The sequence below is a fragment of the Aquarana catesbeiana genome, linkage group LG04 (genome assembly GCF_042186555.1).
Source record: "Aquarana catesbeiana isolate 2022-GZ linkage group LG04, ASM4218655v1, whole genome shotgun sequence".
In the NCBI taxonomy this organism is placed as follows: domain Eukaryota; kingdom Metazoa; phylum Chordata; class Amphibia; order Anura; family Ranidae; genus Aquarana; species Aquarana catesbeiana.
The window spans coordinates 605,220,583-605,292,671 of NC_133327.1; the positions used below are offsets into that span (position 1 = coordinate 605,220,583).

The window sequence follows — 72,089 nt, forward strand, 5'->3', positions numbered from 1 at the left end:
AGTTATGTAGCGCTGGTAGATTTTTTAATCTACCGCTGATAGGTTAATCTTGTGGGGTTACTTGTTAGAGGAAGTTAGATTTGCCTCTGTTCCAGCTTGGCTGAGTTGCATGTAGTTCCACACTGTGCCGGTGGGTGTCAATGTCACCATCGGCTGGTGTTGGAAAAGCAACGTGTTGAAGCGTATGAGTGCTCCTCTGTCCCGGGGACAACTCGGTGGAGGTGGTCCTCCGAGTTGCATTCTGGGAGAGGGTATTTATGGAACAGACGCCATGTTTAGAGGTTCGTTTTCAGCCACCTGCTGGCCCTCCTGGCCGACAGGTATGCGTTAAGAGTACCACCTCGTGGGCCTCCGCCGCTGCAGCGTGTGGGTGGGCCCAGAAGCCTGTCTGGGGCCTACCACAGCAGCAGAGGAATGGTCCTGAGCTGTCTATCCTGAGAGAAGAAGCTGGACAACCAAGGAGATTCCAGGGGAGGACCGTCATGGAAGGATCATGCAGAGTGCTGGTCTGGAGAGGGGCCTGGTGACTCGGTTGGGGGACATATCCTGAAGTAGTCTTACTGCATAGTACTGCCGGGTTGGCTTAAAGGTTCAAGTACTGTGTCTGACATTCATTGCAAACCAATACATCCTGTGGCAGAGGATCGTACGGGTTTTATTTCAAACAAGTCTGTGGCAGAGACTTTTGTTCGTGCTACGTACTGGCTGCTAGGCAAGTGAGAGAGGCCTATCCAGGCGGGCAAAGATTGGGTCCCACAAGGGGGAGCCAGGAAGGGACAATCTTACACCACACCAGGGCATTGTTTGAATAAAAAAAAAAAAAAACAAGGCACCTTTGGGCATCTCAGGGAGAGTAGTAATGCAGCATACATGTGCACTGCTCAGTGGTGGACAGTGGGTGCAGGCAAACTGTTAACAGTGGGAGGGGCTTAAGGAGTATGAGTAAACAAAACCCGGGCTTCCTTGTACCTATAAAATATGCTTTGATTAATGAGCCACAAGCAAGAGTCTCACAGATACATATAAACCTTAACACATTCATCAAAAAAATGCTTCCATGGCATATGATTTTGTGTACACTGAAAATAGACAGAGCGCTAACATTTTGTCTACCTTAAGGTTGGGTTCACACCTATGTGATTCCCTGCAGCCAATTCCCATAGCAGGAGATTTGTGACCGCCTCTCTATGGAACCGGTTCACACATCTCCGCAGCAGCTCTGGTGCAAATTGCACCGGAGCCCTGTACGTCTTTTGGTCTGTTTCAGGCCGAATTCAGCCAAAAATTTGGGATGAAATCGGATCTGAAGCAGTGAATGGAGACGCACCAGACTCCTGCTGTGAGCCGCATGTGGCTTAAATGTGAACCCAGCCTAAAGAAGAACTTCATTAACCTCTTGCCTACTGGGCACTTTTACCCCCTTCCTGCCCAGGCTAATTTTCAGCTTAGAGCACTGTCACAGTTTGAATGACAATTGCGCGGTCATGCAACACTGTACCCATATGACATTTTTATTTCTTTTTTTAACACAAATGAAGCTTTCTTTTGGTGGTATTTAATCACCACTGGGATTTTTATTTTTTGCTAAACAAACAAAAATTTTGAAAAAAAAAAAAAATTTTCATAGTTTGTCATAAAATTTTGCAAACAAGTAATTTTTCTCCTTCACTGATGTGCTCGGAGAAGGCTTCACTGATGGGCACTGATAGGCTGCACTGTTGAGACGGGACTGATAGGTGGCATTGATGAGGTGGCACTGATGGACACTGATAGGTGGCACTGATGAGGAGTCACTTATGAGGCTGCACTGATAGGCAGGACTGATGGGCACTGATAGGTGGCACCAAAGGGCACTGAAAGGTGGCACTGATAGGCAGCACTGATGGGCTCTGATAGGTGGCACTGATGGGCACTGGTAGGTGGCACTGATAGACAGCACTGATATGTGACACTGATGAGAGGGAATTGATTGGCAGCACTTATGGGCACTGATAGGTGGCACTGGTGGGCACTGATTGGCAGCACTAGTGGGCATTGGTGGGACTGCACTAATAATCAGGATACTCATAATAAGTGCCCTGATTATCAGTGTCAATATCCCGGTTATTGGCTTTCTTCTTCTCTCCTCATGCTGTCAGCATTAGGAAAGAATTGGCTTGTGTTTACATCCTGTGATCAGCTGTCATTGGACACAGCTGATCACGTGGTAAAGGGCTGCTGTGATTGGCCCTTTAACCTGATCTATGATCAGTTGAGTCCAAAGGACTCGGTGATCACAGAGCGCATATGCACCTGATGCGTGGGCAGGACATGGACGCCCTACCAGCAAACTAAGCCCATGCTGTAGACGTCTTTCAGCTATAGCATGGGCAGGAAGTAATTAAAATAGTCAGGGGCTGCTTAGCAACCAGCAACCGTTTTCACTTTTGGTAAAAAGTATAAAATGTACAATATAAGCGCATATAGTGCGGGGTCAGGGGTGTCCAATGCACAGACTGCAAGGCAGTGGCGTAGCGTGGGATGTCAGCACCCGGGGCAAGGCAATTAATTTGCGCCCCCCCTAACCTGCGGACTTTTAGCTATTCCTAAGAGCCGGTTCACACGGGGGCGACTTCTCAGGCGACCTAGCCGCCTGACAAGTCGCCTCCCGTTCTGTACAATGGAACCGTTCTAATCGGAGCGACGCAAGTCGCTCCGACTTAGAAGAAAGGTTCCTGTACTACTTTGGGGGCGACTTGCATAGACTTCTATACAGAAGTCGTCTTGCAAGTCGCCGCGGCAGTCGTGTGCAGGTCGCCTCGGTGAGGCGACCTGCAAGTCGTGCCGCTTCTAATGTGAACTGGCTCCGAGTCCCTTCAAATACAATAGTACTGACCTACCTGATTCCTATACTGACCACTATACTATACTGATCACTATACTATACTGTCCACTATATTACACTTACCACTACACTGACCACTACACTGTCCACTATACTGACCACCATACTACACTGTCCACTATACTGACCACTATACTACACTACACTGTCCACTATACTACACTACACTGTCCACTATACTACATTACACTGACCACTATACTACACTACACTTGACCACCATACTACACTATACTGACCACCATACTACACTGTCCACTATACTACACTATACTGACCACCATACTACACTGACCACTATACTACACTACACTGACCACTATACTACACTGTCCACTATACTACACTGACCACTATACTACACTACACTAACCACCATACTACACTGTCCACTATACTACACTATACTATACTGACCACCATACTACACTGTCCACTATACTACACTATACTGACCACCATACTACACTGACCACTATACTACACTATACTGACCACCATACTACACTGACCACTATACTACACTGTCCACTATACTACACTGTCCACTATACTACACTGACCACTATACTACACTATACTGACCACCATACTACACTGTCCACTGTACTACACTATACTGACCACCATACTACACTGACCACTATACTACACTATAATGACCACCATACTACACTACACTGACCACTATACTACACTGTCCACTATACTACACTGACCACTACACTACACTGACCACTATACTACACTGTCCACTATACTACACTGTCCACTATATTACACTGTCCACCATACTACACTGTCCACCATACTACACTGTCCACTATACTACACTGTCCACTATACTACACTGTCCACTATACTATACTGTCCACTATACTACACTGACCACTATACTACACTGACCACTATACTACACTGACCACTATACTACACTACACTGACCACCATACTACACTGTCCACTATACTACACTGACCACTATACTACACTACACTGACCACCATACTACACTGTCCACTATACTACACTGACCACCATACTACACTATACTGTCCACTATACTACACTGTCCACTATACTGTACTGTCCACTACACTAACCACTACACTGTCCACTATACTACACTATACTGACCACCATACTACACTACACTGACCACTATACTATACTACACTGTCCACTATACTACACTGTCCACTATACTACACTGACCACTATACTACACTGACCACCATACTACACTGTCCACTATACTACACTATACTGTCCACCATACTACACTGTCCACCATACTACACTGTCCACCATACTACACTGTCCACCATACTACACTGACCACTATACTACACTGACCACTACACTACACTGACCTCCATACTAAACTACACTATACTGACCACTATACTAACCAGTATACTATACTAACCACTATACTGACCACCATACTACACTAACCACTATACTACACTCCACTGTCCACTACACTAACCACCATACTAACCACTATACTACACTACACAGTGACCTAAACTACACTATACTGACCACTATGCTAACCACTATACTATACTACACTAACCACTATACTGTCCACTACACTGCCCCCCCATAGTGACCACTACACTGACCTCCATACTATACTACACTACACTATCCTGCCTACAGTCTCTCTCTCTCGCCCCCACCCCCCCCCCGGCCAGTAACAAGACTCTCACTCACCTTCTTATCCTGGCTGCATCAATCCGGAGGAGGAGAAGACAGCGGCGGCTCACATTCTTCTCTCCCCTGCGCTCTGCTTGCTGCCATGTTCAGTGTCCAGCGCCCTGTGATTGGGCGTATGGGGGGTCATGTGCGGAGGCGGGACTTCAGGAGCTATCGAGGACAGGCCAGCCCTACGCCTCACATGACCCCTATACACCCAATCACAGGGCGCGGGACACTTAACATGGCGGCCGGAGCCCGGGGACACAGAATTAGAAATTAGGAGGAGGCAGCCAGTGACACATACTGGCGCCCCCCTAAATATCGCGCCCGGGGCCACGGCACCCCCTGCACCCCCCACGCTACGCCACTGCTGCAAGGGTCAGGAGTACACTACACCTAGAGTGCTGCAGTCAAGTTTAGGAATACATAACAGAGTGCAGACAGTCAGGGGTGTGTAATGCAATGTGTTCAAGGATCAGGAGTATATAACAAACAGTGCTGCAGTCAGTGCCGGGTTTAGGAGTATATGACACATGCAGAGCAGCCCCCAAAATATTCCCTCTCAGCACAGATTCTCTTCCACCCCCCTTCCAGCACAATCCCCCCTCCTTCCTCTACCCAGCATAAATCCCTGCCCCACCCCATAAACCCCCCCTTCCCAATTTCCTCCTCAAAATCTCCCCCAACACAAATCCTCCTTCCCCCCAATCCCCCCTCCCAGCATAAAGCCTTCTACCCAATTCCTTCCACCAGCAAAATTTTCATTCTCCTTCTAGCAAAATTTCCCCCCATCCCTTCTCCCAGCAAAAATCCTCTCCCCACTTCTAACACAAATCCTCCCTCCCCCCACAATCCACCCTCCCAGGACAAATACTCTTCCTCTCTCTAAAAGAGCACCAGATGAGTGTAAAACCTAACAGGGGTTCTAACCCTTCCCCACTCCATCCAAAACAAGAAAAACGTTTTAGCTATAGACACACTTTAAAGCTAATGTTTGATTTGCCAACAGGTTTCCATTGTTTATCATTGTGTAAAGAGCAGAGCTGTAGGAGGGACCCAGTAGGTCCACCCACTACAGACTGTCTGTGTTCCGTCAGATATGGCGACCCGTCAGAATTGGTAATGGAAGTGACGTTTCGTCGCCGCCATCTTGCTACACCCCGCACTCCTCCACAGTAAATTTTAAAAGCAGCGGCAAACCTGCTGATCTCACAGGTGACAGAACAGTGCTGCTTTTATAATTCAACATGTAAACAGTCCGATGGATTTCCAAATACTGTATTTCACCATATATGCTCTGTTTCCTGTTAAAAATAACTGTGAAGTTTCAAAACTCCGGTGGGTGTAACAAGATGTCAGCTTGCCCACATTCTACGTGTATTGTTACTGTGGAGGAGTGCGGGGTGTAGCAAGATGGCAGCAATGGAATGTCACTTCCCTTACCAATTCTAAAGGGTCGCCTAATCTGATGGAACACCTGCAGAAAACTACAGGAGGGGGCAGAGAAAAGACCAGTCACCCTGCACAAGGAGAGAGCACAGCAGTGACAGGTCTTGAAGGGGTTGTAAACCCTCGTTTTTTGTTTTTTTTTAATAACAAACATATCATACTTACCTCCACTGTGCAGTTCATTTTGCATAGAGTGGCCCCGCTCCTCGTCTTCTGGGGTCCCCCAATGGCGTTCACGGCTCCTCCCTGCATCGGGAAACCACCTAGTAGAAGTGCTCCCCTTGGGGTACAGTGTGGGTGCGCTCCCGAGTCCAGCATTTGCGTCCATAGACACAGAATGCCGTACTCGGCCACACCCCCCCAGCATCCGTGTCATTGGAATTAAATGACAGCAGCGGGAGCCAATGGCTGCGCTGCCATCAATCTATCCAATCAAGAGCGGAGACCCCGGCCAGAGAGGGTTTGCGTGTCTCCGGCGTGGGAATGAATGGGCTCAGGTGAGTAAAACAGGGGGGCTGGGGGGCTGGTCAGTGACAGAAGTTTTTTCACCTTAACCACTTCAGCTCCGGAAGAATTTACCCCCTACCTGACCAGGCCATTTTTTGCGATACGGCACTGCATCGCTTTAACTGACAATTGCGCGGTCGTGTGACGTTGTACCCAAACAAAATTGATGTTCTTTTTCCCCCACAAATAGAGCTTTCTTTTGGTGGTATTTGATCACCTTTGCTGGGTTTTTTTGCGATATAAACAAAAAAAGAGCGACAATTTTGGAAAAAAAAAAAAAAAACACAATATTTTGTACTATTTGCTATAATAAATATCCCAAAATGTTTTAAAAAAAAAAAAACAAATTTCTTCATCAGTTTAGACTGATATGTATTCTTCTACATTTTTTTGGTTAAAAAAAATCGCAATAAGTGTATATTGATTGGTTTGCACAAAAGTTATAGTGTCTACAAACTAGGGGATAGATTTATGGCATTTTTTTTTTTTTTTACTAGTAATGGCAGTGATCAGAGATTTTTATCATGACTGCGACATTGCGGCTGACAGATCGGACACTTTTGACACTTTTTTGGGACCAGTGACATTTATACAGCAATCAGAGCTAAAAATAGCCACTGATTACTGTAAAAATGTCATTGGCAGGGAAGGGGTTAACACTAGGGTTCGATCAAGGGGTTAACTGTGTTCCCTGGGTGTGTTCTAACTGTGGGGGGGATGGGACTGACTAGGGGAGGAGACCAATCGATGTTCCTACTTAGTAGGAGCACAGGATTTGTCTCCTCTCCCCTGAGAGAACCGGGATTTGTGTGTTTACACACACAGTTCCCGGTTCTCACTCTGTCACGAGCGATCATGGGTGCCCGACGGTCATCGGGGCCGCCTGGCAAGCGCATCGGCTCCGGGGACACGCTGCGGGCACACGTGCGCCTGCAAAAGCATAGTATAACTGCGGCGGCTAGTTGGGAAGGGGTTAATGCATAGGATACATTAAAGTGAAAAAACATGAGGGTTTACAACCCCTTTGATTACAGGAAGCTCCTGTACAGAGGACACGTTTCACCAAGGATTACTACAGAGATTATGAAAAAATACACAGTATTCATCAAGGAAGAATACATGTCTCTTGTATTTAGAGTTTTAGACAATATTTGTCTATCCTGGAGTTTAGCTTTAAAGCCGTATTAAACCAAAAGGCAAAATGTAATTTATTGCAGCTTACCACTCAATAGATATGGCGGCTGCATTTGTTTTTTTTTTTTCATTTTTTTCCTTCTGTTTATATCTGGTGATCTGGCCAGTAACACACCTCCTGTATTAGAGTGCCCCCCGCTCTGGATGAAGGAGCACAGGTGCACCTTTGGACAGCAGCAGTTAATCTGGGGGAGGGGAGTATTAGATGTACTAGCAGATTTAGATTCACTAACAAATTGAAGTCAAACTCCAGCTGATACTTAATTAGCCGTTGCAGCAATTTTTTTTTTTTACCTTTTGGGATAAAGGTTTTACATAAATAAATAAAAGCTGATCATTGTAAGCACTCCTGCCAGTGGTGAATGGCTTGTCTCCACCCTCGAACTGCTACAGCTGCAGGAAAGCTTATTCTTAACTTGATCTTAAGCTTGTTGACTTAAAGTGTTACTAAATCCACAACAGTAAAATCTGTCTGTATATACAGAATAGCATGCTTGTTATACTCACTGTGGAACTTAAAGGATTAATCCTCTGCATTTTATAAAAAGGCTCTTTGATCCTGTATGCACAGATCCTCCCCCTCCTGCAGGGTCACTCTTGACAAGGCCAGATAAGACACAGTGAGGGTAGTACTGCTGCACTTGCTCAGTTTGGTCTCTATTGCTGGAGAGAATATTTCTTTGTTGATCAGAGCTAGCCAGGTCACATGATATTGACATCCCACATGTGGGCGTGTATACAGATCCTAAATGACAGCCCAGTCCCTCCCTGCTCCTCCATGCCCAGTAACTTAAAAAAGAACACAGTGGGTGGGATGTCACATCTTAAATGATGGATGATCCACCTCCCATAACAGCATGAGGACACACGCTATGGTGGAAATCTCCTCCTACCTGAACACTCAGCACTCAGGCAGACGACCGTGGTATACAGATCAGCCAAAAAGGTATATAGTAGCAGTATTTTAATGTAAATAGAAGATTTATAAGCTGTGGGCACAGCGGGGGGGGGGGGGGGGGGGGATTAACTATTTTCATATTACTGGGTTTATTAACACTTTAAGCTAGGTTCACACTGGTGGAGGCTGGAAGGTGTGTAGCTTTCCTGGGACATTGTGAGGACTGACCTGTGCTCCAGATCCTAGGGTTCTGTTCTACTTTCGGGGTGCCAGCAGTAGCTTTCTCTATGACAGCTCTTACAGGGTCTCAGATCTGGCCTTCTCCTACTGATCAAAGAAGTTTCACCCAGTGAAATGTGTCCTGTTTCATCATTTTTGGATAATCCCATAACATCCCAACCCCTCTCTTGTTACAAGTTCTACAAGCAATAAATCTTAAAGCACCATCCCCTAGACTATTTAACCACTTGCTGACCTGCCGCGGTACATATACTGCAGCAGGTCGGCTTGTACAGGCACCGTAACGTACCTGTATGTCGCAGCTTTCTTCCAGGTCTGCGTGCATCCAGAAACTTGGACTGCAATTTGCTGCAGCACAAGCCAATCAGCGGGTCCCGGTCAATGATTTATGGCCAGGACCCACTGAGCAAATGACAGAAGAGAAAAGAAAGCAGAGATGTTCTGTTTAACCAACACACTGCTTAGTAAAACCAGCACACATTACACACACCGTGTTTCCCCAAAAATAAGACCTACCCTTAAAATAAGACCTACTGTGATTTTCGGGGAGGGCTGCAATATAAGCCCTACCCCAAAAATAAGCCCTAGTTTAAAGTGGTTTTAAAATTCACTCTATTACAGTATTATATAAGTGTAGCAATACCCCCGAAGTGGCTGCTTAAGTATATTCAGTCCGTTACTCTGCCTCTCAACCCTAGTAACAGCCTTAGCCCCCTCTGGCACACCTGGCACTAGTGTAAGTGCAATGACCAATGAGAAACACACACGTTATGATAAAAAACAGAAATTGTCTTTACTGCAATATTTCTGTGGAAGGATAACAGACACTAACAATATATAATCAAGTGATCAACTAGAGATCAATAACTGAGATTTAAGAGCAATATAGCTCTCAATCCTAGATTCAAGCTGCTTTCAGGGGATTCCAAACCTGAGAATGCCCCCAAGAGCGGAGGCACACTTTAATAGTAGATAAAACACTTTAAATTGGATTGGTTACCTTTACTCAGATTGGCTCTATGAGTCCAGGCAGGAGGAGAGCAGAGGAATGACTCCCTTTGTGTCAGGCCTCTCTCTACTGTCCCCTGACACCACAGGCACAGACTTTAAATACCTATTCAAGTCAACAAGTAATGGCTTAACGTTATAGATAAACTTTTCCATACACCCAATGCATATGCAGAGCCCTGAAAATGTGTGTGCGGATCCGTATGACACTAGTAGCTTCAGTCCTTTTGAAGCAAAGATAAGCTTTGGTCTATTCAGCTAGCTTTCCTTGGTGCACTTAACCACTTCAATGCAGGGCAATTATACACCTTTCCTGCCCAGACCAATTTTCAGCTTTCAATGCTCTCGCAATTTGAATGCCAAATACTCACTCATGCCACACTGTACCCAAACAAAATTTTTGTCATTTTTTCACACAATTAGAGCTTTCTTTTGTTGGTATTTAATCACCACTGTTTTTTTTATTTTTGTGGCATAAGTGAAAAATAAGCGAACATTTTGAAAAAAAAAAAACACTTTTTTGTTTCTATGAAAATTATTTGCAAATAAGTAATTTCTGTTCATAAATTTGGGCCAAAATTTACACTGCTACATATCTTTAGTAAAAATAACTCAAATAAGTGTAAATTATTTGGTCTGTGTGAAAGTTATAGAGTCTACAAGCTATGGTGCAAATCACTGAAAATTGATCACACCTGGTGTACTGATGGCCTATGTCATCTCTTGAGGCCCTGAAATGTCAGGAAAGTACAAATAACCCCCAAATGACCCATTTTTGAAAAGTAGACAGTCCAAGGTATTTAGTAAGCGGTATAGTGAGTTTTTTTTTAAGTTGTAATTTCACACAGCATATGCATACGTCCAATTACACCTCAAAATACATTCTGCTACTCGTTCCAAGTATGGTGATACCACATGTGTGAGACTTTTTCACAGCCTGACCACATACAGAGGCCCAACATGCAGGGAGGACGTTCTAGTAGCATAAATTACACATCTAATTTCCTAACGACCTATCACACTTTTGAAGGCCCTGGAGCACCAGGACAATGGAACTACCCACAAAATGACCCCATTTTGGAAAGCAAACACCCCAACGTATATTATATGAGGCATAATGAGTCTTTATAATGGTTCATTTTTTTACAAAAGTTTTTGGAAAATGTGGAAAGAAAATTAAAACTTTTTTTTTTACACAAGGTTGTCAATTTATTAGATTTTTCTAACACATAGCGTGTACAAAAATATTCTGCTACTCCACCTGAGTATGGCGATACCACATGTGTGAGACTTTTACACAGCCAGGCCACATAGAGAGGTCCAACATGCAGGGAGCACCATCAGGCATTCTAGAAGCATAAATTACACATTTAGTTTCCTGACTACCTATCACAGTTCTGAAGGCCCTGGAGCACCAGGACAATGGGATTACCCACAAAATGACTCCATTTTAAAAAGAAAACACCCCAACTGGTGACAGGTACTTGGGTACTCTGATGGACTGGAGACAGGTACTCGGGGTACTCTGATGAGCTGGAGATAGGTACTCGGGTACTCTGATGGGCTGGTGAAAGGTACTTGGGTACACTGATGGGCTGGTGATAGGTACTCGGGTAGTCTGGTGGGCTGGTGACAGGTACTCGATTTACTCTGGTGGGCTGGTGACAGGTACTTAGATACTCTGATGAGCTGGTGATAGGTACTCAGATGGGCTGTGACAGGTACTCGGATACTCTGGTGGGATGGTGACAGGTACTTGGGTACTCTGATGAGCTGGTGACAGGTACTCGGGTACTCTGATGGGCTGGTGACAGGTACTCGGGTACACTGATGGGCTGGTGACAGGTACTCGGGTACTCTGATGGGCTGGTGACAGGTACTCGTATACTCTGATGAGCTAGTGCTAGGTACTTGGGTACTCTGATAGGCTGGTGACAGGTACTCGGGTACTCTAAAACTCTGATGAGCTGGTAAAATTTACTCAGATGGGCCGTGACGGGTGCTCTGGGGCTGGTCACAGGTACTCTGGGGCTGGTGACAGGTACTCTGATGCTGGTGATGGGTACTCTGGGGCTGGTGACAGGTAATCTGATGTTGGTGACAGGTACTCAGATGCTGGTGACAGGTACTCTGGGGCTGGTAACAGGTACTCAGATGCTGGTGACAGGTACCCTAGGACTGGTGACAGGTACCCCAGGACTGATGACAGGTACTCTGGGGCTGGTGACAGGTACTCAGATGCGCTGTGACAGGTACTCTTGATGGGCTGTGACAGGTCCTCTTTATTTAAGGGGGCAAACGGGCACATTCCTGCACTTTTTTCAGCCAGGTCTCCTCCTCAGTCACTGAGGAGAACCCAGAAACGGCACTACAGCCGTTTGTTGACATTTGTGACCGGCTGTAATTGGGCACAGCCGGTCACGTGGTAAAAAGCCAATTTATTTTTTTTTACCCTGATCATGGATGGGCGAGAAGCTGAGGCCATCATATGACGCCCACCCGTGATGGCAGGGTGTTTTTGCGGACGTCATTTAACAATGGCCCGGTATGGAAGTGGTTAAACTCCTGTATAGCGGGCCTAAACAACACAACTGGCCCAGATTTTCAGGTGAAACAGCCAGGGTTTTGTTCAACAAGGTGAGAGGACAATGGTGTCTGTATACATTGTCCCAAAAATGGGTAGCCTTATCCTTTATCCCTGTGGTACTACAAGTGTCAGCAAGATGACTACCAGCAATGATTTCTGTATACAGTGTTCAAATAACTCCTTCTGTAGTGCAGTGTCTCTGTTCCCTGCAGATGGGCAGAAATGCCCTCTCATCACATTCTGCAATTAAGACCAAACGAATGTCCTGGAACAGACAGGCTCTCTTGACAACCCAACTAATCACCTCACACTGGAACGATTCACCGTCAGTGTAGGTGTGCCTTGATATGCACCTGGGATCCCCCTCTCTCAGGCTGGATGTCCCAACTGGTGGCGAGGCCGGAAACACACAGAGAGATCATCTGAGAGACAGCACCTCTCCCTCAGGTCTGGTCTCTTTACTCCCTCATTGCTGACTGAACTTTTTTTCAGGACACAAAATGGAGTCTTTTACTCCTGTCAGAAGAGCAGTCTGGGCTTTTTGTAGTTCCTTCCTGGGTACCAGGCTATAGAGTCGCTTTGTGAGGGAACTGCATGTCCCAAAATCCATTGCAGCTGCTTCCTGCAACTTAGTACAATCTCTCTCATTGGCTGCTGTTAATTGGCTGATTTCTTCCTGCCAATAGGGGCACAAGAGAGGCTACTGAATGCGCAGATCTGTGTGTGTGTGTGCTCATATACAACAAACTCAGTCAGTGAACAGGGACAAGGAGGGAGGGTGAAAATCTCCATTGCAGCTGCTGGAAGGCTGCTCTCCCTAACTCAAGCTGGAAGGCCTGTGTACATTGTTCCAGGCCAACTTGGTGGGGCTGTGGGTTATAGAGTGAGACACCCACTACATAACGTAAAACGTGTATGTTTCTGTAATATAATTGTGCCAAATACCTTCAGTACAGCGCCGCTCGGCGCTCAGCTGGCCTCCCGCTGCTCTCCCCCTCTTCTCCCAGCTGTCAGCGGGAGATCTCGCCCCCCTCAGTGCTCAGATCAGAGAAGAGAGCTCTGGCGGGTCACAGAAATGCCAATCTGTGCTATAAGAAGGTATTCGGCACAATTATATTACAAAAACATACACAGTTTACATTATATAATACGGTGATAGAGTGAATCAGGCAGGGAGGGAGAGGGGGAGAGAAGACAGCACATGACAGAAGACATAACCCGAAAATAAGCCCTACTGTAGCTTTCGTTGCCAAAATGAATATAAGACCTGGGATTAATTTCAGGAAAACACAGTAGTAAACATTGTTAGGAACACAGTTAACCCCCTGATTGCCCATAAATGTTAACCCCTTCCCAACCAGAGTCATTAGTACAGTGACAGTGTATATGATCAGTGCTGATCACTGTATTAGTATCACTGGTGATGTCAATGTCAGTCAGTCCCCTCCTCCCCCCAGCATCAGTTAGTGTCAGAGTGCCCACCACACTATCACAGTCCCACTATAATTGCTGATCATCGCCATTACTAGTATAAAAAAAAATCCGGTATCTATACCAAAGTTTATATACGCTATAACATTCATGCAAACCAATCAATATACGCTTATTGGGATTAACCAAATAGCAGAATACATTTTGGCTATTTGATTTTTTTTTCAAAATGTTTAATTTTTTTTTCATTCATATCACAAGAAAAAAAAAAACAGTGGTGAACAGATACCACAAAAAAAGCGCTAAAATGTATATAAATTGTGTTTAGGTACAGCATTGCATGACCCTGTAATTACCAGTTAAAGTAGCAAAAAAATGCCCTTGTCATGAATGGGGTAAAACCTTTTCGGAACTCAAGTGGTTAATGAAGTTTATGTTCTGTTGCCTGTGTGATTGGTAGCCTATGCACTGTTTGGGGAAGAACAAGTTAAAATCAGCAGCTCCAACGGGGGTAGCGCTACACTGGATTTAAAAGAAGAACGCAGCAATAAATTAACGAAATAAAGCTGGCTTCAGTCTCCGACAAACACAATTTTCTATTTTTTTGTTAAATGCCATTTTTCAAATCCTGGGACGCAGGAGCATTGAGAGCGCAGAGACCTTGCGTATGTCATAATCACAAAGGATCGTTTTTAAAGAAGACCTCTGAGGTATTTCAGCTGCGGATAAACTTTCAAGGCTGTGATCATGTGTGTGTGGCTGAATGACACGGAAGAACTGTTCCTTCTTGAAGGGCACACACTGAGATTCTGCATAATCACAAAGTTTCTGCCCTTAATTTATTTACAAGGAGCAAAGAAGAGAGCCTGAATCTGCAAGTGAAGCGTAAAAGACCGCGTTTGGTATGCAAGAGTGGCTAAGCAAACACAAACTACGTTAAGACAAAAAAGTTATTGAAAAAAAGTTTGTAAAGTATATACATCAGTTTGTGACTGTTTAAACTAGGAAAAATTAGCTCAGTGAATTGTGTAGAAAAAAAAAAAAAAGGCAAAAAGTTAAAAGCTGGAGACAGCAGGGTACAGTTCATTTACACATGAGCGACTTGTGTAAATTCTGACAGGTGTCAAAATGTGATTGAACAATGGCACCAGTCACATTGTACACTGAAGAGCAGCGTCGTAGAACATTTTAATAAGGCACTGAGAAAACTGAATTTAAAGTCACCAAATATATATATATATATATGGAGAGAGAGAGAGAGTTTATTAGTAAATCTAGCTGGGGTGAGCAGCTATAAGACACTTAGGGCAAAAATCAAGATTGCTTGTAACAAGAAGTTAGGCCCACTTAAAATGAAAGGAGTATTAAACCCAAAAGCAAACATTCATTATATTTATCAGCTTATGAATTCTTAGTTGTGATTGTTGCACTATTTTCCTTTTTAAGGCTTTCACCTGGTGATTCAGCCAGCAAGTCTGCTGTTTTTCACAAGCTCAATCACTCCAGCAGAATGTATCAGTTTACACGGATGTGACAAACCACTTAAAGGCCCCTTTAACATAAGCCCACCAATTGTGTCCACCTGTCAGTTTTTCAGGCGAACCCGATTGGACCATCCGTTGCCCTCTATGAAGCGATGGGTGTCAACGAACATCTGATCATATCCGCTAAAAACAGACGGATGGGGATCCATTCCCTATCAGTCTAGCAGATCACTCCTAGAGTATTGGTAACTGTAAGCGCAAACACACAAGTCCATATATAACAGGAGATATAAAGGGCTGAGCAACTTAGTCCATAGGGGACAGGCTGTAAGTTCAAGGGTTAAGTGGTAACCGGTAATGTAATGGTTAAAGTAGGCTGGTAGGCTAGGCGGCTGCTGTCCTCAGAGAGCTGGCTCTGTGATGGATGAGAGAGGGGTAGAGAAGGAAGCGCCACCTGAGTGTAGTATTAACAAATGATGTTTAATGACACCAGGTAAAAACACACTTACAGGATAAAAACATATAAAAGGCTCATCTGTATAGGTATGTGGTCCTCGGTGTTCCCTCTGATCCTGTGGTGGTGACGCTGCAGGGATGCTGGGCTGCAGAAGGTGGATTACCAGCCGGGAGCTCCTTCTGTGGCCATCAGGAAGAGACTAGGGGCCGGCGTGGAGCGCACGTGGAGCGCACGTGGAGCGTGCATGACATCACAGGTCGTCCGTCTGCTTCCGGGTTCGGTATCCAGGGGAGGGATCGTCCAGGGAGGAGGGCTAGCAGGGAGGTGGAGAGAAGGCTACGCGATCGGAGCCACTGCTCCTTCAATAGGCCTATTAAAAGGAGTTGTAAACCCTCAAGGTTTTTCACCTTAATGTATTCTATGCATTAAGGTGAAAAACCTTCTGCGCTGCAGCTGCCCCCCAGAGCCCCCCTTTTTCTTATCTGAACCCAATCGTTTCAGCGATGAGCATGAGCCCAGCAGCTCCAGCCGCTGTCTCTGGTCCTCATTGGATAGATTGATCGCAGCAGGAGTCATGGGCTCCCACTGCTGTAAATTAAATTCAGTGACATGGGAGCTGGGGGAGGGGGCCTAGTCCTGCTGTCGGTGTCAATGAACGCAGCAGCAGGACCCGGGAACACGCCCGCACGAGTGCCCCCATGGAAAACGTCTCTCCGTGGGGGCACCTGATGAAGGGGAGGAACCAGGAGCACTGCTTGGGCACCCCAGAAAAGGAGGATGGGGGCCGCTCTATTCAAAATCCTTGCACAGAGCAGGTAAGTATAAAAGGTTTGTTATTTTACAAAAAAAAAAAAAACAAACCTTTACAATCACTTAAATGGGGTCATGTAACAAATATAAAGTAGGTGCTATTCAAAGCCCAACTCCAAGCACCAAAAAAAACCCAGAAAAAAACTGAAGACAAAAAAGTCTCTCCCACCCATCCATCCTAACAGTTTTGTTTTACTTACATATCTGGGTCCTCCAGTTCCCAGAGCACCTAAGCTAGTGTCGGCTAGATTCCTGGGTGCAATATTCAGCTATAATACCTGGTTCCTGGGTCCAGACTGGAGAAAGTTACATCTTGACAGAAACACCCAAGCTGCAGGATGGTTGCGTCACATTAACTAAAACCTTTAGGCTCTCCCACCCAGCCATTCTAACAGTGTTGTTTTACTTACCTGAGCCCACCATCATGTAACCCACCACATTGACTCTTCTAGTCATGGAAACCATGATCCGCTGCTGAAAGCCAAACCCGGCAACCAGTCTTTATAACACCCCCACATCATGACACCTTTGCTTCAGGACCCTGCCTATGGACTCTTCTTACAGCCAACAGGAAGCTTTCAAGTCACCACTGAGAGGTGTGGGCATTTAAAATAATTACAATCCCAAATCACAGACTTGCAGCTTTAGATGTAAATTTGGGATATTTAGGTTTTTCTTTTTTTTAACTAATCAGAAAATCAGCTGTAATGGAAATCTTTGCATGGTGTCAGCTCCCATTGCTTCCTTTCCTTCTGAAAAAGTAGGTCACCTGGCTGTCATGCTAATCCAAAGGCCTCAAAGCTTTCAGCCAGTGATGTACATATATAGATCCGAAGTTATGGATACACCTCTCACTTCACTTGCTGCACTTGTTCCGGGTACCTTACAAAACACTGAAGCCAGAGATATAACATGGCTGGCAAACAACATATTGCAGGTCATTAAATCTCAGGAAGTACCAACTTTGGCAGTTTTGCTACTTTCATTAGATAATCAGTGACACACATTGAGCAGGATATGTGGTGTATTTGGCCAGGTCTGTCCTGAGGCCATCTGCAGGTTGGCACATGCACCACAAGCTAATGAGAGCTACGCGTTCATACTTATAACAGAAGACAACCTGTTATGCCGTGTACACACGGGCGGACTTTTCGACTGAACTCGTCCGGCAGAATGAATCCATCGGACAATCCGACTGTGTGTGGGCTTCTTCGGACTTCCAACGGACCTTTTCGGTCAAAAATCAGATGGACTTTAGATTTGAAACATGTTTCAAATCTTTCCGACGGATTCGAGTCCGGTTGAAAAATCAGTTTGTCTGTATGCTAGCATGACGGACGAAAACTGACGCTAGGGGTGCTATTGGCTACTGGCTATCAATTTCCTTATTTTAGTCCGGTCATACGCCATCACATACAAATCCGTCGGACTTTGGTGTGATCGTGTGTAACCAAGTCCGTTTGTTCGAAATGCTGTCGGAAGTCCGTCAAAAGTCAGTCGAAAGTCTGTCAGAAAGACCGTCGGACCTTTGATGCCGAAAAGTCCGCCCGTGTGTACACGGCATTAGAGTGAAAAGGTGGCAATACATAAAGTCATGAGGCAGGTACAGACACCATCAATATATACAGGTGCTAGAAGTTATTTTGTAATTGACCAGATATTTACGTCACTCAGAGAAATACCTATACTCTGACTTGGGAAACAATCAAATGTCCCTGGTCATTATTTAACTTCAGCAGACACCGACTGTCTGTCTGATCTATAGCAGGAAACTAGATGCATAATTTATACTCCTTTAGAGACCAAAGGTGCTCCTTAGATTTTTGGCCCTTCTATGTATCTAGGCTGTGAAAAAGTCTCACACGTGGTATCTCCATACTCAGGAGGAATACCAGAATGTGTTTTGGGGTGTAATTCTAAGTATGCCCGTGCTGTGTGTGAGACATAACTTGTTACAAAGACAACTCAGTGAAGATGAAAAAACAAACAAATTTTATTTCTTGATTTTCCAAAAAATTGTGACAAAAAAATACAATTTTAAAAAGTTCACCCTGCCTCTTACTAAATACCTTGGACTGTCTACTTTCCAAAAAGGGGTAATTTGGGGTGTATTTGTATTGTCCTGGCATTTTAGGGCCTCAAGAACTGATAGTACATCAGGATTGATCAATTTTCAGATATCTATACTCTATATATACCATACACGCTCCTGTTCCCCTGACGATGTGCTCTGACACGAAACAGGTTGGGAGGGGCTTGAACTTGTGACAACATACGCCTGCCGAGGATATTTGCTGACAAGACATCTGTGGTTCTGCAGATACAATTTGCTTCTAATATGCGAGTACCTGTCTGCTTTTTTTGTAATTAATACAGTACCTCACAAAAGTGAGTACACCCCTCACATTTTTGTAAATATTTTATTATATCTTTTCATGTAACAACACTGAAGAAATTGCACTTTGCTACAATGTAAAGTACTAAGTGTACAGCTTGTATAACAGTGTAAATTTGCTGTCCCTTCAAAATAACTCAACACACAGCCATTAATGTCTAAACAGCTGGCAACAAAAGTGAGTACACTTCTAAGTGAAAATGTTTTCCAGCACTGCCTTAACCCCCTTGGGCATGGGGTTCACCAGAGCTTCACAGGTTGCCACTGGAGTCCTTTTCTACGACGAAATCACAGAGTTGGTGGATGTTAGAGACCTTGCACTCCTACACTTTCCGTTTGAGGATGCCCCACAGATGCTCAATGGGATTTAGGTCTGGAGACATGCTTGGCCAGTTCATCACCTTTACCCTCAGCTTCTTTAGCAAGGCAGTGGTCGTCTTGGAGGTGTGTTTGGGGTTGTTATGTTGGAATACTGCCCTGTGGCCCAGTCTCCAAGGGGAAGGGGTCATGCTCTGCTTCAGTATGTCACAGTACATGTTGGCATTCATGGTTCCCTCAATGAACTGTAGCTCCCCAGTGCTGGCAGCACTCCTGCAGCCCCAGACCACGACACTCCCACCACATTGCTTGACTGTTGGCAAGACACACTTGTCTCTGTACTCACCTGGTAGCCGCCACACACGCTTGACACCATCTGAACCAAATATGTTTATCTTGGTCTCATAAGACCACAGGGCATGGTTCCAGTAATCCATGTTCTTAGTCTGCTTGTCTTCATCAAACTGTGTGCGGGATTTCTTGTGCATAATCTTTAGAAGAGGCTTCCTTCTGGGACGACAGCCATGCAGACCAATTTGATGCAGTGGGCAGCGTATGGTCTGAGCCCTGACAGGCTGACCACCCTCCCCTCCAACATCTGCAGCAATGCTGGCAGCACCCCTATGTCTATTTCCCAAAGACAACCTCTGGATATGATGCTGAGCACGTGCACTCAACTTCTTTGGTTGACCATGGCAAGGCCTGTTCTAAGTGGAACCTGTCCTGTTAAACCACTGTATGGTCTTGGCAATCTTCTAATAGCCTAGGGCTAGGCCATCTTTATGTAGAGCAGGGGTCTCAAACTGGCGGCCCTCCAGCTGTTGCAAAACTACAAGTCCCATCATGCCTCTGGGAGTCATGCTTGTAACCGTCAGCCTTGCAATGCCTGATGGGACGTGTAGTTTTGCAACAGCTGGAGGGCCACCAGTTTGAGACCCCTGATGTAGAGCAACAAATCTTCTTTTTTTTTCAGATCCTTAGAGAGTTCTTTCCCATGAGCTGCCATGTTGAACTTCCAGTGACCAGTATGAGAGAGAGCAATAACACCAAATTTAACACACCTGCTCCCCATTCACACTTGAGACTTTGTAACACTAACGAGTCACATGACACTGGAGAGGGACAATGTTTAATTGGGCCCAATTTGGACATTTTCACTTAGGGGTGTACTCACTTTTGTTGCCAGCGGTTTAGACATTAATAGCTGTGTGCTGAGTTATTTTGAGGGGACAACAAATTTACATTGTTATACAAGCTGTACACTCATTACTTTACATTACAGATATAATAAAATATTTACAAAAATGTGAGGAGTGTACTTACTTTTGTGAGATACTTTATATGCCTAGCGTTTTTATCACTATATGCAGCCTCTATTTTCTTCCTCCACTGTGGTTGATACAAATGGCCTGCCTGTGTTTGTAAACTTGGAGCTGCTCAGCTTGATTGTTGGATGAGGACCACCACGGTATATCTAGAGACGCCTGTTATGGCACATGCTTGATTGATCTCTGTTACTGGAGATCCATAGCATCCGGCAAGAGGCTCATTTGTGGTGGAGGGCACGAGATTGGGGTGTTTACTACACCATCGTTCACGCTGCTGTAGGTGAACCCAGGAACCTGCACATTTCATTGATATTTGGTGGATGGACTTTTATTTATTCTCTTACTTTTTCCACTTGTTATTTATATTGGACGTTTGATTGGTCACATATATTTGATTTTTAGCACTTATTAAATTATTCAGTTAGCAGTGCACTTCATATGTAATCCATTTTGAACCTTTGGATTGTTCATATTCACTTGTTTTTTAGCGCTCATTGAATATTCTATGTGGTAGCACACCAGTTCTATGTATATATATTTTTTGTTCATCTTTATATGCAGATGTGAAATAGGTGCAGCTGTAGGTATAAAGTAATCCCACTGAGAGCAAAAATATATACTGTGGGGATGGAAAGTATTCAGACCCCCTTAAATTTTTCACTCTTTGTTATATTGCAGCCATTTGCTAAAATCATTTACGTTAGTTTTTTTTTTTCCTCATTAACGTACACACAGCACCCCATATTGACAGAAAAACACAGAATTGTTGACATTTCTGCAGGTTTATTAAAAAAGAAAAACTGAAATATCACATGGTCCTAAGTATTCAGACCCTTTGCTCAGTATTTAGTAGAAGCACCCTTTTCATCTAATACAGCCATGAGTCTTTTTGGGAAAGATGCAACAAGTTTTTAACACCTGGATTTGGAGATCCTCTGCCATTCCTCCTTGCAGATCCCCTCCAGTTTTAGGTCTCTCCAGAAATGCTCAATTGGGTTTAAGTCAGGGCTCTGGCTGGGCCATTCAAGAACAGTCACGGAGTTGTTGTGAAGCCACTCCTTCGTTATTTTAGCTGTGCTTAGGGTCATTGCCTTGTTGGAAGGTAAACCTTCGGCCCAGTCTGAGGTCCTGGGCACTCTGGAGAAGGTTTTCGTCCAGGATATCCCTGTACTTGGCCGCATTCATCTTTCCCTCAATTGCAACCAGTCGTCCTGTCCCTGCAGCTGAAAAACACCCCCACAGCATGATGCTGCCACTACCATGCTTCACTGTTGGGACTGTATTGGACAGGTGATGAGCAGTGCCTGGTTTTCTCCATACCGCTTAGAATTAAGGCCAAAAAGTTCTATCTTGGTCTCATCAGACCAGAGAATCTTATTTCTCACCATCTTGGAGTCCTTCAGTGGTTTTTTAGCAAACTCCATGCGGGCTTTAATGTGTCTTGCACTGAGGAGAGGCTTCCGTCGGGCCACTCTGCCATAAAGCCCCAACTGGTGGAGGGCTGCAGTGATGGTTGACTTTCTACAACTTTCTCCCATCTGCATCTCTGGAGCTCGGCCCCAGTGATCTTTGGGCTCTTCTCCCCCGATAGCTCAGTTTGGCCAGACGGCCAGTTCGAGGAAGGGCTCTGGTCATCCCAAACGTCTTCCATTTAAGGATTATGGAGGCCACTGTGCTCTAAGGAACCTTAAGTGCAGTAGAAAATTTTTTGTAACCTTGGCCAGATCTGTTCCTTACCACAATTCTGTCTCTGAGGTCTTCAGGCAGTCCCTTTGACCTCATGATTCTCCTTTGCTCTGACATGCATTGTGAGCTGTAAGGTCTTATATAGACAGGTGTGTGGCTTTCCTAATCAAAGCCAATCATTATAATCAAACACAGCTGGACTCAAATGAAGGTGCAGTACCATCTCAAGGATGATCAGAAGAAATGGACAGCACTTGAGTTAAATATATGAGTGTCACAGCAAAGGGTCTGAATACGTAGGACCATGTGATATTTCAGTTTTTCTTTTTTTAATAAATCTGCAAATATGTCAACAATTCTGTATTTTTCTGTCAATATGGGGTCCTGTGTGTACATTGAGGAAAAAACAAAGTTAAATGATTTTAGCAAATGACTGCAATATAACAAAGAGGCAAAAATTTAAAGGGGGTCTGAATACTTTCTGTCCCCGCTGCAAATACACACACCATCGTTTGTAGACTCTATAACTTTTACACAGATTAAATATACACAGGTTTGGGTTATTGTTACCAAAGAAATGTATCAGAATACATTTTGGTCTCACTTTATGAAGAAAGATTTTTTTTTTTTAAAAACTAAGAAAAACATTTTTTTTTTCCAAAAATGTTTTTTTTTTCACTCATATAGCAAACAGTAAAAACAAAAAAAAAAAAACCCCAGTGGCAATTAAATGGGAAGGGGATGAAAGGGTCCGGTATTGAGGTGGTTAAAGTGCAACTATCGCTTCTCTCTAAAAAATGTGATGCTGCAGCTAAGAATAGGTGTATCTGCACTTAGTTAAAAGCTGTATAGTCCCACAACTACCTTTTGATCTTGCCAATGAAATCCACCTAATGATGATGTGGCAACAATGCTGCACTGGTCCAGAGAGCTCAGAGCAGAGTTGCCAGTCTCATGTAGTCTGTTCCTGCTTGCCCCACAGTGGGATAATACCTGTTGCAGGGAGGCCCAATTATCAGTATTGTTGCTGCTGAATCACAAGCCTGTAGCTTGGAAATTGGCACCTAGTCCTGCCCACTTCTATATAAATTGGCAGTGCTGCCTCTGTTGCTTACTCCCTCATACTGTGTGCTGCAGTGTCTGGAAGGGTAAGTGTGAGACCCAAATAAACAAGGACTTGGTTCAGTCAGGCAAGGCTTGTGGCCTTCCAGCTGTTGTGGAACTATAAGTCCCATCGTGCCTCTGACTTTGGGAGTCATGCTTGTAACTATCATGCTTACACTGCATCATGTGACTTATAGTTCTGTAATAACTAGAGAGCCACAGGCTGTGCACCCATGGTTAGATTGTGAGGTTGTACATCACATAGTAACTTGAGTTGGTACTTTCTTACAAATGTCGAACAGGAGCCTGCATGACTTAAGAAGATTTTCCTGGGGGATATCTTCTTGCAATTGCCTAAAATAATTGTGCAGTTTTATGGAAACTTATTATTCTTATATTCTTATTATTCTGATCACCCCATGGCTATCCTTACATTAGTGAATAGATGGAGAAAAAGCAAAGGAAAATGATTTGCTTCCGTGAATGGATGGGTTCTCAAGGAGTGCTTACCATTATCACAACTTACCCAAATCACTCCTGACAGCAATACACTGTCAGATGACTATACATATTAGCAGCAGTGAGAAGAGTGCCAGAGGCAATGCAGGATTTGCTTTTGCTGATTTAGCAATCTCAATTTTCTCAACAACCCACTGTTATCTGGAATAGGCAGTTATGAATGCAAGCAGTCTTGTCCAGTAAGGTAGCATGAACAGCAAAATACATACGAACAGTAAAAAGTTTAGAAAAATCTAGGTTACTACATAGTTGGAAAAGCCCATTAGAATACATTACTTGTTAGGGAAATCAAAATCCAGATTATTTTAATTCCAACTATATAAAGCCATAAAATTGCAAGTAATGCTATTACTCTGAGCATCGCTTATGCCAGTCCAGCCAGGCAGTGGTGAATACACAAAGGTGTTCATTATAGCAGATTTCCCATACACATTGAGAACTTTCTTGCTGTTCACTGCTATGATTACAGTGGAGCAAAAAAGTATTTAGTCAGCCACCAATTGTGCAAGTTCCACCACTTAAAAAGATGAGAGAGGCCTTTAATTGCCATCATAGGTATACCTCAACTACGAGAGACAAAATGTGGAAACAAATCCAGACAATCACATTGTCTGATTTTTGAAACAATTTATTTGCAAATTATGGTGGAAAATAAGTATTTGGTCAATATCAAAAGTTCATCTTAATACTTTGTTATATATCCTTTGTTGGCAATGAAAGAGGTCAAACGTTTTCTGTAAGTTTTCACAAGGTTGTCACACAATGTTGCTGGTATGTTGGCCCATTCCTCCATGCAGATCTCCTCTAGAGCAGTGATGTTTTGGGGCTGTCGCTGGGCAACACGGACTTTCAACTCCCTTCAAAGGTTTTCTATGGGGTTGAGATCTGGAGACTGGCTAGGCCACTCCAGGACCTTGAAATGGTTCTTATGAAGCCACTCCTTCGTTCCGAGGGCGGTGTGTTTGAGATCATTGTCATGCTGAAAGACCCAGCCATGTTTCATCTTCAATGCCCTTGCTGATGGCAGGAAGTTTGCACTCAAAATCTCACGATACATGGCCCCATTCATTCTTTCATGTACATGGATCAGTTGTCCTGTTCCCTTTGCAGAGAAACAGCCCCAAAGCATGATGTTGCCACCCCCATGCTTCACAGTAGGTATGGTGTTCTTTGGTTGCAACTCAGCATTCTCTCTCCTCCAAACACGACGAGTTGTGTTTCTGCCAAACAGTTCTACTTTGGTTTCATCTGACCATATGACATTCTCCCAATCCTCTTCTGGATCATCCAAATGCTTTCTAGCAAACCTCAGACGGGCCCGGACATGTACTGGCTTAAGCAGGGGGACACGTCTGGCACTGCAGGATCTGAGTCCCTGGCGGCGTAGTGTGTTACTGAAGGTAGCCTTTGTTACGTTGGTCCCAGCTCTCTGCAGGTCATTCACTAGGTCCCCCCCCCCCCGTGTGGTTATGGGATTTTTGCTCACCGTTCTTGTGATCATTTTGACCCCACGGGGTGAGATCTTGCGTGGAGCCCCAGATCGATGGAGATTATCAGTGGTCTTATATGTCTTCCATTTTCTAATTATTGCTCCCACAGTTGATTTCTTCACACCAAGCTGCTTGCCTATTGCAGATTCAGTCTTCCCAGCCTGGTGCAGGTTTACAATGTTGTTTCTGGTGTCCTTCGACAGCTCTTTGGTCTTCACCATAGTGGAGTTTGGAGTGTGACTGTTTGAGGTTGTGGACAGGTGTCTTTTATACTGAGAACAAGTTCAAACAGGTGCCATTAATACAGGTAATGAGTGGAGGACAGAGGACCCTCTTAAAGAAGAAGATACAGGTCTGTGAGACAGAAATCTTGCTTGTTTGTAGGTGACCAAATACTTATTTTCCACCATAATTTGCAAATAAATTCTTTCAAAAATCAGACAAATGTGATTGTCTGGATTTGTTTCCACATTTTGTCTCTCATAGTTGAGGTATACCTATGATGACAATTACAGGCCTCTCATCTTTTTAAGTGGGAGAACTTGCACAATTGGTGGCTGACTAAAAACTTTTTTGCCCCACTGTATGTACTCTTTTGCTAAGCATTAGGAGAATGTGGGAAAAAATATGTATGCATAAGTTTTTGTTTTCGGTTCCTCATGTACCACTTGCCTACCTTCCACTGCGCCTGTGTAATAATGAGTGATGGGAACCACAGAGGCAACAATCATTTTTGAACTAATAAATTACTAGCCTCAGTCCTGAAGTATGGTGAGCCCAGTGAGTGTTACTTGACCCAAAGAGGACTGCCGGGGCAAGACCAAGGAAGAAGTTGGGGACAGTGATGAAGAGGGCGGCCTAGAGAGTAACTGACCCGGAACAAGCATGCAAGGCAGGCAGACTTCCATTGTGTCACATGTATGCTCTTGGTCAGTTCGTTACTCAATAGGCGATCAGGATGAAAGTCCTGCATCTTCTTGTTGCATCTTAAAGCAGTTTTAAACCCAAAACCAAAGATGTAACATATTGTAGCTTACCAAACCTTAGATGTGTTGGCTGCATTATTTTTCTTTTTTAGGCCCCCTGCCCTCTCTGGTTTCACCTGGTGATCTGGCCAGTAACACACCTCTTGCATTAGAGTGCCCCCACCCTGGATGAATGAGAACAGGGGGCACAGCTGACAGCAGCATTGTTAATCTGGGGGAGAGGAGTGGTACATTTACTAGCAGTTTTAAACACACTAACAGATTGAAGCCAAACTCCAGCTCTAACTTACTATTCAGTTACAGCAGTTTTTTTCCTATTGGGTTAACCGTTTTACATGAATAAATACAAGCTAATCATTGCAAGCACCCCTGCCAGTATTAAATGTTTTGTCTCATTCCTGTAAACTGATACATCTGGAAGAGAATTTGTTCTTACTGGCCCAATCATCAGATGAAAACAGAAGAAAAAAAAAAAAAAAAACATCTAAAAAAGAAAACGAATACAGCCATCACATCTAAGAATTGGTAAGCTGCAATATAATAAATATTTGCATTTGGGTTTATTACTGCTTTTAGTGCTGGTACACACTGATGTGGTGCTGTATTTGCAGCGATTCCTGTGCGCTTCCCACGCCGCATCACAATCGCACTCCATTCATGCCTATGTTAACGACACCTCAAAAACCTCTTAAAACGCAGCATGATTGGCTGAATAAGATTGCATGGGTGTGAACAAATCGTACTGCAAAGAATCGCATGTGATTTGAACAAGAATGCAGGGCGATTCCTATCCGAATCACATATGGTTTCCCGCACCACAATAGTGTGAATCGGGACTTAAAATATAACTAAAGGCAAAACTTATTTTAGTTTTGATAGAGTGGAGTGGGGTTAGGACACATTTGTCTTTTCCCCTTTTAGGGAGATTCTCCCCCTCTATTTGTCCTGATGATCGTTATCAATGAATGAAATGAAAGCAAAAGAAAGTCCCAAATTTTCAGTTGTCCACAGAACAGTAATAGAAGGGAAATCTTCAAATGGGGTCCACCAGTTCTGGTGACAACCAGGGATTCCTTCACTTTGGAAGGATTTCCTCTCGGTGGAGATCATGAGTTAAAACAGAACTCCAGGCACAAATACTTTCATTTAAATACATTCCTTAATAGCCACAAGGAATATGAATGCACTTTGTGTGCACCGGCAGACACCTATGCAAAGTCAGGATTACCTGGTAAACATTTTTGTGACATCATACGTGTGATAGACATAGCATATGTATAGAAAGAAGCTGTAGGTGTGACCCAGCAAGTCATCTCACTGCAGAAAACTTCAGGAGGATGCAGATACAAAGCCAGTCATCCTGCTCAAGGAAAAAGAGCAGCAAAAATGGGTCTACTGCAGGACACTCCTGCACATGGTTTTTTCATCCTAAAGTACTGCACAGATCTGGACGAAATATTTAAAGGGCACCAATACTAAGAAAATATACGTGGCTCTGGAAGCTAGATATATATTTTTTTTGTCCCAGATTTTAGCTTTAGGCAAATGGAGTAAAAAAAAAAAACAAAAAACATTTATTTGTACAAAAATGACAATCTGATATAAACCAATTCCTAAAGAAAGTTCAATGTTTGAACAGCAAATATGAATTCTTGAAGAACTAAAAGCCATGAATAAAGTCCAGAAATTGCAACGGTTTTTACTTTTTAGCATATGTGATCTTCATAGCATGTGATGGCGTAATCTTAAAACCTTGAAGTGCATCCCGAGCAGAGCCTGCCTGGTTCTCATTCTCAAACTCTACAAAGGCAATATCATGTCTTCCGGGAACTAGGCGAACCTCTTTGAATCCAGGGAATCTGCAGTAAAAGATAGTAAAGTCAGCGGCTAGATCACAAAATAGAAAGTAACACTGATCCCTTCTCTAATCTAAAACAATAGTTCTCTATCACAGGAACCATCTGGAGACACTCTGTAAATGAGCAATACTGCAGAACAATACTCACATTTTAGCCTTTGTCGTTATTTTCACCTGGTGAACTGGCCAGTAAGGCTCCATTCACATTTGGCATTTTGGGATCTTAGGAAAAATCGCTGTTCTGCCGCAGGTAAAAGCATATAATATGTTCTGTGAAATTCAAGACTCCAGGCACTGCGATCAGCTACATTTGTACAGTTAGATTACCTGCGTTTGGAACATTCTTGACATTTCTGATGTGCTTCCTGTTGCTTTTCTTTCCTTCTAGCCGCTGCTATCCGCAGCAGAAATAGTACACTGCGATTACCTGCAGTTATGTACAGATAGCTGCGCTAATTGCTCCTGGATGCAGTCAATTCTATTTTTTCTATCTGCACAGAACCGCATGTAACTAAATCGCAGCTAAACGCAGTGTGTGAATGGGGCCATAGGAAAGCATTGCGTGCTTTTAGCTGCGGTAGAAAACTAGAAAATCCGCAGCTAAAAGCACCATTCTGTCCGTCCATGTGAAAGGGGCCTTATTCTGCCGGAAACCTCAAATCGCACTACACTTTCAAAATGCATGTTAGGGTGCCATTCATTTTCAATGTCACCCTAGACGTGGTGGTTTTGTTGCGATTGTCGATAAATCACACGGAAAGCCGCAACCAGCAAACCTTGTCGCCCAAAGAGGAACAGCAGCTTCTTTTGGGAGACAAACTTAATGCGTTGGGGTTTGTTGCAATAACTGTGACAAAACCACACTGCATTTCAGGTGCCATTGCAATAATGCCATCCTAACAGGCTTTTTTGCAAATGTAGTGTGATTTAAAATTGTGGACAAAGTGTCAGCGATTCTGCCCAAGATCCCAAATTGCCACATGTGAACGGAGCCTTACAAACCAAGCTGTCTAGCAAAATTGGTAGTTAGAGGATTGATATAAACCAAATTACCACTGACAGTGGAGCTTACAATGGTCAGCTTTTATTTGAAGGAAACCTTTATCACAGGTTTCCAAGGGGGGGCTGTCGTATCTGTTAAAAAAAGTGTTAACTGGAGTGTGACTTTAATGCACTAATAAAGTCTATCAAAATCTAATAGTGCATTTAACCTTCCAACAAAGAAAAGTGAAGAGAAAAGGAGCTGCAATGAATTTGATAGATGTAGAGTAAAAACTATGGTAGTAATTACAAGCATCACTCAACTTTTTCTACCCAGTTTTCATCTGCAGCTTCCACTCCCTTCTTACGAGATGTTTAAAAATGCCAGTCACTGCCTTAAACTAACATCACCATAAAGATACTTAAACAGGTTGGGGAGGGTAAAAGTAAAAAGGAACTCCAAAGAGCACAATCTATATAGAATAGGGAAAGCATAAAAAAAAACTCTAGTCAGGTTTTACTGCTGTCTGAGGCTCTATTAAAAAGATTTTCCCTTCCTTCCTGTCCTGGCGACACCTTTTTTTTTTATACCAGTTCAGAAGTGAGGGTAAATGTGCAGCAGGGAAACAGACAATAAAAAAAAAAGCTGTTAGGAATTTTAGCATTTCCCTTCTTGAAAGGGGAAGTATAGCCAAAAATATTTTAGCTATACTTCTCCTGTAGGTCACAGGAGAAGAGTTTGTTCTGCACTCCTGTGACCCATTTTTAGCTGACGGCGGGCTAAAGCTCTGGAAAGATCCCTGTACCAGCACCTGGCTCCGCCTCTCAGTGATACACTGAGAGGCTGAGCCAGCCCCTAAACCCCCCCCCCTCCACAGCCCATCGCTCGAGTGAGCGCTAGGGAGGGGTGTGGGGGAATAGTTGAGAGCCAGTGATTGACAGCCCTGTCTCTCAGCTCAGAGCAAAGGGGGTGAACTGAGCGATCAGCATTGTTTGATCTCTCACACTTCAGAGGCGGAGGGGGACAGAAACAGCATCAGATCATGCTGCATCCACCTAGGGCAGTATAAATGTTTTTTGTTTTTTCATACTTCTCTTTTAACCTAATTTTACTTCTGTCTGTATTGCTGCTGGAGAGTATTACTTGCTCCCAGTATAGAAAAGCGGTGTCACCAACAAGTGAGGGAAAATCTCCCTAACAGAGCTTTGAACAGCAGTAAGACATGACAGGGGTTCTCATCTCCACACTTGATCCAAAACTAGAAAAAAAATAGAGACACACACAAAATATATGAAACCCTAAATATATCTTTCCACCTTTGTATTATCTTCAGACACCCAAAAGTGCTATGCACAAAGCTTGTAAGAGTAGCAGCATCAACATAGAAAGACCTGATGGCTATTGATCTTCCAGTGGATTGCAGTTAGTCTCACACAGACAAGGAATTACGGTACTATGGTTGTTCTCTAGAAATATCAATTAGCAAGTTCAAGAATTGCGCAGTAGGTAAAAAAAATAATTCTTACAATTTTACAAAATGTATTCAGCTCTTGCAGCTAAAAATCTGTGGTCCACCTATATAGCGATTGATAAAGCTTTTAACCACTAATGGCAGGAGGCATACACTGCAAGATATTTGGGAGTATTCTGCAGGTATACTAGAACTCCATCACATCTTATAGCGCTGAAGAGATTCTTAGTACAGCTGCAAAATGCTGTAAAGTTCCAGTGCAAATTGATGACAAGCCTTCTTTGGTACAATTTGTACGATAAGCAGTATCAGAATGCAAACTCAAATACACATAAAGGTCGTTGGTTCGAATCCCAACCAAGGCACTACTTGCCTGGAGATTACATGTTCTTCTTGTGCCTGCGTAGGTTTCATTCCAAAAGGTACGGCGGTGGGTTAACTGGCTCCTGTCTAAATTGGCCCGAGTATGTATAATTATGAGTTAGGGACTTTAGATTGCAAGCTCCTCAAGAGCAGGGATTGATGTGAATGTACAATATATGTGCAAATAAATAATAAAAACCCATATTGCTAGTAGAGCAAGCAAGAATACTTCTTTCAAGTCCCATGCAGGCAACATGGGGCAACCTTTAAAGCACTACTATGTACACTCTATTCTCCTGATGGAGAAGGCATCATGCACAATATTAACAGTTTACAGGTTAAGAAGATTTTTATGGACAGGTCACATTAAATATTACACTTTAGAAATACATTCCAGTCTTCAAAATCCACACAACATACATAATTATAAATCCTACCTTTTCTTTCTCATTGTGACAAGATGCCATAAGTGCAAGGATGAAAACTACATTCCTATTTACTGATGTTTTTATTTCAGGAATTTAAAAGAAAAGACAAGACCTTTCTAATCCTCACCCCTCCACATTCCCATGATTGTAATATTTAAAAAGGAAAAGTAAAGCCAAAGCTCGTTTGGCTGTACTTCTTCTGTGGATCACAGGAGTGCAGTTCCTTCTGCACTCCTGTGACCCGTTTTCAGCAGACAGCAGGCCGAAGCCCGCTGTCGGCTGATGTCACAGAGCCGGTCCAGGCTCAAGCAAGATCACAACAATGGCGTTGGGATCCACCCACATGCCTGGACCAACACCCGGCTCAGCCTCTCAGCAAGCTGCAGAGAGGCTGAGCCGGCCGCTCCTGCCTCCTCCACAGCCCAGCGCTCCAGTCACTGACAGTCAGCAGCTCTCTTAGGGAGCCCTGAGAACTGAGCGATCGGTGGTGTTAGATCGCTCGGTTCTCAGTGTAAAGCCTCGTACACATGATCAGATTTTCGGACTACCAAACGTCCGTTTTTTGTGGCACGCTAGTCTCATGTCAAAAGTGAAGATGTTACTCACAATACGAAAATTTTCGTACGACAGAATACAACGTCAGAAGTAACGTAATGTGTTGAATAGTTTTGTATGTATTCTTTTGTTTCTGAGCATGCGTAGTATTGCTCTTACTATTTTTTTTGTACGAAAACCGTACTAATAAAAACGAAAATCGGACGTTGAGTTCACATCCAACAAAAATTTTATAGTCTGCACATCCAGCTTTTGTCCGACGAAAAAGCGAAATCAGCTGTCGAAAGCACCATACTAACGATCCGAAAATCGTCAGACACCTCGTTGTACAAATTTTTCCATCTGATTCACGTATCGTGTGTACAGGCCTTTAGAGTCGGCAGGGTAAGTAGAGTTCTAAACTAAACAAAAAGTCCATACTTCTCTTTTAAGTAAAACATATTTAGCCGATATACTGACTGGTATTTTGTATGCTGGAATTTCAGTTCAACATATGAATTCTAACCTGTGACAGTCCTGTAAAAGATATCCACCTATCTGCTGTTTATCAACACAGGTATTTTTAATGCTAAAACATTTACTTATGGTTAATCCAACACAGACCTTTACATACTTTATGCATTTACAGTACTACAGTGCTTTCCTTCTCCTAAATGGCTGGAGGTCATGTTTAACAAACCATATCTTATGATGCATCTTTACAATGTTGTCAGGAAACCTAAATCTCTAAAGCTTGATGACTGTGAGCAATCACCTACTTGTTACCCCTCAAAGTTATTCATCTTTGCAGACCAACTACCTAATATTACACCGTTCATCTATTTTGTTTGTGAAAGTGTGTTGGTATAACGAATTTCTCTCTAGGTTTTTAAAACAAATAAAAATGTATTCTCTAACAAATACGCAAGCCTGCACTCCTGACCCCCACCAACCAGAATCTAACAAATCAGAAAGTTGGTCATTGCTTCTGCCTGCATAGTTTCCCAACTTAGTAAAGTATTTCAACTTATTTAAAATGGGAGGGAGAAGAGAGATCCTCATGGCAATGCATCTAAACAAATAGACTATAAAAAGCAATTATCCACCATCTGAAATACAATGAGTAAATTCACATGAATGGTTTCCTCAACTTAAAATATCCTGTTAAGAGATTTGAAACACCTTAGTGCAGTCATCTGAAACTGCAGAACACAACACTACTTCACAATGATGAGATAAAATAGACAATACTCACTGGTTAAACAACATTGACAACATCATCTCATTGGTTTCTTCAGGTAAATTATTCAAGAATAAGATGTAATTTGGTGGGTTGTCAGGCACCTAAAATAAATAAATAAATCAAAATTCAATAATCATTCACAATTATATATACATTTTGTCCTGCTTATTAACCGTTGTAAAACCCCCAAAAATTGCATTTTTTCCTCCAGGTACTGAAAATGCTAAGTTTCCTTGTCCATGAAGTGCCCAAAGCTCAGTTCAGATTTAGCTGCAGCAGCATATTTCTGACTGAGCGTTTACATCTGCAGCCTGGGAGACCAAATGTGGGCCTTCGTTTGCCTTTATTCAGCATCTGGAGCACGTTCTCCCACTGATATAAGGCTCTAATCCTCCCACTGACACCAAAAATGGGGCACTATTCCTCCCACTGACACCAGCAATAGGCAACTATTCCTCCTCCAATTCACACCATCAATGGGGCACCATTCTTGCCCTTGATACCAACATTGGGGCACTATTTCTCCCACTGATGCCAATGATGGGGGCATTATTACTCCCACTGACACCAGGGATTTTTCTACTTACATTGGCTATAGTCTGGTCCTCTCAAAGTCTGAAGGACAGTAAACTTGCCCTTTGTTGACAATTGGAAACTCCTGGCTTACTTTAACTATATGTGAAGTCAAAGAATAGTATATTTTAGATCTTTTTAAACCATCCCTTTTAACCACTTCCCGCCCAACTATGTCATATGACGTTGTCGACTTTGAGTAGGGATATCTGAATGCCTGCAGCTACAGGCATCATTCAGATATCTTCTTTTAGAGAAGGTGATTCCCTGCACCGAAAGAACAATCATATGGCTGTTCAGCTGCATGATCGTTCTTACAGGTAAGCAGGAGGGGACGCCCCCCCCTCCCGCCGCCCTTCGGTGCTCCTCCTGGCTCGCCCGTACGATCAGCGAGAGGGAGAAGGAAATCGGTCCATGCCGGAAATTTACCATAGAAAATCCAGCGGGCCAGATGGCCCTCAGACGTCTCTATGATCTTTTTCGGAGGCCAGGTGCGATGTTATGACATCACGCCCAGCCTCTGCATTTGAAAAAATGTTGCTGCCTCGACTAGGAAGTGAGGATTTTTTTTTTTTTTTTTCAGTCTTCTCAGCCTAGAGGCAAGATGTGGGGACTTATTGACCCCACATCTCACTTTAAAGAGGACCTGTCACTTCCTATTACAAGGGATGTTTACATTCCTTGTAATAGAAATAAAAGCGATTAAAAAAAAATAAAGTGTCAAAATAGAAAATAAAAAGTAAAAAAAAAAAAAAAAAAAAGAAAATAAATAAATAAATAAATGTAAAAGCAACCCTGTCCCCACATGCAGTAGCGAACGCATACATAGGTCGCGCCCACATACATAAACGACGGTCAAACCACACATGTGAGGTATCGCCGCGAACAGTAAAGTGAGAGCAATAATTCTAGCACCAGACCTTCTCTAACTCTAAACAGGTAACCTTTAAAAAAAAAAAAAAATTTAAAAAATTAAATTGTCACCTATGGGGATTTTTAAGTACCAGGTTTGGCTCCATTCCACAAGTGTGCACAATTTCAAAGCCTGACATGTTAGGTATCTATTTACTCGGTGCAACTTAATCTTTCACATTATGCAAACAAATTGGCTAACTTTACTGTTTGTTTTATTTAATGCATTAAACAGTTTTTTTCCCAAAACAAAAACGCATTTGAAAAATTACTAGCGCAAGATAAAAAAAGTTGCGACCACCATTTTATTCCCTAGGGTCTCTGCTAAAATATATATATATATATATATATGTATATATTATAAAATGTGTGGGGGTTTTGAGTAATTTTCTAGCAAAAAAATATGATGATTTTTACATGCGGGAGCGAAGTGTCAGAACTGGCCTGGGTAGGCAAGTGTTTAAACTGATTTAATAAAAACAAAGTAAAAATCAGTTTTTTCACAATGGTTTGGCAGTAATGTGACTTCTGGAACCCACTGTCTTCCCAGCTCCACTGGATGGAGGAAAGGGGGTTGTAGGAGGGGAATAGGAGGCTTCCACCAATTTCCCAGATGCCCGTTTTTTTGCTCTACGGAGACCCAAGAAGTGTCTTCAGGCCGTAGACAGGGATGATTGCAATCTTTTGACACACCATACCTACAGCAGTGTGTAAAATAGAGAATACACTGCTTATGACTGTCAATGCACTATGGGTTTGCGCCGAAATAAAAGAGAAAAATGACTTGCACACAGGATACTGGCAGGATCACCAGGTATTTGTTTAAGACACAGTTGTCAACAGCAGGAAGCAATCATCTGGAATGCTGTTACTTGCTCAGCCTTTATGACAATAAGAAAGCTACCGTATCACCCAATATACTGTTGCTTGTTTACCTATCACAACTTCATAATGTTAAATTGCAATGTGACACAGAAAATGTTATCACTGTGAATGAGGAAAACTGGAAGGAAGTTTCAGATATCATTAGCACAGCTTACAAGGTTCATGCAATTTAAAGTGTTACTAAACCTAGGAACCTGCATTCACTGTATCTGGTCTACCACAGTACACAGGACATGGAAACTAAATCATTTTAGTAAATATAAACGGCTAAATATCTTTTCTCATCAGCAGTATATAGCAGTCTTGTGACTTCTATCAGTGTCCAGCTGAGCAATGGTTGAAGCTTGTAGGAGGAGTTTTCATTCTCCCCTGATTGTCCTATGAGGCTGCATGACCCCTGACCCTCTGGACAGTGCCGATTGGCCCTGTGCTGATCACATGCACTCTCCCAAGAAGAATGAAAAAACTCTTTAGCAATACACACCAAACTGAGCATGTGCAGCTTGTCCCCATTGCTCTGTACTAGCAGGAGATGGGTCGGGGACTGAGGAAGAAGGGGAGGATCAGAGAAGACAGGATTTAACAGCATTTTTACACAATGCAGAGGATTAACCCCTTAGGTTCCAGTGAGTATAACGAGCATGCTTTACTGAATATACAGACCGATTTTTTTGTTGTGGGTTTAGTAACACTTTAAACTGTATACATCACCTGCATTACCCCTCAGACAAGTTTGCTCCGTATGGGCCTCATGCCCAGTGCTACCGATATGGTGAATCTCCTGTTACTATATACCCTGTGTTCTGAACCTGCCCATGTACTACTACTTTTACAAGTAAGGAAGTCTACACTAGACTGGAAAAATCCAACCAGCCAACACTAGCACAAGTATTTTGCCTTATCAATGCAGATCTCCCCAAATATAAAATAATTTACAACGGCAAAGCCTGCCCTAATAAATGTCAGAAGACCTGGAATTTGTGGATGGAGTTCCCCTGCAGCACGCAGTCTAGATGTACCTATCTTAATCAAGCGTGGACTTCTTTCACTGACCTATGATGTTGGCTGATATTGGGTGGGTATTAAATTTACTTGAACTTATTGTTCCATTGATATCGTGTACTGAGTGACCCTGACAATTTTTCCCTGTAAACACCACATGTCCTGGCTCACTTGAGCCCATTTTTTCTTTACATGTAGATTCCATGTCAAGCCAAAATAAACACCTTTGAAAAAAAAAAAAAAAATAAAAAATCGGCATACTTGTTCCAGGTCTAAGACTCAGAAAGTAGTGAAGACATTGTAAAAAAAATGAGATTCAGGGAATTAGCATTTTCAGAGGGGGAAGTCAGATATAACAGCCACCACACTTCCTCAGCACTAGTTAACATTAAAGTGACGGTAAAGGAAAATTAAAAAAAATAAGTTACAGCAAACACGTCTATACTTACCTGGCCCATGGGGGCACTTGTGTGTGCTCATGCCCGAGCCTGGCTGCTACGTCTATTGACACAGACCATGGGGACTCGGCCCTGTTCCCTCATCACTGGCTTTGATTGACAGCGCTGGGAGCCAATGACTCCCGGTGCCCCAGCAAAGCCAGCGAGACCCAGAAGTGAGGGAAAAGAGCTGCAGACGTGCACAGTGCTGGATCGAATGAGGGCTCAGGTAAGTAAAAGGAAGAGGGGGGTTGCTGACACCTAAACATTATTTACCCTAATGCAAGGAATGCATTAAGGTAAAAAATGTTTATGCTTTACAAACAGTTCAAAGCAAATATGAGATAATAAGCAAGCAAAAACAAAAAAGGAGCCTCAGGTTTTTATGTATAGGTTCAAATTGTAAACAAATTCCATCATATATATAGGACACACAAGTTAGTTATAGGCCTGAAAATAACATTCTATAGCAGGAAACAATGCATGGACAGAAATATACTAAATGAAGAATTGATAATGCATGCAATTTGTTTTCCTTGTCCCCTGGGAAATAGATAACCAACTACTAATGGGTACTTTATTTTACACTGTAAGTGCTCTTTAATAGACTAATGTCACTGAACACTGCAGTTGCCTAAATTTTACATTGAAAGCATTATTGTCTTTTCCAAGCACAACCCAAAGACAAGTAATTGTATCTAAAAGCATAACAGAGACCATGTTTCTTTGTGTAAGCCATGCACATGCTTTATTACCTGCTGGCTCTGTGCTGATCCCGGCGCTGCATTGTCAGTTTCCTGTCCCGGAACCTGTAAAGAACAACATCAACAATAAGCACACCAAAGCATAGAACAATAAAATATAACTAGTAGGTACCCCAGGTTTTGATATTAATGCCACGCAGTTGATGAAAAATATTTTAGCAAGTTTTGTTATAAAAAGTCATTATAAAAAGATCCAGGATAACCAAATATCTGGATAGAGATCAGTACTGTGAAATGTCCAACACGTTACAAGCCCATTTGCAGGTATTTAGTTATATAGGTCAACATGTTCTCTGGGTTGTAGGTGAATTATTGCTGGGTTATGACACTTGAAATGGCTATATCCTATACAACAATAAAGCCAGATTGTCAGTTGCATTGTCTTAATGGGGTAAGTCTGCCTCCTGTCTTGAAATCAACTGAACACCAGCCAAACACCCCTGAGCTTATCCCAGGGTGCTGAAGTAAGCAAGGGGGAGGCACCCTCCATAAAATCCACTTAGAAAAGAGCATCTAGGGGCGTGTCCGGACGAGCTAGGAGAAGGACGTGTGGAAGCTGAGCTCCGCTCAACATACTCCCATCCAACGCCATCCTAGCCCATCCTCAATCCGTGGAGCACCTTTCCACCCTCAGAAGCGCCTAGCCTACCTCCGCTGTGGCTGGCAGGGGAAATTGGCCACCAGTGCCGCGTTTGGTCTGACCCCGGGCCTCCAGCTGGACTTGAGCCCTGTGTGCCCGCCGCCATCTTGAGGCCTGCTGAGGGCTCCGTACATGCCGCCCATCGATCCTACAGCCAAGCAGACCAGAGGAGCCTGTGCCTGGTTGCCTGATTGTGCCGCCGTCGGCGGTCGGGGGAGCCTTGGATGCCTGAGGGGAGCTGCCTGGAGGTTTCCTTCTCTGCCTCGGACTGCTCCCCGCCGGACGCCATCTTGCGGCCTATGGGAACGGCCTCTCCTACATACGGGCGCAGTGAGTATAGAGGCATCTGCCTTCCCACCCCTCTGCAGAGTCCCACTGGCCCGAATCGGCACGCTCCCACTCCGCCAGGGCCTCAGTTTTGGTGCCCCGCGGCGCTGTCTTAGGCCCACAGCGAACGGTGCTTACTCGGCCGGCCGCGAATCTCAGGAAAGACCGCGGCTTCGGCCTACCTATGGAAGACGGCGGCCATCTTGGTACTCCAAACCATCTCCCCTGCTAGCCTTACCCAGCTAATAATATAACTGTTGAACTGCTGAACATTCACTCCATCAACTGACCCCCTCATACAGTGACAGACCGCATACTTTATTTCCGCAAACAAAGTCTTCCTTCTGGCCTACCTCTGGAGGCTGGCGGCCATCTTGGTGCTCCAAGTACTCCTAAACCAATTCCTTACTACTATATCTTACACATAGCTTCTGCTCCCATAAACCTCCATCAGTACAACTACCATCGCTTTTCCATGTGACTGTTGAAGCACTTCTAACACTGCTTGCATACTATGATGGAAACATGTCTCTAAACAGATGTGAGTAGGGGACGTCCCCCACGGCGATCGACCGTATAGTTCCAGTAATGCCCGCCAAAACACCTAAACCCCGGTCTGCCAAGGGTAAACGTCCGGGTAAAAGATCTCTGCCCGCTCCAGTCTCCACTGGCTCTATTCAACAGTACTTGGCTAACGCAAGAGACGAGCAGGTCCGAACCTCACGGACCAGCGTCTCTCCATCATCTCACGCTGCATCTGTGCGAGACAGCTCCCCGACCTCCTCATACTGCTCAGACCTCATGGATGATCCAGGATCCCCTGCGGGTTCCGAAATGAACACGCTAATGAGCGGCCTCAAAAAAGAACTTGCAGGAATGTTTCACAGTCTGGAGAAATCCATAAAAAAGGAGATATCTGCTGTCAGATCTGACATGACACATATCCTGGCCAGAGTTGAGGAAACGGAACAGCGACAAGACACACATGATTTAGCTATTAAAGAACTACAGGACACTGTTACCCAGTTGGCCTCTGCCCACCGTGCCTCCCTGTATAAACTCGAAGACCTCGAGAACCGTAACCGTAGAAATAACATTCGAGTCAGAGGTCTGCCAGAAGCAACGGGTGATAATGACCTAGAACCATCTATAAGAGGCATCTTTAATACCATCTTAGGCAATTCAGCCACTGCACCGCTACGCTTTGACCGAGTACACCGTGCCCTAAGACCCCGTAATGCTAAGTCAGATCAGCCCAGAGACGTTATTTGTCGCTTGCATTATTTTGAAGACAAAAATGCTATTATGATGAAGATGCGGGGCTTGCCTAACGTAGACTTTGACGGAGCAGTCATCACCATATTTCCAGACCTTTCTAAGGAAACCCTAGACCGCCGCAGAGCTCTGAAACCGCTCCTTGACCACCTGCGTTCAGACGGGATCACCTACAGATGGGGATTCCCAGCCTGCCTAATTGCCACAAAAAATGGTCGGTCACACACGCTGAGATTTCCGGAGGAACTCCCAACCTTCTTGCAAGATCTTAATCTTCCATCCATGGAACTCCCAGGCTGGCAAGACCCAATCCCTAAATTTCTGAGCCTACCGGACCCACCCTGGAGAAAGACCCCTTCAAAGAAAAGGCGTACCTCTCTTCCAGGCTCAGCACAAAAGCACGGTTGAAATATGTAACTTTTTACACATACTAATTTTCTTATCATGGATAATCTTTTACCTACAGGTTGTTAATACTAAGTCAGGCTTCGGCCGCAGTTGGGTTTTTTTTTTTTTTTTTTTTTTGTGTTACTGTGCCTGTCTAAATATGGCCGAAGCCATCATACAGTGGTAATGACCAACGTGCTTTGTTACCTTTTACTCTTGGGTACGTAGTTTAAGTACCGACTTAGTTTGCACTTTATTGCCTAGGGGTTATGTTTTGATCAAACTGATCCTGGTTACAAACTGGTAATATTTACATTCCTAAATGGAACTAATTATTTACTTATAGTTATAAGTTATTCGTTTTCTCATAGGTCGCGCGCTGTGGGGACACGCTTCCTCTGCTTGCCCTCCTCCACTACAGCGCAACCCTGACACCCCCTTTCCTTCTGGGGTTGGCGAGAACGATTGGCCTTATATTTGCCCTATCCAGTTCTCATTTAGGGATTGGGCTGGCCTCTAGTTCTCTCTCTCCCCAATGGGAACACTGCAGATTTCTGCGTGATAAATATGTGTTTCCCACAAGTTGTTTAACTTATATATGTGATTCTCACATGTGTTCTTCTTGTTTTTCTTTTCTCTCTCTTTCTTTCCAAAAAAACCCTCTCCTTTTTCCCTTTCTACCCCCCCCCCCTTTAGCTGGTATGCATGGAAATATAGGCTGAAGGTACGTACTATGCTTTAACAATGGCTACATTAAAGGTTATATCGTATAATGTTAGGGGTCTTAATGTTGCTGCTAAAAGACACCAATTAGTACGTGAACTTAAAAGAGCCACATGTTCTATTGCTTTTCTCCAAGAGACGCATTTAACTCACACAACGCCCGTTAAGCTAACCTCATCCCACTTTCCACAGTGGTATTATAGTCTATCAGACACTAATAAAGCTAAAGGAGTGGCCATTGGATTCTGCAGAAATGTATCCTTTAGGTTATCTGACATGTTGGCAGATGACCATGGTCGCTTCCTTTTCTTAAAAGGCTTCATAGGTAACACTCAATGTACTCTTGCAAACGTGTACTGTCCTAATCAAAATCAGTCAACCTTCCTCTCACAAACACTAACTAAACTTTCAAACTTCGCCAAAGGCCTTACTATCCTAGCGGGCGACATTAACATGCCACTGGATCCAACAATTGATACATCCCAAGGCCGCTCTAATATTTCCTTCAAACAACTGAAACTTGTTAAAAAAAAGCTCATGGATCTTCAATTGATGGATGCCTGGCGCCTTCTCCACCCTAAGGAGAAGGATTATTCACATTTTTCCACAACACATCAATCCTATTCCAGAATAGATAATATATTCCTAGATCATTTTCATCTTCCCCTCCTGCAATCTGCTCACATTGGCACCGCATCTATATCAGACCACGCACCTGTATCACCGACGTTGACCGTGCCTTCCTTACCACGACGCATTAATAATTGGAAACTCAATGATTCCCTTCTCTCTGATGAAGCTGAAGTTTCCATGTTAGCCTCTCATCTCTCACAATATTTTAAGGAAAATAAACCCTCTGACACCTCTCCCTCTGTTGTATGGGAAGCCCACAAGGCTACTATTAGGGGTCGTCTTATTGAGCTCGGGGCTAGGAAAAAGAGGGAGCATGGTCAACAAATTGATCAGGTTCTACAGCAAATAGCGGCTCTAGACAAACAACACAAACTCTCCATGCATAATGAGCACCTTCAATCCCTCACACTCAAACGTGAAGAACTAAAATCCCTTCTCAATTTAGATACTAAAAGAAAATTCCAACGTCTATCACAGAAATTTTATGAATGGGGTAACAAACCAAGCAAGCTGCTAGCCAGGTCTTTAAAGACTAAACAATCACAGTCCTTTATTCCCAAAATCAAACTTCCAACAGGGGATTTAGCCCATGCAACCCCAGATATTGCTAAGGCCTTTAGAGAGTACTACGAAGGCCTATATAATGTTAAAAATGATCTGTCTTCTCTACCACAAAAAGAGAGAAGAAGCCGCCTGCTTTCCTACTTGAGAGCAGCTAACCTACCCAAATTGCCCATATCTGCCCTCAAAGAAATGGAAGAGGATTTCTCGGTAGAGGAGTTCCTGGTAGCATTGAAATCATCCCCATCCGGCAAAGCTCCTGGACCGGATGGGTTCACCATTTCATATTATAAAACATTCAGCGACATCCTGCTCCCTCGTCTCACCGCTTATGCAAACTCTATATCTCACTCTTCAGGTCTACGCCCAGAATCTCTATCAACTCACATCACTGTCATCCCTAAACCCGATAAGGACCCCACTCTATGTAACAGTTTTAGGCCAATATCACTAATTAACGTTGACATCAAACTTTTTGCTAAAGTAATCGCAAACCGGCTGCTCCCTCTTTTGCCCAGCTGGATATCAGCAGACCAATCAGGATTCATACCCAATAGAGAAGCAAAAGACAACTCACTTCGTGCAATATCCCTAATCCAATACGTTAGGAGATACGCCCAGCCCACCCTACTCCTATCCACTGATGCTGAAAAAGCTTTCGATAGGGTGGATTGGGAATATCTTAAGATGACCTTACGCCACTTTGGGCTGGGACCTAGGATGTTCCACCGAATTTCATCCCTTTATTCAAACCCCTCAGCACAAATTAGAATTAATGGGACGTTGAGTGACCCCTTTGTCTTACATAATGGAACCAGACAAGGTTGCCCTCTCTCCCCTCTCCTCTTTGCTATCACCTTAGAACCCTTCCTAGCTACAATTAGGCATAATATTAATATCAAAGGCATACAAATAGGCAAAAGATCCCATAAATACGCGGCATATGCGGATGACGTACTATTTTTTATCCAGCAACCACGCATCTCAATTCCCAACTTAATGTCTGAATTCTCTACCTTTCAATCCATCTCTAACTTCAAAATAAATTTATCCAAATCTGAAATTTTAAACATCAATATTTCCAAGTCCGAAGCTCTCTCCCTTAAGCCCCTATTTCCCTTTAAATGGGTATTAAAAAGCATGAAATACCTAGGTATATATCTGACTCCCAATCTCCATTCTTTATTTCGACACAATTATATCCCCTTGCTAAATAGGATCAGGGAGGATCTACGAAAATGGTCCAACTTATCACACACATGGTTGGGGAAAGTGAACATAATCAAAATGAACATACTACCCCGCATCCTTTTTCTCTTTCAAATGCTTCCAATGGGAGTACCAGTGGGGTTCTTCACTATATTACAAACTCTGATTTCCAGATATATCTGGAGGGGCGGTCACTCCAGGATATCGAGAGAGCTACTATTTCGCTCCAAATGCTCAGGCGGTCTGGCACTTCCTAATTTTAAGGCATACTATCAAGCAGTTATCTTGTCCAGGCTGGCTGATTGGAAATACGCTCTTAGATCGAAACTATGGGTACAAATTGAATACTTTTTAAGTGGTGTGGATCTCTCGGTAGCCCCCTGGATACCCCGTTCTTATAGGAACCTAGCTCGATCTACCTCGACTCTCACTATATCCTCCCTAGATATTTGGGACGCCCTACACAAAAAATTCTCATGGAAGTATGACTCTCCTCTACTACCTCTCCTCAATCATAAATATTTCTTACCAGGCTTATTAGATCCAGGCTTTAAATCATGGGGAACGGAAGAACCTCTTCTATTACACCATGTCCTCCGTGACAACATACTCAAACCATTACACGTGATACTTGCCCCTAAACCCACCACATATCTAGATAAATGGAGATATCACCAATTACAACATTTCTTAAGATCCCTACCCAACCCGCTTAGAGGTCTGAGTGAATTAAATACCATAGAAGAAATATTCTATCCAAAAGATCCCCCTTTACATGGAATTTCTCTATTTTACAGAGCTCTCATTACACTTCAAAACCCCAACTTCCCACCATTCTTGGCCAAATGGGAGCATGACCTAGATTCTTCCCTTACAGATAACCAAAAGGAAAAGATCCTCCAATTAGCCCACACCTCCTCATTGGCCTCAAAAATGTCAGAGGTCAATTATAAATTGCTTACGAGATGGCACTATACCCCAGTCAGATTACAACAAATGTTCCCCGCCAGCTCCCCATTATGCTGGAGGAACTGTGGGAACAAAGCCACTCACGCACACATCTGGTGGTCTTGCCCACTCATCCGACCATATTGGGACACTATCCGCAATCTAATATTACAGATCTCAGATGTCAATATATCCAACGACCCGTGGACTATTCTTTTTCATTCCACCAAAACTCCCATAAGAATATATAAACGTTCAATTATTCCTCATTTACTTAACACGGCCAAAGCTTTAATCCCTAATTTATGGGGTCAACCAACAATCCCATCTACAAGAGATTGGTTACAAATGGTCGATAAGGTACATCTTATGGAGAGCATCACCCACGACATTAGAGGTACCTCTAAGAAACATTCTCTAACCTGGGATTCTTGGAAAAAATTTCAATCCACATCTGCTTATAAGGAACTTATAACGCAAACCTCTTAAACCTCTAGTCTAAGCTTAGCCAACTCCCTTTTGGTGTGTAGACATGCATACCAGCTACAACCCCCCCCCCATACCCCCCCTCCTACCCTCTGTTCTCTTACCTTTCTTATTCTCCTACTCTCTCCTCTTTCATAAAATTTCTCTTAATTTTATCTTTTTCTGTTATTATTTATCTCTTAGTTTTTAATATACCAAAGTAAGGTTTTTTCCTGTTTACACTTATCTTGGTTTATTTCAAGTGCTCACAAAGTATTAACCCTATGCTATACCAACACTTTGTTACGCTTCCGAACCAATTATTGGAGGATTAACCTATAAATACTCATTGAAATCTGTGAGTGCTAAAACTCTTGTTGCTGTGTTTTCAAGAATGCAATCATTCTGAGATATATGTATATCTTTGTTATATTTCACTTTAATAAAAATATATTAAATAAAAAAAAAAAAAAAAAAAAGAAAAGAGCATCTAGAAGTATATCTGAACATGCAGGTATATCCACAAGACCCTTTATTTACAAAATCACCCACATATAGTTCAGTAACTTACCAATCTAGTAACCCTGTATTCAATACAAAACAGGGGACATTATATGACATATCATTTGAAGCAAACTGGTAACTAAAAAGAATACTTTTGCTCACATTATAGTGTATTCCTTGTATACATTTTTTAGTAAGTTTTACAATGTTTTAAAATGCAATAATACGATTTCCAATTCAGGCAGTTAAAAAGCAGCCTGTTGCCACATATCTGGAACTATAATGGAAAAAAGCTCACAGATGGGAACTGAATGGCTTGCCTGTGCTGAGAGCAGATGGGACGATGTTTTCATCTGCTAGAAACCAGGAGGATGAGCAGCAAATGAGGATGTAGGCAGATGAAAACATACAGAAAATCTTATCCTTGTAAACATCATAATTCGCAGCAGCTCAGTAGAAATAAAAACTCTGCAGGTCAGAGACAGATTACAAAATGGATGGAAACAGGCAATTGTTTAATTGATGCAACAAGTTTGGAAAATATACCCCAATAAACTTCTAAAATCTGCATCCCTTTACAGCATGCATTGACTCACCTGTACAGGTTTTTTATTTGCTGCATTTGCAGCCTGGTCTTGGGGTTTGTTCTTTTTCTTTTCCTTCTTTTTCTCTTTATCTGCAAATGTTCCACGCATCTTGGATACTAAATCAGAGTCAGACTTTGCATACTGAATTCGCTGCAGGACATAGGAATTTAGTTATTAATTGAAAATGCACGATATCAGTAGCTTGACTAAGTTACGTTTACATAACCACCTACACGATAAAAGCTTGTCTAGTTGAAGATTCTGAATTTTGCAAGCTTAATAACTGCAGAAGCCTCTACTTCTTTTGACCCGTACCTGCTGCAAGGATGCTGCATTTTGGAGGTTTCCACCAATAGCTGGCTATAAATATACCTGTGTTACAGTTTTGTGACCAGCCCTAATTGCTGTGACTAATTTTTCAGTTTGATATCAAACCTGAGAACTAGGAACATACAGAGTTCTGAATTCGTAACACTTTGCTGCACAGCTATCAGTCAAGTCAAGTGCTTACATCAAGGGACATTTTTCATGTGAACTAGAAAAGGTCTATTGCCATCACAAAGAGTTCAACCAGCAAAGCAATTTCTGCCTGTGGAACCCCTGCCCAAGGTAGTGCCACACCCTGCCCCCCAAAAGTCCAATTCAAGAATGGCAGTGGATGCACAAATTCATTTGAATGTATTGTAGGGCCCGACAGGCTCACTTTAAAAGTACAATCCACATCAGCCATGAATACAGGTAGATCTTTTATGAAAATAGCCTAAGAGATTTCCAACAGGACTTTTGGGCTGCCATCTACAAAACTGGAGTGACCATGTCACCAATAATGCAAGGAAAAACACAGAAAAAAAAAAAAAAGTAGTTTAAATGTTTGAGTTTTTTTTTTCTTTCTATAAACATTTTTTTTCAATTTAAAACGTGCCTTTGAATTTAAAAAAAATATATATATGACTACTCCAGGAACCACCAATTCCCTAGCACAGCCCCCTCCCTCCTTGCTCATCATAATCTTCTCTTTATAATATTTGTTAGATTCCGCTCTTAGGTGTAGGCTGGGCTGCTGCCCCCCCTCAAGGGGCTCCAACCGGAGTACCAATAGTAAAAATTATATGAATATAGGGGTGGGTGGCGCTGTCACCTGAAGAGTGCTCCCCTGCAATGGGCACTCTTTTCAGGTCAATGTACAATAAAAAGGTGAAAAAGACACTGCCGTCACCTGAAGGGTAACCCTCCACAGTGAATTACTCTTTTAAGAATAAGGAGGGCTAAATAGTGTGGTTAATTTAAAAATAAAAGAAATATGACGGGTGTTCTCACCCTGTGTTTAAGGCAAGTTTGTACAAATATAGCCCTAATAGTGGTGCTAATTGCAAACTGGTGTATCAGCCTGCAATGCGAAAGTGCTTAATGTAATAATAAGTGTTCTCACTCAATCAATTCTAACCAAATTTCATCCTAAACAATTCATCTCAACAGCTATATCATAAACGTGCAACATGAGTTAATTGTATCCAAATCACTAATGAACAAAAAAAAGTGCATTAACACATTCTTTTAAAAATAATTTTTCAGTGAAAAAAACAGGTTACCCTCATGGACAAAAGAGATGGGCACTCGTAGTGTAAATCCTGATGATTTTATTAAAACTTAAAGTTTAAAAACACCACTTGACACATTCAAGTATGTAAGCTAGCATAGCTTGGTTGCAGTAGAGGAGCTCCAAACCGGCATGCGTTCCACTGACCGGAACTCCGCAACTGGAAATGATGTGAGTGCGTACCAAACTCCGCCTATTATGAGTACCCATCTCTTTTGTTCATGAGGATAACCTGTGGTTTACAACGGAGGAGGCAACTAATACAATCTAATCTATTGGGAACGGCTTATCCCCCGAGAGGCTCAAGGATCTGGATACCCAGTTACGTGCTGAGCTAAGGAGGAGGCGATTGCCCTGAGGACTGCTACTACACTCACTGCATGCGGTTTACCCCTGCAGGGGTGCAGGGATCTGAAGGGGAGGACGGAAGTCACCTAAACTGCTACATAGGCACAAGTCACTTTTGGACAAGCACAAGTCACGTGAAACCTTGCCATTTTTTGCACTACTAAAAGACTGAACTTATAATCAATTTTTTATATATATTTTTTTCAACCGAAAAATTATTTTAAATAGAATGTGTTAATGCACTTATTTGTACATTCACCTGGAAAGAGTGACCCATTGCGGAGGAGCACTCTTCCGGTGACTGACAGCACCACCCACCCCTATATTCATATAATAATTTTCTCTTTAAATTACTAGAGAACCCTTTAAATTATGCATGCTAACAAATGTCATGTTTTAGTTACTAAGAGAATGAAGGCGAGATTGAATTTTAGATTCATTACTTTGTTCATCGATTAGCTACCAAAGTGATGAAACCAAGCAGAACACCACTGTGTACAGGATTTGAAATCTGTCAACTGATCAGCAAAAACCACAGCAAATTACAGCCATCATAACTTCACTAATACTGAGATTAACCAAACTGAGATTTGTGCAATCTCTATGATTCCTAGAAACTTGGTTTCACAACATGCACAGATAAATACGTGAACTGAATTCTTTCGCTTTTTCTTTTAGAATCAGTTTTATGTTTCACTGGTAGAAACTACATTGAGTCATTCTTAAAACAGATTACATATCCAGGTCATAAAATTGGAATTCCATCTCCCAGATATAATGCGTTTGGTTACTACGCTCCTCTATCAGGGAGACTCATTGCTATCCCTCAAATTTAACGATTGGGGACGACATGGAGGTTTGAGACTGAACCCCCCCTTCCGCCCAAATTCCACACCCCTTCAGTTAACAGGTTCTAAGGCCATATCATACTCGCTCACCTTGACGTAACCTAAATGAGGGCAACCCTCCCTGCTTTCCATTATTTGGCCTTCTATGATATTTTTTGAAAGTTAGTTAATGACACACAACACCTGCTTTATCCCAAAGACCCTGAAAGTGTTACTCTCACTTGTGAAATATATTGTTCCTTTCATTTCATTTGTTCCAATAACTGCTCAATTAATGTATTGTCTTCCCCTCATGGCACAGTCTGCTTTTAATTGGGGTGCCTAAGGGCTCTAGACAATACTCCGCACCATACACTCACATATACAGTCCCTGGAAAAGCTTTTGATATCCGCAGTCACCGGTTATCTACAAACTTGTCACTCATACCTTTCCATGCACTACCTATTACTGATTGTAAGTTATACTTATTCTTTCTGAACACCTTGTAAAACTTCAATAAAATTTTCATGTTAAAAAAAAAAAAAAAAAAAAACTTCAATAAAATGTTAAACAAGAAAAGTGGAATTCCAGTTAAAAAAAAATACTCTATATATTTGTATGAATATTATGATAAACTTTTATATTAAAGATAATTTGAATTGTTAAATATCCGATTAGAAACAAGTTAATCTAGACATTTAGCAATACTCCTCTCCTTCACCGACAACGGAGTGCCTGGGCAGCCAAATGTGACTGCTCACAGGCACTTCCTGGTACCGTTGTCAATGTCTGATCAAGCATCATAGCAAAGCCCCACCACCTTCTGCCTGGCAGAGTAGTCCCGCCCCATTCATGACCTCACATGCTCTCATTAATGAGGATGCTCAAGCGTTCTCATTCATGAGACAGCTGACAGGAATATGATGCAGGATACATCACTTCCTGCTAGGAATGAATACACCCACCAGGCACCCTATGCAAGGATGGGGACTGTGGTCATGTGACAGCAAGTAAACACTTGTGTTACAGGCATTAAGATTCTAGCAATTTTGCACATAGTAATTAACATATATATTTAATGATTGTGAAGGAGGATTTGAATGGAAGCCTTTTCTTCCATTTTATTTAGTGGGAAGGGCACAAGGTTATAGTATAGATTGGCTGACACCACCTTGTTGCATGATCTTAAAAGAAAATCCAGGAAAAAAACATTTTTAAGATGTGCTGGGTTAAATAGGTAAAGAGGAGCTTCAGTCAGGTTTAAAAAATAAAAGTCAGCAGCTACAAATACTATAGCTGCTGACTTTTAATAAAAAGACACTTACCAGCCCAGGGATCCAGCGTTGTGTTCACCAGGCCAATTTATAGCCGGTCTTTGGGTTCCTGGTGCCGTTGTGTTGACTGTGGGAAGCCGGCTGCGACTTCCTGCTTCACAGCTGCCCCTCACTGCACAGTCGCAAGCCGCACTGGACCTGTGATGTGTCTCAGGAGGTTGCTGGGGGGGGGAGATGGGAATACCGAACTTTTGCTCTAATTGCATAGGTGATCTGAATGGAAGTTAGAACTGTTATAACTAGGTAAACACACACAAACGGGGGGGGGGGGTTTTAAGAAGAAGAGAGGGGGAGGGAGGCCCTTACTCATCAGTCTTGATACCAAAGACCTCTTCCTAAGTCACCCTGCAGTGTAATGGATCAAAATAACATTTTCCTCTATGAGCCAAGCCAAATTCCTGACCTGGAGGACGTACATTTTTTTTCCTTTTTTCCCTGCCTCTTCTTGGGCACCTCACCATCCCCCCGAGTTCTCCTGCCTCTGGAGTCTATGAGAGAAGACCCAGCAGATGGAAATGTTGGAAGAAGGATCCCAGGATGAAATAAAATAAAAATAAACAGAAGGATCATCACGAGACCATACCTTCAAGTTGGGTTGGGAGGGTTGCTAATATCCTGGAGTTGGGCTTTAAGTGTAATGAGGCATATGCCACCTACTGGACTGCTGTGTTCTCTTTACCATTTACACTTTTAGGGAGCCTTCACACTGCTCTACTGCACTTTTGGCTACTGTGCAGTTAACTCACGGTTTTAGTGACGGTTAGCTGTGCTTTCCCACAGACTTCAATTATGTCCCGCGGTATTGCTTCAGAAAGTGCACCAAAACCACAGTAATAATAATAGAAGTCTCATGGGAAAGCACAGCTAACAGTCACTAAAACCGCAGGTTAGCTACGCTGTAGCCAAAATGCAGCGGGGCAGTGTAAAGTCACCCTTATTGATCACCATTTGTAAAGCCTACACTATGCTTCCAGCCACCCAAAAGGAGACCTAAGGGTCTCCTGCACAAAAGCTAGCTTATCATTTCTCCACCCCATCCTCTTGTTCAATCACAGAACAAAAGAATTCTGTGAATGGACAGGTGAGAGGAGTGGACAGTGTGGGTTATGAGGAGAGCCACAAGCCTGCTGTTAGAGTGCCGGAAGTATAGAGAAAGCTACACTCAAATAGTAGAGATGCACAGAAATGTTGGCAGCCAAAACATATTGGACAAAAATTGTGTTTTTGGCATTTTGCCAAGAAAAAAAGTGTTAATAATGGTGCCGAAAACACACATGATTTTGCTGTGCTTATGGTGTGTTTTTCATAGGTGACTCAAGTGATAAGTGACTCAAAAGAGGGAGGTGCTTTTTGGAGCGTTTTTTTTTTTTTTCCTTTTAACTGACCGGAAATGCAGCAATCAAGATTTTTAACACAACGGAAGCACAATGGACCAGATTGAAGACATACATAGAATTTAAAAGGGATGCATTTTTTTTTTTTTTTAGCTTTTCTTACACTAAAGGTGCAGATATCGACCGTCAAATTCATATTCATTCAAATTCATAATGTTAATTAAAACGCTGAATAAAATTATATGTAAATAAATAAATAAATAAATATATATATATATATATATATATATATATATATATATATATATATATATATATATATATATATTTTTTTTTTTTTAAACTGTCATTTTCGGTTTTGGCCAAGTACATCCTAAATTTTTGCTTTCGGTACCAAAATTTTCATTTTGGTGCACCTCTAGTAAATAGTAAAGAAAACTACCGCTTTACACTTAAGTATTTGTAACCCAGCACATTTCACATGTTCATGTTCTTTCTTTCTTCTTTAAAGTAAAGCTGTAATGAGCGATATACAAAGCCTGCCATTGCTGACCTGCTTCTGAAAATAAAAAATGACTGACTCTCATGCTTTCCAGTGGCTTCAATACTTTAAGTCACTAGCCCATACGAATTTTGCAGATTAGGAATGTCAATCTGGAGTCAGAACTCCAAATCTGTATGATTTCTTAAGTCAGTTGCTCAAAATATTGACACGGTTGATTCATTATGACAGCCAGACAACATGTGCTTTCAGCAAGTCAGCAAGGGTGGACGGCACACAATCTCAGTAGATGGTCCCTACTCAGCAACTGTGCAAGCATACTGCAAAGAATATTTAATCTCAACTACATGTACAATACCTATTTCATACCAAATTGTGTTTCTTTACCTTGGAACTCTCTGAAGAATATTGTACACAAGGCCATTTTTCTGCATTAAAGCACCTTTTCTACCCATACAAGTCAATGGAAATGGATTTAGAGCCTAATTAGGTCAGAAGCAGCTCTAGGGGAACTCAGGAAGATCACAAACACAAGACGAGTACAATTGGAAGCATGCTGCATTTTTTCATATACACAATCCCTAAAGATGAGAACACCCCTGGAGCTTGGACCTTAAAAAACAAGTGAACAGTATCAGCTCCAAATGTCCTATTTTAATGGGAAATTTCCACCAGGCCTGAGAAATCAGGGTGGCTAATATAGAACATACCATTGGTTTATCAAAAAATGGAAATCCTTGTAGTTGTCTTAAAGCATTCGTAGATGAACTGAGCTCCTTAAATATTACAAAGGCTTGTCCCCTCATCTTCGTGGTCTTTAAAGCCACAATGTCCATCACATGACCAAACTGGGAGAAGAGCGCATACAGAGATCTCTTCAGTTCTAGAAAGAAAATCGAATATCACAACGGATCTGATAAACAAGACAAACAGTCATTTACATAAATTACCCCAATGATAATTTCACACTATATACTACATCAACATATACTAAACTGTGATGATAAATACTCTCCTTATTACAGAGAATGTCTATTATTCCAAAAGTTGTGCATGCCAATATAAAATCACTAAATTATATGACATTAAATTCCAACAATACAAATTAAACAAGACTATAGGTTTTTGTTTATTTAGTAACATTCATATAGTAATACAGGAACCCCTACTGCATATCTTTATATCACTATGCCATTAGCCTTTACCCTACTTCTGTCCTCAGCATTCTAAAAACCTTCTAAAACACTGGGGACCATTTATAAAGCATCAGTAAGAAAAAAACAAAAAAGGATTCTGCATTTATGTATGGTCTCTAAATGTAAGAGGGCCTTGTCACACCATCTGTCAAAGTCGGGTAGGAAAGCCTCTCCAATCACCTAGCTCTCTCTGCTCTGGGTTAAATGCAGGGCACAGTGGTAAGGTATACTGTGGTATATAGTGGAGAACACATCACTATATCTGCTCTCCATTATAAATGTCCAGCCAAACATCTATTCTCACCAAAATCACGTGGTGGCATCCATTTACCCCTTACCACCAGCTCCTGATGGCCCTTTAAAGGGTTCTTAGGGTCAAAGATATTTCCCTGGAATCCGATCATGTGCACATGGGCACCTGATCATATGTTCACTGTCACAGACATCCTACTGTCCTCCAATTAGTAACAATGTCCAACAGCACTGTCACAGTGCTAGAAAAGTAGATATTGAATAAAAGGTGTACCCATAACACCAATATCCCTGAGAATTATGGGTTTGCCAAAGAGAAACCATAGTAGAAGCTGTTTACTTTCAGACTGTCTTTTAATAATTTAGCAGTTAATGTGGAGCTTAAGTTCCAATGGTCCCTCACCGTCTTCTGCCTGGCTTCTTTCAGGTGCAAGTCTTCTGCCATGCAGGATCATTGTGACTCTTGCTCATGCACAGGAGTGCAGTCATTGCAGCATATAGGCACTATGCACAGCTCAGTGTACATTCTACTTACCTGTAAACAAGCAGGCAAGTATTTTAATGCAGGAGAAACACCAAATGTCTCTTCAGCAATAAATTACCTGCTTGTTTTGCAACTTTAGTTGCACTTTAACAGCAGACTGGTAAATCCATTAAGGTGCTTAGAGAGGTTAGCTTTCTCTTATACTGAGGTTTGCTTTCTCTCTTATACTATCTCTGTCTAACTGAAAGTCTCTTTATACACATACTGTACAGTACATAACTTTGACTCATTCAAGCATGTGTGAAATTAGAACATTAGTCACTTTTTTTTTCCCAACAAAGCACCATTGGCTCTCATGACTGTCAATCAAAGTCAGTCAGCCAGCCAATCAGGGGAGAGAGAGGGCAGGGGTGGGGCTGAATGGACACACGGAGCTGTGCCTCGGCTCCAGTGTCCCCATAGGAAGCTGCTGACTGTGGGGGCACTCGATGGGAGGGAGGGGACAGGAGCAGCAAAGAGGGACCTGAGAAGAGGAGGATCCGGGCTGCTCTGTGCAAAACCAACTGCATAGAGCAGGTAAGTATAACATGTTATTTTTTTATTTATTTTTTTTAAAACAAGACTTTACAATCACTTTAATCATTTAGGACAGAGCTGTCACTGTTCAAACAGCAGTCGACCATTAGATCGAAACATGCCCGAATACAATGTTTCAGCAGAGGGTGGGGGGTGTATTCTTCTAGCCACCTTTCGTGTGCGGGTGGAGAAATTAGTTTGCTTTTTTTGTTTTCGTTCAGCCTCCACCTCCCCAGTGATGGTGAGCAGGGAACACCACTGTGCAACTGCTGTCACTATTTGAAAAGATAATGAGTCATTCATTAACAGTTTCCTGTGAATGACCTGAACTACAAGTATCGTCACCCTTTGTGGCTAACAGCTTGTAGTTCTGAATGGACTGTGAGGTCGCCGATAAGCAGCCCCATAGTTCATTCACAAGCTCTGCAGCTTGTATACAGACAGCCCGGATGCAGGTAAGGGCTGAAAGTTGCAGGGCTTATTTGCAGTAAAGTAAAAATAAGGGAGAACCTGCTGCGCCAACCAAACAAACAAATGAAAAAATATAAAAAATTGGAATAAATAAAAAATAAAACAAAGAGCAGCCAACACCACCAATTAGACTAATTGTGAAGATAAATATAAAACAAAAAAGTGTAGCGCTATAGTGTGTCAGTCGGCAACACTAAGGAATGTGTTGAGTAACATACCCAGTGTATATCAAATGTTGGGTCCTGCTAGACCTCATAGGAAAAAACAATATAACAGTGAAAAATCTAATATTCAAAAGAGAGACACTAGTAACATGTCCTATGTAGCAAACCGTGTGGATAATATGTGCTTCAAAAAATTAAACCCAAACCCTCAGAACAAAACACACGCATGTACGGGTGGGGATGAGTGATCAGTCCCTGAGGTGAGGACAGTTCATTTAATCAGGTGGAGACATCCTGGCGCATAGACACAAAACTCATATTAGCATCTATATTTATTCCCGATAAGCTCTTCCAATGTTCAGCCAGGTACAAGAGTAACATAAAATGCCCTTACCGGACGTGGTGGACTCACAGGCCGTTGGCGGTGAGTCATACGAGCTTGAACCGTAAAGCACGGTAAGGTAAAAGCTGTTCCTGGTCCGCAACAGAAGGATCCTGGGAAGGTCTCCAAGCCCGAACAATCCCCCCGATTCGTCCTCCAGCACTCACTTGGGTCTCAGGTAGTTTGAGACAGGGAAAACAGGAGAAAGAAGGCTCCACATAGTGTAAATTCCAGATTATCAGGAAATTTATTGTATAAAAGGTTCCAACAGAACAAAAGTTCTGTATGAACTTTGCTTTTATTTGGAATTTTTTTTGTTGGAACCTTTTATACAATAAATTTCCTGATAATCCGGAATTTACACTATGTGGAGCCTTCTTTCTCCTGTTTTCCTTGTCTCAAACTACCTGAGACCCAAGTGAGTGCTGGAGGACGAATCGGGGGGATTGTTCGGGCTTGGAGACCTTCCCAGGATCCTTCTGTTGCGGACCAGGAACAGCTTTTACCTTACCGTGCTTTACGGTTCAAGCTCGTATGACTCACCGCCAATGGCCTGTGAGTCCACCACGTCCGGTAAGGGCATTTTATGTTACTCTTATTTGCAGTAGTCTGGCATTACACCACTGATCACAAGTGCAATGGTTTTCAGGATTTCCAGGGAAAAAATAATACATGCGCATTTTGTTCCTGCAAAAATATGTACATTTATTATTTTTCCCCATAACATGAACTTATCCTTTCAAGCAGGACTTTGCCCATAAAAACTAAAAATAATGTTCTTTAGCAAAGAACAAACATTTCACATTACTATTTATGCTACCAAAATTAGTGTTTTCTATAAATTGTCTTCAGCATTGCTATTGTTTCTTCTTGCTGGAGGCTGCCATTTTGCTGAAGCCCAGAGCCCCTGAGCATTAGTAAACCTTTAGACTGTCAGCAGTTCAGCCTCTACAAATTTGGCACAGTGCCTAAAACTGGAGAGCAACTGAGCATGTTCAGAGCAGGGTGAGACAGTGTATTACTGGAGTTTAAACAGTAAAGGGCACCTGTTTTGAATGGTTTACATAGCTATACCTGCAAAAGGGGCCAGTCTGAAATAATCTAGCAGGACTTCATTTTCTGATTAAAGTACCACTTTAAGGAAACATTGGGAAAATGAGTCTAGAGTTCACCTGCTGGCTAGAAATAGGGAATCTGAAAGGTCCATATTTAGCAGACTAAAATGAAAACATTTTATAAAAGTTAATTTTAGTCCTGAACATAATAAAGAAAAATATATACAAATTACTCATCCCCTTTCCAATAAAGCTCGACCTTTCCTTACCGTCCTTCTTAATTTTATCATTTAAGTTATTAATATAAACTGTATGATTCGGCCGGATATCCATTTTTTCAATTCTTTCTAAACCTGAAGACAAACATATAGAGTGATTAGTATAATACAAAGGGAAGCAAATGCACAACACAACAAATACAATGTAACAGCAGTTTACATACTGTTTTTTTATTAGGATCTTTCACTTGGACGGCATACGTTCCAATCATCAGGAGATACATAAACAGATCTCCCGCTGAATCAGAACAGAAGACCCTTTCGTGACATTAAAAGGCAGACAAAGGGGGAATTTACTAAGACTGGAGCACACAGAATCTGGAGCAGCTGTGCATGGCAACCAATCAGCTTCTTCAGGTAATTTCCCACACCAGGCTAAAACACATCCCACTAGACATTTTTCCCCTCCCTTATCTTGTGAAGCCAGATATACTTACCTGAGTTCCCCCTCACCACTGCCAGTTATAGGTGTGAAGGATAATGAATCCAGCGGTGTGAATGAAGCCCCAGATCGCTGGTCAACCTCAGTCCCAACTGTGATGTCGTCAGTCCTCCTCTGGATCCTGAGAGATCCCTGCTGCTGAATATCCAATAAGAAGCGTCCACTTACACGACCCAAGCAGGAAATAAAAGAGAAGTCTCTGGGCTGTGGCATCGCATAATCATGGCTTAAAGTGTTTGTAAAGTCACACTGTAACTTTACTGGTATGCCCTCTGGATTATGCAGTTACTAACTACAGCCTTTTCATTTAAAAAAAACACACACACACTCTACAGTTACTAACTGCATAATCTGGAGGGGATACAAGTATTTTTGCTGCATATTGCAGCTGAATAGTAGCGGGAGGGGTAGGGAGGAGAGCCGCTCTCACGCTGACAGGCGGAGGGGAAGATTCACAGCAGAGAGCGGGCTGAGGCATGTAAACTGACCACGGTATCATGGCTCGGCAGCCATGGTTACTGTGGGGTCAGCACACTAAGGGGGACACGGGTACAGGCAGGATCAACCAGGTATATTACAACACAGGAGGGGGCAAATTACATGGCACAAGCACTGTGCTATAGAACATGCCTTAGAAACAGGATTTTCTTCTTGATCCAACAATCACAAAATGATCCTGGGATATGACTTTAGGCTTTGAAAATGAAAGCTAGAAGCCGATTGGTTACTATACACAACTGCTACAGATTATATTTGCTTCAGTCTTAATAAATTCCTCTCATAGTCTTTGAATAAATGGACCCACATTAATAACAACAAAAATGTGCATTAATTAAATGTTTCCATTAAATCCTGCAGAGCATTACAACAGTGAAATATTGTGGGTGCAATGCGTTGTTTACATCCCAGCCCCAGATCTGTACATAGGAATGGACCTACCGTCATGGAGCTGGGGGGAGTAATCAATGGACTACCCGTGTAATCACCTCACTGTACTTGTGTCGGTGTGATCAGTCACCATGGCTAATGGGATTTGTAGTCATTTCTTACTTTCCAGCTATGAAGTGCAAGGGCCTGGATACACAGCGGACGGCGAGTACACCTATTACATCTTCATAAATCTAATGGAGATTGTACAACCTGATTGTATTATGGCGGAGTGAGTCCCCGGTTCACACTTTATGCGATGCGGGAACCAGCGTGATTCCTGTGCGGGTGGGTTCCCGATTCGCATCCCACACTGCCCTATGCCAACTGCTGCGGGTGTCAATGTAAAGTCAATGATACCCCCAAACTGATATACAGAACAAATTGTGAAATCGGATCGCATGTGTTTACACCCCACCCATGCGATCCGATTCCAGTGAGGACCTCACAAAAGGGTCCTGCACCATTGTGGTGAGAATGCGATGTGATTTCAGCCAGTTTGTATGGCTGAATTTGCATTGCATGTGATGTGCACAGCAAAGCGGGGTGGAACATGCGATGTCTGGAGTCACATTAGTGTGAAGGGGCCTGAAGGAGATTTTACAATGAAGATGTTCATCCTCATCACCCCCAATCAATGTCCCCCCCCATACACGAGCAGCAGCTCCCCCAGCACTCTGATGATCGGTGTAGGTGATATCCCGGGCTCTGGGCTCCTCACACACTACACAAGCCATCCACTGAGATGTACAGTCCATTCATGAGCACACACTGTTTACTTCCTATACTACACAGCGGGCAAAAACGTGACTGAGCGCAATACCGGTTCTCTTTATTCCGCATTCACCGATAGAACTTCTTTCCTCCCCCCTCAGCCCGGTACACTCCCGCCCGCACAATAAACGTAGACATAAACAACACATACTACATATAAATCTCCCTCTACTCACCGGGTACACACGCTCCCTGGCGCTTTACGGCAACGCGCTGACGTCACGCACCTTCTTTCCGTCATTTGCACAAGCTGCAAATTACGGCAGGAGACGTATAGGACGTGTGAGGCTCGTGAAACTGCGGCGGCCATATTTCTTTCTGGCACGAAAATCTCAGAGTTGTAGAAATACCAGTTCTGTACTGTACCTTTTGTAATTTCCAGATTAGCCCAGTAAGGAGGAGGGGTGTTATATGACATGTCATTCTCTAATGTACTGCAATCAATACACTAAGACCCCTTTCACACTGGGGGCGCTTTTCAGGCGTTTTAGCGCTAAAAGTATAGCACCTGAAAAGCGCCTCTCAAGCCACCCCAGTGTGAAAGCCCAAGTGCTTTTATACTGGGGCGGTTCGCTTGCCGGACAGGTAAAAAAAGTCCTGCAAGCAGCATCTTTGGGGCGCTCCTACACCGCCCCCATCGCAAAGCGCTTCGGCAGTGGTGCAAAACAGGCGCTAATAACCCTTTCCTCACCCTCTAGCGGGGGTTAAAATCACCACTTATAACAGCGGTAAAGCGCCTCTAAATCTAGTGGCACTTTATCGCTAATGGACCTATAGCTCCCAACTCTCCCTGATTTCGAGGGACTGTCCCTGATTTGGAGCAATGTCCCTCTGTCCCTCTGTCCCTCATTCCTCCTCATTTGTCCTTCATTTTGGTCTGATCTATATAGTATATAAAATGCACTTTTTATCTTTCAAAAAGTGTTTCCCAGTGCTAAACATTTCATCTAAATTGCTGTATTTGTAATTTTTAAAAGCCAATATAAAGAAATAGTAGTGGTAAAAAAAGCCCTTGTGGATTTAATTAACCTTTTGTTTTTTGGTTAATTCTCCTTTAAGGGGGTGTGGCAGGGGGCGTGTCCTATGCCTACATACGTTTGCTAGTAGGTGTCCCTCATTCGCATCTCAAAATGTTGGGAAGTATGTGGACCAAGTGTGAAAGTGGTCTAATATTACTGCAATACTGGTCCTCCATCTTCAGGGACAAACACCAAGTTAAAGTGATTGTAAACGATCACCTTGTAAAACAACCCATTCAGACTGAGGATGGGTTCACACTGTCTTCGCATGCAGCTCAAGGCAGGGGTCCAGTTCGTCCCTGTTCTCCATTTCAGGGATGAATCAGGCCCATATTTTTGCCGGAATTCAAGCATGAAACGGAGCCAAAGACGCACAGGACCCCTGTGCAATCCACTCCGCAGCCGCCCCGGAGGGCTGATCACAATCTCCTGTCATGTGAATTGGATGCGGGGAGATCCACATCCAATTCACACTAGGGGGTAACCCAGCCTAAAATAGAAATTAAAGGCAAAACATTTTTTGTATAGATATGAAAAAACATTATAAATACCTTTTTTCCCTTTTTTATAAGTGATCACATTCCCTTTGTTCTCAGCTGCATAAGAGCTGGTGGAGGAGAAGCAAAAGCACACTGATCTTCCCAATAAGAGGCTATGCAGCAAGGTTTTGTCAGGACAAGTCTGATCATTGGAGGAGAGCCCACTGAGTTTCCAGCATAGCTAGATAACTGACCACGGTGTGCTCTCATGCATAGTGTGGTCAGTTTTTCATAGTAAAGCAAGGGGACTGGCAGGAACACAAAAATTTCACATAAGAGAAGCATTACAAAATGAACAGGAGACTTTCTTATACAAGTACAAGGTACAGCAGCCACATATCAGGCATATGAAGTGTTGGGGTAACAAATGCTTTAAAAGGGACCTTTAAAAAAAGATATTATTATTATATAAATTGTTTTATTTCATAGAGAAGAGAAGAGCACTTCCTTCTTTCTTCCCTAGGTGAGAATGACAGTCAACCCCCCTCCCCACCCCCCCACCCCCCCAGATGATGCATTGTAGGGCTTCAGATCCCAGCAGAGTCGTGCGGTACATCTGCCTACACCCGGGTTTCCTGCACATGCACAAAGAAAGCAAAAATATGGAAGTCTCAAAGGTTACCATGACTGCACATGTCTATAAACCCCCCAGCTTGGCACATCTCCACACATACAGGGGATTTCCACACATGCGCCACAGGCTTCTACCAGGACCAAAGGCCAGACAGGGTCCTTTGGCACATCTGTACAGGCCCCAGACTAACAATCTAGACCCTAGAATAACTGCACAGACTCCAGATTAACTGAATCCAACATTGCTCTGCTGTATTCTGCCACTGCACTGCCATACAGTGCATCTTGCTCTGCCATCTTAAAGCCCAACTCTGGTTAAATTTTTTTCTCCCATGCAGTGGGGCTGTGCCTTGCATGAGTTAACTGATTGTTTTGTCTAGGGGTGAACACAGCGCCCATACTCACCCAATCCTTAGATCCTCGGGAAAATGGCACTCCCCCACGTCCAGCAGTGGACTGTTCCTGACGTCTGCACATCCAGAGCCGGTCTATGGACGTGAAGACATCAGGAACAGTCCGCCGCACAAGAACACTGGACTGCGGGGGGGGGGGCAGGAGCTGAAGGGACCGATCTTGCACCGGGAGGATTGGAGGATTAGGTGAGTATATCTCAGGTCTCTGAACCCCTAGAGCAAAATGAGCTTTCCCATGCAGTGCAGGTACAGCCTACTGCATGGTTGCAAAAAAAATGCCCAGGGTTCTGCTTTAATTCCTTATCATCAGGAGTCGACTGTCTATTCCTTGTTATTGCAGTTGGCTCCTAATGACATGCCCCATGTCCTTCCTCCTCCAGCTGCTCTTTGGAAGATGATTCCTCCTTGGATATGTGATGTGGATATTCTATGAGGCCTCAAGAGTGGATCATACATAACTCTCGCCCTCAGTGACAATGGAGGAAAGGGGTAGGGTGGAGTGTGACTTAAAAAGAAGCAAACAAAAAAGCCTGCCTTTTTAGATTGCAGGGGGGTATTGTAATGGTGCAAGCTGTTTTTTATGCGAAGGCCTGATTTTAGACCCAGGTCAGGCTTCCTGTTTTTAATTTGCTGCCCAGATAACAGGGAAAACTTGGAACAAGTTTGTGGCAGTGTTGAATTGTAAGCCTGTTAACTTGCTGCACATTTTCACTGGCAAGTTGTACACTTGCAGAGCACTTGAAGCACAAGTTCTAGTTGACACTTTTCCAATTAGTAGCATTTACATGGAAAGTCTCTAGCAAGAGCAAAGTTGTAGAGGTGAGTCTACAGCAAGAGCTCTGCATGTCTACAGCATGAAAATTCAGCCACAGTGACCCCCTGTGGTGGGAGGAGTATTGCACAACATAACTGAACCAGAACTTGCAGCAGACTTGCAGAATGTTTGTAAAGAAAGTTGATCTGGAGGCATGCAATGCGGACTTGCTGCAATTGTGCAACAAACTTGTGAAGCCTGGCCAGTCTAGCAATAGCTTAGCAAGTCATTTTCAAACTTGCAGTACAATTGCTTGCTATCTGTGTGTCTGTGTCTACTTGGAAGATTTCCATCATGTCCTGTCTCAGAGACACACTAGGATGAAATCACTATAAATGGAACTAAACCCACCAATTTAACTGTTTCCCAAACCAGTTATGGTTAAGGCATGCTGTAAATGATAACTGTCACAGCTCTCAACTGATTTGTCAAGCTAGCAAATGGCTGGTGTCATAGCTTATCACATGCATGGCACAATGGCAACTGCATATCACACAGAGGCTAAGATGGCAGCTTTCTTGGCTGTAAAGGAGAAGACAATTTAGTTCTACTTTAAGTGAAGGCAAATCTCCTTTTAGATGTCACCAGGACAGCTGTCCCAATTGCAGGATTCTCCCTTATCTCTTGTCCCTGACAACTCTAAAACTGTGGATTTCCTATTTGTTATGTTTCGAATTCTGCTTTATGCATTGACACACCTCCTAAAATCCTGTCTGTCCAGATTGTATGGTCATCTGCCGACTTGGCACCATCCACAGGCAGCCTAACTCTTCAATAAGACACAGAAGTTGATTTCAATACACTCTAATTTCGGCTAATCTAACCCCCGCAGCACTGGAAGATTATGGCTGCGAGGTATGGGAGGGGAGCAAAGGACTGAAGATTTCCATGATGATAGCCAGCACCAGCACAAAAGACACTTCATATTAAAGTGGAACTTCAGTTAAAAGTGAATGTTCCGCTCATCATCCTCCTCCTCCTCCCCCCTACTTTTTTTTTCTGGGAGCGGGTACTTTTTTCTGACTTGTTCCAACTTCTACAATTCTTGCCTAATTCTTGGCCCACTCCCCAGCTGCCCACAGCCTCCCTGAACATATCACACATCCCAGGAGGCTGCAGGACCAGTCTGGAAGCACAGCAAGTTCTAGCACATGTGAAATATGGAGCCAACTGAGAAACAGCAGGAAGTCGAGGCTGACTCCTACATTCAAGATGGTGTCACCAGCAAAGAACTAGCTCCATTGCAGGCAGCACTTGACTCCGGAGTTGGTGTTTGTTAAAAGTTAAAAGTCAGCAGCAACAGTATTTGTAGCTGCTGGCTTTTAATTTTTTGAAACAGAATCCTTTTAAATGTAAGTACCATTCCTTGTGCTGGTTGGTATTTTAATTTTTGCCTAAACTTAGGCTTCAAGCACTAAAGTCCTGATAAAGGGGGATTATATGGGTCCTCTTAACATGTTGGATGTCTTTTATTTTCCATTTGGTCACTTGTGAAATCAGTCAGATTCTTTTGGACTATTTGTTTGGTGCATCCTAGGGTTCAAATATACATAGATTAAACAATTTGGGCGACCTAAGCTCCCCATGAAAGCCCCCCTTTCCCCAGGTTTCTTGGAAAGCTACCCAACCTAAGTCATTGGACTGAGATAAGGACTTGTATTAGTATTGGTTAAAAATTCCAGCAAGCACCTTGCCCCTATCTCTCTCTGGATTTATGTAAGTTTATGTAGAATATAAAAAGCATTGGTGACACATAAAAAGTTAGGGCATGATGGCACTTATATACACTGAGGTGTTGGGAGCACCGTGACACATATTATTAGGAGAATTGTGACTCAGTTTTAGAGTGACTTATGATGAAGCAAGATGTGGGAAGGAAACACAATGAGGGTACATGAGTATGAAGCAAGCTGTGTGCAGAAGACAAAGGTGACTGGCATGATAAGGGCACATAATATTGAAGCAAGCTGTTGGTGGTAGACATCAGTGGCTGGTATGAAGTGGTTGGACAAGGTTGAACATATGGGCAGTGATAGGTGAATGGTATGCAGGGGGCACATAAAGGTGAACAAAAAAGCTGTGGGAAGAAGATGGATGGTTGGAAACATGAGACTAGCATGATTGAGGTGCATGAGCAAGAGGCTGTGTGCAAAAGACAGAGGTGGCTGGAATTATCAGGGAAAATGACGAGGGAGCTATGGGCATCATTCACACAAAGGGCATGTAAATGACAGAGGGACCATGGGTGATGACACATACTGTATAGTACACAAAAGCTCTTGGTGGTAAAGCCAGAAAAATACTAAGTTTAAGTGGGTAAACCATGACATAATCCACCCCTCCCCTTCCCTCCCCTCTTTAGAGAAAACCCAAGGTGCTCTCTGAATGGAGGCAATGTCAAGTGAGCGCCCCCTGGTGTTCAGTCTGCAGAGGAGAAACTGCTCAGTCGGCATCTGGAAGATCATGGCTATGATTGTATTTAGCACACTACTACAATTATTTTCAGCATTCCCTGTGTCCATCCAAATATAAGACATGAATAATTACATTGTGCCAAGCTGGACTAATGAAAGTAGTTATAATAGTAATTATAATTTGTGGATTTCCGCTTTAAAATGGTATTAAACTAAAATTTGAAAAAAATACTGACAGGGAGGGTTTTTATAACAGGAGAGACCCTAGTGGTCTCTTTTATCATAAACGCCTCACTCTGCCTGTCAGCGGTAATGTGGTCTGAGCCATGCATGAACAGCTGAACAGCTCAGATCACACTTATGGCACCTGCTGTGTGCCATGGTGATGTGACTCCTGTGCTCATGCGCACATGGTGACCCGGCCATTTAAGCTTTTAAAAAGGCAGAACCCAGGAGGAAGACCAGGCGAAGATAGAAGCACCTTGAGTGGTGCAGCTCAGCACTAGAGGGTTCTGTTTGACTGGTAAGTCTGCCATAATGTAATAGTATGCGATGCATGCTAGTATATTATGGCAGGACACTGCAGAGTTTACTGCCAATTTAAAACTTTTGGACACGAAAACTAGGGGGTGTGGTCTGGGCATGGCTGAGTGAGGACGCGCAGTGCACGAGCTCCAGGACGCTCGGTTACAGATCGACATCTCTAATATGGCTAGAATAAACGTCATGATTCCGGCTAAACAGCGGGATACTAAAACCTCCCGTAAGGCAGCGAAGCTTAGTGATACTCAACCCGAGATCTAGCAATACTTTACAGCCCCACAGAAACAGGGACTTAGGAATAAAATGGCAAACTTGAAAGGTCAAGCTGTGGGGTCCCCAAAAGCGGTGAGTGCCATACCTGGAGGAAAAGAAAGATTGGAGAATACATCGGATACTTGGGAAACCGTGGTTATAGCCAAAGTGATATCCTCTCAACAGAGATCAGTAGCTCTGGGTAATATAGAAGAGGATCTAAGAACACTAATACAAGCGCTCCCAACGAGGACAAGATATAGAGGCTCTCATTCATAGAGTGGAGGAAGCCCATCGTAAGGAAATACACCAGGTGCAGACGGAGATACAATTATTAGCAGACCGCCTAACAGCAGGCGAGGCAACAACAATCTCCTTGGAAGAGAGGATCGTAGCTGCCATTGAAATTTGCGGCTCAGAGAGATCCCAGAAGCCGCGGATCAGGAGAATCTTCAGGAGAAGGTAATGGACATTTTTCATAAAATTTTAGAGGGCAGGGTTCTGGTCAATATGGACATAGACAGAGTACACAGAACGTTGGGTCCCAGATCCCTAGACCCCCTACGCCCTCAAGACATAATTTGCCACCTTCGCCGATTCACACATAAAGAGACTTTACTCTGGAAAGCATGGGAGGCAGGTACAATTGAAGTTGATGGGTCATCTGTTAAAATATTACCTGACCTGTCCCGAGCTACGTTACAAGGTAGAGCTCTGCTCTGTCCCATATTGGACAGAGTGCATCGGGAGGGCTGCACATATCGGTGGAGGTATCCATTAGCGGTAACAATAAGGAAGGGTCCATCTACATTTACACTCCGGTCACAAAGTGACCTTTCAGACCTGTTTTCCTTTTTAAAAGTGAAGCCTTTTGTGGTCCTGAACTGGCTGCAACCATTACCACAGACAAAAAGTCACAAAGGAGTTAAGGCCTTACAGAGAAATCAACCTAGGGATCAAATGGAGACTGAATTTGGAACAGGAATAGGATATTCTTATGCCGCGTACACACGAGAGGAATTTCCGTCTGAAAAATCTTGAATGGTTTTTCCGATGGAATTCCGCTCAAGCTTGGCTTGTGTAAACACAAAAGTTCGCTGAACTCTCAACCGTCAAGAACGTGGTAACATACAACACTACGACGAGCCGAGAAAATGAAGTTCAATGCTTCCGAGCATGTGTCGAATTGTTTCCGAGCATGCGTAGGAATTTTGCGTGTCGGAATTGGTACAGACGATCAAAACTTTTTCCGACCGAAAAATTGAGAACATGCTCTCAATCTTTTGCTGGCTGGAATTCCGCCAGCAAAAGTCCGATGGAGCATATACACTATCGCATTTTCGGACCAAAAGCTCTCATCTGACTTTTGCTGGCGGAATTTTCACTCGTGCGTATGGAGATTGGAAGAACATTTAACTGTGGCAGACTCAAGGATATATAAATCCTCTTCATCCCTGATTATTCTTTTTTTTTTTTTTTTCCTCCTGGCTGTGGGGTTATTGCTCTTGAAGGAGTCAGCCTAATCCCTGTCTTATGAGTATCATCTTAAATGAAGGATTTAACTAATGGAAGTATGGATATTAACAGAACGTTACTGACCTATACTTTGAGGAGGGAGACAAGGTTGGGTGTTATTTAGAAGTATATGCTCTATCCCAGATGGAAGGAGAAGAAGACTCAAATAGGGGCTTTCTATGATGAGAACGGGGAGGACATATGAACATTGATATCAGTCAAATATAATATATAAGTGGAATGTATGGAGACGGAATGAGAAGAGATAGTAGAAGTGTTATGGATGGAAGGGTGGATGAGTGGATGCAGGGTGAAATATAGAAAAGAGGAAGGTTTGGTGGGAGGGATACACTGGTAGGGGGGTTGGATTGAGTAGGAGTTGAATAATAGTGGAAGGTTATAGGGAACGAATGGAGGAGGTTAAAGGTAGTGATAGAGAGTGAGTGAGAGGTAAGAAAGGTGAGATAAAATTAGATTTAGGGGACAAGCAGGGCTGTGTTTTGGCCTAGGCCGACACTTTGCGGGGGGCGGCAAAAAAAGCCGCCCCCCGTATGAGAGAAATTCCCCCCACCCGATTCCCGGCTCCCGCTGCCGCCCCCCGCACACATGCAGCTCACGGCGGCCGCCTTGCTGTAGCGAGCGGCGCTGCTGTGTATGGGCGTGCTTGGCAGAGGGTGGAGGGGCGTGTGTATGGGCGTGCTTAGCAGAGCTCACGCCCCTCCACCCTCTGACAAGCACGCCCATACACAGCAGCGCCGCTCACTACAGCAAGGCGGCCGCCGTGGGCTGCATGTGTGCGGGGGGCGGCCGCGGGAGCCGGGAATCAGAAAGACGGGTGGGGGGACTTCCTCTCATGCGGGGGGGGCGGCATGTGACTCATGCCCCCATAAGCGGCCGATGACTGGCGGAGGTGGAGCCTTATGCTCCGCCTACCCTCCTCCACACTGCTTGACCCTTCTCCTCGGCACTGGGGCAGGGTCTGGCAGTGACGTCAGGAAGAGAGAGAGAGGCACAAGGGAACCCCAAAGAACACAGGTAAAGTTATTGAATAAATCAATTGATGGGCACAGTGACAGCGTTTGATGGGGCACAATGGCTGCGTTTTAAAGGCACAGTGGCTGCAAATGATGGGCACAGTGACTGCAATTGATGGGCACAGTGACTGCAATTGATGGGCACAGTGACTGCAATTGATGGGCACAGTGACTGCAATTGATGGGCACAGTGACAGCGTTTGGTGGGCACAGTGACAGCGTTTGGTGGGGCACAATGACTGCATTTGATGGCACAGTGGCTGCAAATGATGGGCACAGTGGTTGCATTTGGTGGGCACAGTGGCTGCATTTGGTGGGCACAGTGGCTGCGTTTGGTGGGCACAGTGGCTGCGTTTGGTGGGCACAGTGGCTGCAAATGATGGGCACAGTGGCTGCATTTGGTGGGCACAGTGGCTGCGTTTAGTGGGCACAGTGGCTGCATTTGATGGGGCACAGTGGCTGCGTTTGGTGGGCACAGTAGCTGCGTTTGATGGCACAGTGGCTGCGTTTGGTGGGCACAGTGGCTGCGTTTGGTGGGCACAGTGGCTGCGTTTGGTGGGCACAGTGGCTGCGTTTGGTGGGCACAGTGGCTGCATTTGATGGCACAGTGGCTGCAATTGATGGGTACAGTGGCTGCAATTGATGGGCACAGTGGCTGCGTTTGGTGGGCACAGTGGCTGCGTTTGGTGGGCACAGTGGCTGCGTTTGGTGGGCACAGTGTCTGCGTTTGATGGGGCACAGTGGCTGCAATTGATGGGCACAGTGGCTGCAATTGATGGGCACAGTGTCTGCGTTTGGTGGGCACAGTGTCTGCGTTTGGTGGGCACAGTGGCTGCGTTTGGTGGGCACAGTGGCTGCGTTTGGTGGGCACAGTGTCTGCGTTTGGTGGGAATAGTGGCTGCGTTTGATGGAACAGTGAGGCTGCATTTGATGGGGCACAGTGAGGCTGCAATTGATGTCTTTTTTTCTGAATTTCTTAGTTTGTTTGCACCCCCCCAAAAATTTTGAGCACCAGCCGCCACTGGCATGTGCAAAGTGCTCCATGCATGCTAAAATCAATGCAAACCCTTTAAACAGTCCACATTTAGTTGCAGTCTCCAGGGAGTGGGGAAGGGTACCTGTCAAAAACAGGTACCTGTTCCCCCCTCCCCCCTGAAAGGTGCCAAATGAGCCTAAAAAGAGGAAGGGGTGTGGTTTACAGATGATAGGGTGGGTCTTAAACAGGAAGGGGTGTGGCCTCGGCAGCAAGGGGTGGGTCATATTTAAATTAGGGAGGTGCATGAGTTTAGTCATTTTTTTTTAAATTTAAATCACTTTCCCCCTTTTTTTTGGAATATGACTAACATGATCAAAATGATAAAAAATATATTTGTTCACTAATTTCACGTGAGACATGAAGCACAAGGGAGGGAGTGGAGAGGGAAGTGGGGGGGGGGGGATTGGGAGGGAAGAAGGGAGAAGCATGCATAATATATGAAAAAATATCACTTAAATCACTACTAAAGATAATATGATTTGTAGAACACAGAAATACGTTTTATATAACGCCCTAATAAGGGAAACACATTTCTTGACAGAGTTCATCACGGGGGTTTTTTGGGGGGAATTGGTTTGAGGGGTTTGTTTTTTCACATAATCCCCAAAAGGGGAAAAGTTTTTCACAAATCTCTTTTTCCTTTTTATTTATTTATTTTTTCTTCCCCTCCTACCAACGATACCCCCATCAATGTACTTTCCCTTGTATTATCGGTTCAAGGTTTTGTTTAAGAACTATAGGGAAATTTAAGCCCACAAATAAAGGGTTAATATAGACCTCCTAGGTGGGGGATAAAATATAACAAAATAAAAGAAATGAAGAGAAGGGATGGAAATAGAGGTATTAGGTTTTGCCAGTCTGGATAACTGCCACAGATTGTGTTATTTTTTTTTCTTCTTTCTTTCTCTTGTTATATGGTGTATGTTAAGCCTGTTATTTCATTAAACTGGTGGAGCCTATCTAGAAGTTCGGCATAGAGCAGCCATGTTTATTTCCCATGAGCATAAATGTGTCACCGGCGCAAAAAATTTTTTGAAAAATATTAATACAAAATTGAGTTGCTGCAATCAAAAAAACACCACTAAGTGAAAAAATGGGAAAAATTATATGTGTTGCGTGTGCTACTCTATTTTGGATACACCACTCTATTAAAATTCATACCGATACAAACATCATAACCCTAAAACCTTATATCACATGCAATAATGCCTTATTATGCAACCTACTAAATGTATCCTGAATATATCTCAACATAAATAAATACAAAATTGATATATGACATTTATGTCCAAACTGTAATGTCCAAATTCATGTGCAAAGTGCAATGTGCAATGGTTGCAGAGGTTTCTGTAAAACCTTCCTTTAAATTTACAACGTGTATTATCCGTGACTCTTCGTAACACTTCCACCACTTTCGTGACAAGACCACCACCACATGGATTAGTCACTCACCAGATGCCAATGAACAATGCGCCTTTGGTTCATTTAGTAGGGATACCCACTCCACCTGCGCCGTTTCTTTGCTGACCCCAATGTGCTATATATGAACCATGTCCTCCTCATAAGAAATAGACAGCGATTATTGTGCAATATGTAAAATCTGTTTATTTAAACTAAGTTATTCCAGCAGTTAAAAATGGGTGTAGAGATGGCGTTGTGTGATTCCTGTGCCGGCGTGCGGTGCAAGCCTCACTTTCACCCGGCTTGCGCTTCAAACCTCGCTCCCGCTCCTGATGACGCATACTATGATGCGAAACATGTAGAGGCTGCTGGGAGATTTTCCTCACGTCAATACGTCATTTCCGGGCTAGGCGGGAGCGAGGTTTGAAGCGCAAGCCGGGTGAAAGCAAGGCTTGCACCGCACGCTGGCACAGGAATCACATGACGCAATCTCTACACCCATTTTTAACTGCTGGAATAGCTTGGTGCCGGATTACGGACACCTTGAAATGTGAGTGTACAATCTTTTTTCTTAACTTAGTTTAAATAAACAGATTTTACATATTGCACAATGATCGTTGTCTATTTCTTATGAGGAGGACATGGTTCATATATAGCACATTGGGGTCAGCAAAGAAACGGCGCAGGTGGAGCGGTTATCCCTACTAAATGAACCAAAGGCGCATTGTTCATTGGCATCTGGTGAGTGGCTAATTCATGTGGTGGTGGTCTTGTCACGAAAGTGGTGGAAGTGTTACGAAGAGTCACGGATAATACACGTTGTAAATTTAAAGGAAGGTTTTACAGAAACAGCTGCAACCATTGCACATTGCACTTTGCACATGAATTTGGACATTACAGTTTGTCATATATCAATTTTGTATTTATTTATGTTGAGATATATTCAGGATACATTTAGTAGGTTGGATAATAAGGCATTATTGCATGTGATATAAGGTTTTAGGGTTATGATGTTTGTATCGGTATGAATTTTAATAGAGTGGTGTATCCAAAATAGAGTAGCGCACTCAATACATATAATTTTCCCATGTTTATTTCCCCCCTAATAGGCCAGCACTCATAGAACTGCAGGATAAGAAATTGAGTGCTTAAAAGCAGAGTTGCTTTAGGGACTTTCGGGGGGCAGCATTTAAGCGACCGGCCTGATAGTCCATAGGTAAATAGGGTTTTTTTGTTTTTTTTTCTCTCTTCCCCTCTCTCTCGTTTGGACGGTTCCCCACCCTCCAGGAGTTGACAGTCCATCCCCCAATATACATCCCCGATTTAGGGGCTTGGTGGGGGAAGATGGAAACTCTCTCTATAATGACTTTTAATGTAAAGGGAACACATTTCCAAGAAA

General features: G+C 43.2%; 1 protein-coding gene across 2 annotated transcripts; it reads right to left on the reverse strand.

The window, feature by feature from the left end:
• Positions 1-28,041: 28,041 nt before the first annotated feature.
• On the reverse strand, positions 28,042-59,396 carry SNRPB2 (small nuclear ribonucleoprotein polypeptide B2). Of its 2 annotated transcripts, none has more exons than XM_073628234.1 (7): positions 59,314-59,396; positions 56,986-57,069; positions 52,847-53,019; positions 46,203-46,343; positions 37,926-37,979; positions 33,374-33,462; positions 28,042-28,341 (listed from the first exon to the last, which is right to left on the reverse strand). In XM_073628234.1, exons 2-7 carry the CDS (start codon positions 57,047-57,049, stop codon positions 28,182-28,184), a joined length of 681 nt encoding a protein of 226 aa, XP_073484335.1. In that variant the 5' UTR covers positions 57,050-57,069; positions 59,314-59,396; the 3' UTR covers positions 28,042-28,181. The 2 variants fall into 2 exon arrangements, with proteins under 2 accessions (XP_073484335.1, XP_073484336.1); XM_073628235.1 differs by lacking the exon at positions 59,314-59,396 and adding an exon at positions 59,289-59,310.
• Between the last annotated feature and the right edge of the window lie 12,693 nt (positions 59,397-72,089).

Coding starts and splice junctions, on each gene's coding strand:
- SNRPB2 (XM_073628234.1), bottom strand. CDS start 57,049: ATGGATATCCGGCCGAATCATACAGTTTATATTAATAACTTAAATGAT. Junction 33,463..37,925: donor GATCAGCACAGAGCCAGCAG/GTAATAAAGCAT, acceptor TATTTATTTTAG/GTGCCTGACAACCCACCAAA. Junction 28,342..33,373: donor TTGTCAATGTTGTTTAACCA/GTGAGTATTGTC, acceptor CTTTTACTGCAG/ATTCCCTGGATTCAAAGAGG.